Here is a 54,002-nt window from a genome sequence, read left to right on the forward strand (position 1 = left end):
CATCTCTAATACATACAGTACAGTTTATTCCAGATCTACAGCCTGTGGGCTAAAGAAAGAATTCGTTTTTCTTTATCTATAATATAATGAATTATACTAAATTCATTTAACTTTATAACTTCCAGTTACTTTATATACAGCAGGGAATAAAACCTCTCGCAAGTTAGTTTGGTCAAAGTTTACGATGCTTTATGAGCAGAGAGGACGAAAATGGCACACTTATTACAAACTCAGTGAAGCTTAAACTAAAATATATGATTTATTCTGCAGTTTTCAGTGCACATTGCACACCAGAATGAAGACTTTTATTTACACTTTTAAAGTAGTCAATGCTAATGCGTTCTGTGTGAATTGAATCATGTGGTATGACATTGAAAATATTGTAAGAAGAGAGTAAGACTATTGGTCCAGAGTTAAATGAAGTATCACTTAAAACTGAACAATTGTGCGTATCTCATGTATCACCCAACCTCATTCTGTCATTGACTGTCACTCACTTCACCTCTGCATGCTGTCATTCACTGGCCTTCTCTTTAATAACTAATGATTATTTTCACAATGACTCTATAATCTCCAGGCTGCAGCAGACGGACTCTGTTAATGTGACACGCCTGTCCACAGGCCTGCAGCACTTCATCAAAGACGCCCCCTCACCCTACAGGGTGCACGGAGGAGAACATGCAAATGATGTAGAGAATTCAAATGACCAGACTGTGGGGACACAGCCGCCGGGAGCAGAGAGAGAGACAGACATCACTGGTGAGGTGTTACGACTCGGATATGACATATGGTCCTCATCACTTCAGTGAATGACAATGGGCTGATCCTCATGCACTTGTTCTTATACTCATCCAGAAAGCTCAATTTAATTCGAATGAAAACTGAATTTACCCTTAGCTCTGAATGTTTAGACAGGGGTCATTTGACAGACCATTAGCATGGGATGATGAGTATAACAAGAAGAGCGTCTCTTTTAGTTGCTGTTTATTGTGTGACAGGATCAAACACATTTAAATCAGCTGGGTGTTTCCTTTGCATTCATATGCACATAAATTATATAAATTTCGCTTCAGTCAAGTATATCCTCTGTCTGGATCAATGAAAGTTAAGGATGTGAACAATATTGCATTGTAGTCACATGACCTCATTTGGCTGAATGTTTAATTCATTTATCATTTTGGCATATTGTACACCACATACAACTGAAATATTCATGGTAGTATGCTAATATCCTATTTCAAACAGAGTCTGACTTTATTCTCTATAAAAACTAAATAACATTATAGATTATAGATTGAACATTGTGATAAAGAACAGCCTTACAAATACACAGAGAGCTGTAAAACAACACATGAAAGATATGAAATAAATTTGGACTCATTTATACTGGTCACAGGACAGCATTTAAGAAAAAGCAACAGACAGATTTAATTCATCGCAAAGCCCCTGACTAACAAAAGTTTACTTTTTTCATTAAAATGCAGTTCACTCTTAAGTATTTTCCTGTCATATTCAGTCAGATAAGCCTTCAGTGAGAGATCAGGGTTATTAGCAGAGCTCCCGAGATCTCCTCACATCGGTTATCATGAGGAAATGCACCTGTTTGTTTATCTCATTTGAGAGTTTGACAGTCATGCGATGATAAATCTTGCAGAGAGGCAGAATGCAAATGAACTTCAACCACAGAATGCAGACGGTTCACAAAACCCTTTAACAGACACAGTCATTACTTCTGTCATTAAACAACAGACGAATGGAGATGTAATAGTGCTATTTCAGACTGGAACACATGGAACCATTCACATAAAAATGACAATTCAATCATAATTCATTTCTTTCTTTTATGGATACTGAAAGGGGCTAAATAATGTTCATAGTTCTCCATTCAATATAATGAAAGGATATGGTGACCATAAAAGTAAGTGAATAATAAAAAATCTCTACTTCAAGTCTTCTGAACTGTATAAGAGGCTCTGGATATTCAGAGAATAACATAATACAGTAGATTAATAAATGATTTATGAATGAACTTTGCAGTAATCTGGTAACGCCCAAGTGTTTCTGTTACCCTGGAATAAAAAACGTCTGGATGAAAGGTCAAAGCTGAGGGATATAAACTCACTATGGAAGGACACAAACTTCTCCTGAAAGATCTCCATGCTTTATCTTGATGTAAATTTTTTTGGGAGAAATGTATTTTGTTTTGATTTTATTAAAACAATTTATGCTCAAAGGTTTATTCGTTTTTTATTCGGTTCAAAAACATCCCAAGATTTTTAGTTAAATATTCAATTTAATAATCATTACAGATGTTACTGTGAAAGCTTTTCCCATGATATGAAATATTAGCTTAGTACAGTACAGTACAAACAAACAGCCTAAGGAAGCCTATTAGAAAATGATGAAGTACTTAGCCGTGTCTCCTCATCACTCCAGTAAATATACGCTGTAAGACACTGTTACAACCACACAGTGCAGACGCAGACATTAAAAGCGTCAGGGCAAATAAAAACGCCGCTCCACAGGGAACAATCGATACTGTGATCTGAACCTCTTTTGTATGTGAAAGACTGTAAATGATGTTAGTGCGGACCCCTGGACCCTTACACAAACACAGAACATAATTCATTCTCAGGACTGCGATGGGCTAATATTCCCTTCCACACTGAAATTCATTTATCATCATTTCTGTAATGTTGAGCTGGGATAAAAGTGCAGATATGTGAGAGTGACGACTGCGGCGTCATATTGGGATTTACCATACAGATACTCTCATAACTCTGAGTCTGGACCCATGTTTGGTTAGAAACGCCTCTACTATAATTTCAGACGGACACATAAACCCTTCTGCACTCAAAACATTTCATTACAGAGAATAACTGTGCGAATAAATCTGTGTTTGCAGAGAGAAGTTTAAAGAAACAATTCAGATTAAAACTTCTGTTACTGTTTTATGCCTTAGATAAAAGTGCAGTGGCCTGAACTGTATGACTCTGTGAGGCTTTAAAACTTTGCTGTGGTGGTTTAAAGGGGACATATCATGAAAATCTGACTTTTTCCAAGTTTAAGGTCTATAATTGGGTCCCCAGTGCTTCTATCAACCTAGAAAATGTGAAAAAGATCAACCCAGTAACTTAGTTTTGGTAAACCATTCTCTGCAAGCATGTGAAAAAATAGGTCATTGAAATCTGGCTCCCCATGATGTCAGAAGGGGAAAATACCGCCCCTTAAAAGCACTCCAAGCGAATCTGTGTGACGTCACTTCTTGTTGACGTTCGAAGTGTTGTCAAACAAAACGGTGCGTAGCTAACTCCTCCCCCTTTTCGTGCTTTCTGAAAGAGTCAGGAACGTGCCCAACCCCCACTCCCAAATCCTTCTTGTCGTTTATTGGCTGGAACACGTTTGTTATGTTTCGTGGTGGTAGGTTTGACCACTTTGTTTTTGTTGCAGTTTGTGGAGCCTGGGCTGTCTACAGTTTTTTTTCAGTGTGTTCTGTGTTCAGAGGACAGGCAGCTAGCAGATAGTGAGAAGATATTTATTGTATGAAACAAAAAAATGTTTAATGGCCTAAAACCTGTGAATTAAATCTGCAGAGATCAGCTAATTTGCATTTTAAAGTATACACCCCAAAACGGCACATTTTTGCTCTCACCAACAAAGTGGCAATTTTTACATGTTATAATAAATTATCTATATGGTATTTTGAGCTAAAACTTCACATACATACTCTGGGGATACCAAAGACTTATCTGACATCTTAAAAAAATCTTGTGAAATGTCCCCTTTAACTGAACTATTTAGTGATGTCAGTGATACACCCAGGTTTTAAATACAACTTAAAGGGATAGTTCCCCCCAAAATGGAAATTCTCTCATCATTTACTCACCCTCATGTTGTTAAAAACCTGTATAAATGTCTTTGTTTTGATGAACACAGATATTTTGAGGAATGTTTGTAACAAACCCAATCAAAGGCCCCATTTACTTCCATAGTATTCTTTTTCCTTCTATGAAAGTCATTGGGGCCTCTGAATGGTTTGGTTATAAACATTCCTCAAAATATCTTCTGGAATCTATTGTGTGATACATCTATCTATAATCTATCATGTAAGTACAATAAAATGTGCAATAATACTACAATTTTTACTTTATATAATATAAACAAATACTTTTTCATGTAAAGCTGCTTTAAAACAATGCAACATTGTAAAAAGCAATGTTGACAATGTGGTTATAAACGAGCTCCATGTTTCTCTCAGTTTCTCTATAGAAAAATAATAGTCTCAAACACAATATCTGCCCTCCTGTAGCCCACACAGAATGTTCACTGCACGGCCAGTTGACAGATTGAATGTGCAGATACAGCAGAAAGGTCACAATGTGAACGGCCGTGTTTTTCAGGCCCTGAGTACAGACGAGAGTTAAAGCAGGAGGTTTTAGTGACCCGTTTCCTGCACTGAACGCATTTACCGCCAAACCATTTAACGACTCTGTCAATTCCAGAAAAGATCCAAGATGTCTACTCCAGGCCAAATCCGGCATCTTCATACAACTCCAAAAGTCTTGGTTGCAAAAAAATTCAGGCACATTCACAGACGACTCTTGGATAAAAAAGTCAATTTTAATATTTAAGTTAAAGGGATAGTTCACCCAAAAATAAAAATTCTGTTATCATTTACTCACTATGTCGTTACAAATCTCTATTTATTTATTTGGCCTGCTAAACACAAAGGAAGATATTTTGAGGACCACTGACTTCCATATTAGTATTTATTCCTACTATGAAAGTCAATGGTGCTTCGGTTTCCTGCTTCATTATAAATATCTTCTTTTGTGTTGACAGAACAATAAAATTTATACAGGTTTGTAATAACATGAGCGTGAGTAAAAGATGACCAAATTTTCATTTTTGAGTGCACTATCCCTTTAAATATTTTATCAAAACATTCTGCTACAGTTCTGCAGCCGTCTAGTTTAAGAGGCATATCTGTACGAAGTGTAGAGTTCATTACCCAGAATGCACTCATCTTCTTTATCTCATTTGTGTCTTACATTGTTTCTCATCTGAATACGAGCAGCAGTGATAAATCCTCTTTTATTCGCAATTAAATTTGCTCTAACAGCGGTCTAGCGGGCATTGATTTCCCAACGAATGGTCCTCTAGCTCAAGGCGTTTGGTCTGCAGAGGCTGTTGTATTTGGCTGTGATCCGGCACTTAACAATTGATGAGAAAACAAAGGAATTTCACTGGACACGCTCGTAGGATCCACTTCCAATAGAAACACACAAGCAGCTGCTCACGGTGTAAACTATAACACACACGCACACACACACACACGGCTCTAGACCAGAGCTTAATTAAAGTCGGCTTTGTAAGTTCTCTGTGCTTAAATCCTAATTCAACTACAAATAGCTCATATTTGCTTAGCCTGTGTTCTTGCCTTTTCATGGATTGTGGATATAGGGGAGCTGTCACCTAACCACACACACACACACATACATAAACACAAATGAGCTTTATTTTCTCTCTAAGCCTTTAAACACAAGAATCTTTAGAACAGAGAGAAGCTGAGACTGAGAAAAGGTCAAGATTTTTATCAAAATGCTCAGGAGGCAAGTGGGACAAACACGGAGTGAATCTGGCTTCGTGAAATAGCACACAGGTCACATTTGACCATCAAACCTAAAGAATAATAATACACAAATGTATTTAAAATACAATAAAATTGTATTAGTAAACATTAGTAAATGCATGAACTAACAATGAACAATATCGTTTTTCAGTTGGAATGCCTGATTCTGATTGGCCAGTCGTGACATTTGAAGGTTAGTTATTCCCAAATAACTACCACTCAAAACTAATAACACACGGTAACCCGGATGCTGCAGATAATTTTGATGGGTATTAAATATAAATTAAATATATTTTCAATAACATATATGACATTATATTTACAAATGAATAAACCAAATAGTGTGTTTGTGACATTTGAACGTCTTGTCGTTTGCGTCAGGTCCTGATCACACTGGTGGGACTTATTTCTGTGATAACAACCAGCTGCCTATACATTATCGCTTACTTAATCTTAGTTAATGTTAATACAGTTATTCATGTTAGTTCATCATGCATTAACAACATAAACATATTAGAAAATGCATGAACCAAGTTTAATAAATGCTATAGAACAATTATTCATTGTTAGCTAATGCATTAACTAATTGTTAACAAATTCAACATTATTGTAAAGTGTTACCAAAATAGTTCCCACATACTAGTCCTAATATGCAAATTACAGATTCTTCCTTCCTTATTCTTGCCTAGTCTTTTGACTTTGGGGTAAACTGAAATGAACGAAGCTGATTGGCTCATTCATGGTCAATGTGAGCCAATTCAACAATTACCACAGTGTGCCATGGTATTATGATGCCATTAGAGTAGCCACAATACTTTATTTGTAAGGAACAAAGCCGATGATAACCCATTTATGTTTATAATGCTACTACTGCATGTGTTTCTGTGTGTACAAGGAGAAAGATAACGTTTAGAAATAAAGATTGAAGGTCTCTCAGACACAACCACCAACACAAAGACAAATAATATTTATTAAAGTCGTTCAAATTTGATACTTCATTAAGCACAATTTCAGGGTGGTTGATCACAAGGCCTTCACTCTGGATGCAGTCGCCGTAGCAACAGCACAGGCGTCTATCTGTGTTCTAATGAGCACAGCTGCTCAGTCTATCAGTTTTATGGACTCATGCCAGTTTGTGTTTGCCTGTGAGCACAGATAAACACCAGCGTTATAATCATAACATTTACTGTAATCATAAACATTCTCATATCAAATGCTGGGTTGCTGTTATACTGTTGTTTATCACATTAAACCGCCATCCCATTGTGAACGTGTGCAAATGAAGTTTGTCATTCTGAACACAACCTTGGTGTGCGTATGTGTGTTAGCTTAAAGCTCTCATATCAGCCAACAGAAAGTGCTGGAGCTCTAAACACACCGTTAACAAATTACACTCAATCATATCACACAATATAAAGAGCTGTAGTCCTCGATTCGTAAATTCAAAAGAGAAACACATGAAAAACATAGATGTGCTCTTTCAAACACTTTAAATATAACCTGTTATGTAGGAGAAGTTTCTATAGCAAAAAGAGGAAGAGACTGGCTTGTCATACACAATACAAACACTGTGTGCATGCAAAACCCACAAGTGCTAGTGTACTTTATTCATCACTCTTTTAGATTCCTATAGATTGTGTTCTTCTATTCAACTGAGAGAAAAGCAGAAAATACAGGGATTGTTTTAAAGGGGATATTTCACAAGACTTTTTTAAGATGTCAAATAAATCTTTGATGTCCCCAGAGTAGGGGAGAGTAACTTTTTCAAAACTTAATTTTAAAAGATAATGTTTTAGACAGAGAGATATTTTTGCTGTGGTCAATAACTCACAAGTGTGGTCTTTCAATACCAGGGGACATTTTGAACAAATGTTAAAAGACTTCAGTATAATTTCGTACATAGTGCATTGTTACTTTTGACCCTGTCAGCTGTGACGAACGTAACACACAGCTGGGTCAGAAGTAACACAACAAAACAAGATAGATTATTATGTTACACTTTAAATATACATGACTGTGACCAAGTTTATATGTAACACATGTTGTCATGTTATCTTGTTTTCATTTTAAATTTCAGTTTTATCAAATGTTTCAAAAACAACTAACTTGAATTGTTAAAAATAAAAAAATTTTAACAGTTTGAATACTATAAAATTGAATTAAATCAATTTAGAATAATTTAAATGTTCAACTTAATACAACAGTATTAGCAGCGGGACACAAGTAACAAGTGTTACTTTCGTCTGGACAGGAACTCCTGACATTTAAACCCAATTTACATTTATTTTGAAAAACTCCCAAACTTCAGGATGTGTTACAGCACTAAATAACCTGTAGATTGATCAGTATTGTAACACATGAAACCAGAAACACAACGCGTTATAAGAAAAAAATGACCGCTTTAGGAATTTACTCATAGTTGAAATATCTTGGATCTAAACGCAGAAAACGGTGAGTAAATAACACGACATTTGTCAACTTTGTCAAGGGTTGCATGCTAAATATACTGTCATAGTTTGAAATGCAAATTTTATCAGGGCTCAGAGAAGATTGCTTTGTTAATTTCATCCCCGCGTTCCTTTTGCCCCAGTTCTCGCCTACACATGTGAAGTTTTAGCTCAAAATACCCCACAGACCATTTATTAAAATTGCCACTTTGTAGGTGTGAGCAAAATGTGTAGTTTTTTGGTGTGTCCTTTTAAATGCAAATAAGCTGATTTCTGTACTAGATGGCAGTGCCGTTGTTGGATATTGCAGATTAAGGGGTGCTTTTATCCCCTTCTGACATCACAAGGGGAGCCAGATTTTAATTACCTATTTTTCACATGCTTGCAGAGAATGGTTTACCAAAACTAAGCTACTGGGTTGATCTTTTACATATTTTCTAGGTTGATAGAAGCACTGGGGACCCAATTATAGCACTTAAACATGGAAAAAGTCAGATTTTCATGATATGTCCCCTTTAAATCAAACTTACAAGAAAATATAATTCATGTTTCTCTATTACAGATGTAATGAGACATTGGGGTGTCATAATGGGACCAAAACACTAGGTGTGACTTCACTTTAGTCACTGGGATTTGATTGGATGTTGGGTGTTAAATAGAAGTGTTCAATTCTGACCACTGTGCTCATTGGCTTGGTCAATGGTCTTAATGATGTCACTCAAAACAAAGTCATTTAAGAGCAAATTATTACATTTGAACAAATAATTACATCATAACTTGATGTGTGATTTGTTAAAATATAACAGTATAAACACTGAAAGGACAACAAGGGCAAGGAGCATGTGTTAAGATACTAAACCGGGTCAGATTTGATTCATGTTAACTACACCTGAACAGATGACTGTTTCATTAGAAGGCAAAACTAATTACAGCACATTTGCTGTCTTGAACAATAAAAAGCTGTTTAATATTCTAGCGATGTCTCTTAAACAGCTTAAAGAGAGAGAGAGCGGGCGAGCGAGCAGGTACGGCTGGCATTAAACTTTATCAGTAAGTTGTGCCGCACCTCAATAATTGATTTCTTTGTGTTGTGGCAAAAGTCAGGGACCCACCGAGTGAATCAGTGATTAACAAAAGCACTTCATTAAACACACACTGGGTTACCACAAAGGGTCTTTAAGATAAAATCCCGGCTTGCACTTAATTGTAAATTAGATTTAAAAACGTGACAAAACCCAAATCATCATTTCAAATCTTTTTATTTGTTTCTCTGTTTTTAAATGGACTTTACAACAATGCCAGATATTGAGGTTTAAAACATTCACTTGAGGAGATGGTTGAGACCAAGAATGTACTGAGAAGCTGAAATACCATCATGCAAAGAGAAAGAGACAAAAAGAGAGAGATTAAGAGTGATAGAAGTCATATTCCAGAAAGGACGACAGATGCTCTAAAGAGTAAGACATCTCTTCTAAACAGAAGAAAACATCTCCCCCCATAGAGTAAGACATGTCTACCCCATGAAAGAGAAAGAGAGACAGGTCTATCATCATCATCTGGCTAAATGCCTTTTCTGAAAGCGGTTTAACACTCTAAAATCAGCTTTTTATTTCTTTCTACAATGACAAATTCAAGAGGACACAAAGCAAATGTGCAGCCAGTAAAACGTTTGAAGCATCTGAAAGTTTTATTTTGTTCTTTGAAAAGCTAATATGAAGACTGCAGGAATGTCGTCGGTTTGACGCGGGCCGGAGTGTAATGTTTTTACTATCTACCTCTAACTATCGCAATCACTCCACATCTTGACTTACAGTCTGAAAAATAAATGCACACATCAATTTCATTCTTTAATCTACATTCTGCTTTTAGTGGCGTTACACAGGCAGAGTCCAACCGCTTTCCCACTGTTCCTTACGGGAGGCGCGAGTGAAAGATCCATCAGCCAATGGCTGCTATTGATAAACTAGAGGAGACACCAACTGCTTGTCTCCCAAAATAAAATAAGATCATGAAAAACTAAAACAACAGGAAAGCAAGAGGAGCTGATGCAGCCGGTGGGCAGAGACAGAGAGGTCTGTGTGTGTTTGCTGGATTCAGTGGCTGCGGTTTGGATCCTCTCTGTTGTTCAGCAGCGAGTGACTCACTTCAGTAGAGCTTTGATGGCCTCACTCTCGGCCGCCTCGAATGCACTGAGTCCGTCCGGACCTTTTTGGTTTTTATCAGCACCCTAGGGTAACACAAACATGCAATCATTACACGCACAACCCTTACAAAACACTCATTCATCCTTAGTACCCAACATCACTCAGTCTGACATACGCACATCGAAACCTGCAGGACCAAATGCAGTTTTACTGCTCAATAAACATTCATTCTAAGCTCTTTTAGGATTATTTTGATTCACACACAGAGTAAAGGGCGATTTATAGTCGTGCGTAGGTCCTACGAAGTAGTCTATCCATAGCCTGTGCGTAGCCTGACGCGCACCTCACAAAATTTCTAACAGCGTGTCGGCTCTACGCGGACCGCAAGCGCTGTGATTGGTCCACCAGAACCCCTCCCGTCAGGTAAAAAAAAAAACTGCGTCATAGGTATTTCCGTTTGAGACGGTGAAAACAAAGATGAGCCAAGTTGAGGAGTGATTTAACTCAAACTGCAACATAAGTTGCTGTTTATTTACTTCCATCATTGCTGGTCTTCTCAAATTATACACAACAAGTTGCTATTTCTTCTTCGTTTGTGGGTTAACGTGCTTAGCTTCTTCTTCTGTGACGACTTCTGCTGCTACTGTGGTTACACGCGTGATTAGTGCCAAACAGCGGTTTCGCGTGTGTTTGCACGTCGACGCGGACGGCGACGCAAAAGTATAAATGAAAACCGACGCGGAACCTACGCCGTCGCGGCTACGGCGTAGGACCTACGCACGACTATAAATCGCCCTTAAGTCCACATTTCATGACCCAACGCTCCTAAACACTGTTGCAGATGACTCAACACTGTTTTCATAATTTTTAAATGCAAGCAATAGTTTTGTCACAGTTTATAGTGCAAAAATATAGATAAGAACACAGGTTGCGCCGATTTGGAAATAACTAGAGCCCGTCCGATTTACAGTTTTTTTTGCAGATTTTATCCTCTGATATGAGCCTGTCGCAGATATATCTGTATTGGCCTATAAGCCACAGATTTGCAACTGATATAAATGTATTGTACAGAACAAAGAAATGCTTTTGAATGATTTAAGTACTTGTTTGTCCAGCAGAGGGCGCTCTATTGGTTGCTACTGGCAACCCAGGCCAGAGTTTTTGATTGTTGCAGGCAAAATCCTTGATTTTGCGGTACGTTTTCTTAGAGAATGCGATGGAATATGCAGGATATTTATGCAATTTTATGCGATGAAATTGCGGGAACTTGCAAAACTGTTTGCAGCTTCTCAATGATGGCAACAGGGGACATGGCTGCGCTTGTGTGAAGTAAAAGCAACATTTTCAACTTTCTGCTAAGATATATGTGATTTTTGCTACAAAAATGCGGGGATTATGAAATCATGCAAGCCCCGCATATTTTGCACACGGAAATCTGCAATTTATGCTGCGAAAGTTTTTTAAATGCTGGCCCCACATAAATATGCGGACTTTGGCTGATTATGCGTTGAATCATGTGATCGCATAATCGCGTTTTTATGGAGGGACTAGACATCAGCCAACCCCCATTAACTTGAGTCAGTCGGTCTCTTGTTCAAGAGGCAACAGTCGAGCGGTGCCTTCACGACATTTTCACACATGGTATTAAGACGTGCTTTGGTCGATTGGTTTATAAATGGACGAAAGGGACACATTCCTGTTTACACTTGATGTTTTTAATCCGTCTCTCTTGTCCACTTGCGAATTGTTAAAACGCAAGCGGGAGAAATGACGCGAGACAGGTCTATTATAATGTGATTGTTTTTAGCTGGCTTTCATTTAAGTTTTAAGTTAGGACACCTGTGGGGTTCCTCAAAGTTTTTAGGATGTTTTGTCAAGTTAGGATGCTTCTGTAATACCACTTCCCTATCTGCAGTTAAGATAAGATAATGCATTTAGGAACGTTATTCTGTAATAGCTTTCGTCTTAAATGAGGTCCTAACTGAAATTACCATGGTTACCAAACAGTTAAGTGAAGATTTTAAAGTGAAGATTTTTTTCTGTAAAACGCCCCCAGGCAGGGCTGGGCGATATGGCCAAAAAAATTAGCACAATAAATGTTTTCCATATCAGCCGATAATATCGATGATTATCATGATAAATGACAAAGCTTTATTCTTGTCAAGGCAGATTTTTGCTCCTGAATGAAAGTTGTGAAAACCAGACAGTTAATAATGGTTTAAACTACTTTTTATCCAGAACATGACAAATACAAATACTACAACCTTTTTTTCCTTTTAGGCATCTGTATTAAATCATATATTTGTTATGATACGGCAATATTTTCAATATATAAAGTTTCAATAAAACAAGAAAGAAAACTTAGTTCAGTGATCACGCATGTGTTATACATATAAGAGCTATACACGCTAATAAATAGATATAAAAATTGTCCCATTGCTGTGGGAATGCACAAACGCACACTCGTATAGTATATTCACTGAAGTGGTGGATCCAGTGTTTTTCCTCAGTTTCCTGAATTTGTTAATGTCCTGTACATATACTTTTAAAGCTGTGTAGACGTGTGCATGCGAACGCAAGGCGGACACTAAAGTACAGTATACAGTACATATTTTGTCTGCTGTGTTCCGGGCTTTGACGAACCCTGTTTGTGCATCCAACATTACACAAAAAGAAAATGTTTCCACACATTTGGATTCCGTGATTCCGTCCGCGTTTTCCGCATCGTGGAAATCACAGACCCCTACTAATAAATGAATAACTTGCCTCATCTAACTTCACTCCTTCAAGTTTAACTGACATTGTGATTGTAAACCAAGACCACGTGTGCCATCCGGAAGTGCTTGCGCAGAGTTATGCACAGTGTGTAAATGTTACAGATCACTTATTGAATGTTCCTTACGGTTTAATCGGGGAAATTTATACAGAGAAAATTATTGTTATCGAATTATCGCCCAGCACAACCCCCAGGTCAGATACAGTGCTCCTAGTAACAAAAAAGTTTTTCAGGAGCCCTGAATGACAAGACTTTTAAAATAGTTGGGGGCACTTCAAATGTGGTCACCCTAGGGCACTACATTGTGTTAATCCAGGCCAACATTGTTACCACTTAACACTATTCAACACTGTTACACACTACTCAACTATTACACAAAACACAACAATATTCAACACCGTTACACTTGACTCAACACTGTTACACTTGACTCAACACTATTTAGCACTGTTACACTTGACTCAACACTGTTACCACTTAACACTATTCAACACTGTTACACACCACTTGACACTATTTAACACTGTTACACACAACACAACAATATTCAACACTGTTACACTTGAAAACACTATTTAACACTGTTACCACTCAACACTATTTAACACTGTTACACACAACCCCACACTATTCAACACTGTTACACTTGTCTCAACACTGTTACCAATTAACACTATTTAACACTGTTACACACCACTAAACACTTTTTTTAACATTGTTGCATAATGCACACTACGCAACACTTTAACACACCACCCAACACTTCTCAATACGGTTTCACTTGACTCAACACTATTCAACACTGTTACACACCACTTGACACTATTTAACACTGTTTCACACAACACAACAATATTCAACACTGTTACACTTGAAAATAGGCATGGGCCGGTTACCGGTTTCAAGGTATACCGAGGTTTAAAACAGTCAAGGTTTCAAAACCACTAAAATGTTCTGTGATACCGTGTCCAAGGTATGAGCTGTGCTTATACAAAATTCATTAAATCATTAAGTCATGTGACTGATTTGATGTTTACATTTAATATACATTACGAAAATATTATATATGTTTTGAAAGCATATTATAATTTAAAGGCTTAATTGTACCTGGCATTTGAAAATAACACATTTTAGTGTTGCAATGGCAATACCGCAACACCGTAAAACCGTGGTATTTTTGCTAAAGGTTATCATACCGCCAGAATCTTATACCGGCCCATGCTTACTTGAAAACACTATTTAACACTGTTACCACTCAACACTTTTTAACACTGTTACACACAACCCCACACTATTCAACACTGTTACACTTGTCTCAACACTGTTACCACTTAACACTATTTAACACTGTTACACACCACTAAACATTTTTTTTAACATTGTTGCATAATGCACACCACGCAACACTTTAACACACCACCCAACACTTCTCAATACGGTTTCACTTGACTCAACACTATTCAACACTGTTACACTTGACTCGACACTATTCAATACGGTTACACTTGACTCAACATTATTTAACACTGTTACACTTGACTCAACATTATTTAACACTGTTACACTTGACTCAACACTGTTACACACAACCCAACACTACTCAACACTGTTACACTTAAATCAACACTGTTACACTTAAATCAACACTGTTACCACTTAACACTGTTACGCACCACTAGGGCTGGGCGATATGACGAAAAAAATTATCGATAAAATGTTTTCCATATCAGCCGATATCGATAATTATCATGATAAATAACAAATCTTTATTCCTGTCAAATTTAAAGGCAGATTTTTGCTCCTGAATGAAAATTGTAAAAACCAGACAGTTAATAATGGTTTTAAACTACTTTTTATTCAGAACATGACAAATACAAATACTAAAATCTTGTTTTAATGTTCAGGCATCTGTATTAAATGTAAATATATTTGTTATGAAATCAACACATTTCTGACACAGAAAGCAGCAGGCTACTGTCACTTTAAGACCCAAGATAGACTGCTTTAAGTTTTAATATACTACTGAGTAACATCCAGCTGTTTATGTTCACTTAAACAAGAAAGAAAACTTAGTTCAGTGATCACGCGTGTGTTATACATACGAGCTGTACACTGATAAATGGATGTCAAGAGCGTCACGTTGCTGTGGGAGCGCACATACGCATACAGTATATTCACTGCAGTGGTGGATCTGCTGTTTTTCCTCAGTTTCCTGAATTTGTGAATGTCCTGTAAAAATACTTTTAAAGCTGTGCGGTTGTGTGCGTGCGCTGAAAGAAAGTACAGAACTGCACCTATTGTGTCTGCTGTGTTAGACGAACCCTGTTTGCGCGTCCAACATTACACACAAGAAAATGTTTCCGCGCATTTGGATTCCGTGATTCCGTCCGCGTTATCCGCATCGCGAAAATCATAGGGCTCTACTAATAAATGAATAACTTGCCTCATCCTCCACTCCTTCAAGTCGAACTGACAGTCTGATTGTAAACCAAGAGCGCGTGCCGCATCCGGAAGTGCTCACGCAAGTTACGCAACATTACGCACAGTGCGTAAACATTATCGATCCCTTATCGAACTGCCCTTACCGTTTTATCGAAAAAGTTTATATCGGTAAAATTATCGTTATCGAATTATCGCCCAGCACTACGCACCACTCAACAAAACCCAACAATTCTAAACACTGTTACACTTGACTTAACACTACTCAACACTGTTACACTTGATTCAACATTATTACCACTTAACACTATTCAACCCTGTTACACACAACCCAACCCTGTTACACACAACCCAACCCTGTTACACACAACCCAACCCTGTTACACACAACCCAACCCTGTTACACACAACCCAACACTGTTACACACAACCCAACACTGTTACCACTTAAAACTATTTAACACTGTTACACACCACTCAACACTGTTATACACAACTCAACACTTCTCAATACACTTGACTCAACACTATTCAACACTGTTATGGACTATTCAATACTATTCTACCGATATGGATTTTTTGTGCCGAAGCCTGATACAGATTTTTTTTCCATCAGCCTTAGCCGATTACCGATACAGGCTGCCGATTTTCTTTAGCCGATATTTGGAGCCGATACTGCTTTTGCTCATTCAGTTTACATCATAACAATGACACAATGATAAAACCAAATGTTACAACTCTTAATTTAAAAAAAGGAACATTTATTGAACTATATTCAACAAATAGTAAAAACAGGTGAGGTAGAACAAGTAAGAAAAATCAGTGCTGCTGAATAAACTAAAAATAAATATATTTTAGCATAAATCAAATAATTACACTATTGGACACAGTAGCAACAACCAAGCAGCATAACAAGAGGAAAACTGTACTTTTTCCTTGAAAGTAACCAACAATTTATTTAAGTAACCAACAAAAGTATTTAATGCTTAGGTCTAAGTTTGAGTGTACTTAACTTAATCTCTTGTGGAGCAAATGTCTTTCATAAGAAGACAAGGAAAATGTAAACAGCAATACTGATCAAAAAACAACTTCAAGAATTCTGAATAACTTGCGCATTGCCCCGCTTCTGTACCTCACACACCCTAGAGCCTGAACAAAATACATGAGGGTTTGTGTTCGGACTTCGGTCAGATTCTAGAGCGTGTGCACGTGAGAAAGGTGCAGTGAGAGAGAAATGGATGAGAGAGTGAATGTATCTTTGCGCTCCCAGTGAACGGAAATGTTGACAAAACTTACAAAATAACAGTTCTCCGGTCACATAAAAGTCATATGGGAACTGCTCGGAACTAAGTGCTTAGCGTCGAATTTCTTAATTCCGTGAACTCGGAAATTATAGGGCCCTAACATCCTTTGCAGAAAATTCTTAATACTCCCAGAAGTACTTGCTCTCTGTGGTGTCTGTTATTTCTATGCAACCATGAACTGCGCTCCCCACAATGACGAGAAACTATCAGCAATGGATATTGATTTCTAGCCTTTTACTACTACATATATTTATGGAGATGAGAATTAAAAACCCACCCTGTCCAGCTATGATCAGCTGTTCGGCTATGATCACATGACCTGCGTTCGCTTGCGGCATTATGCGCACGCGTCACATCCAAACGTCAGACTGGTGGTCGCTGAATAAAACTCCTACAAATACTACGGAATCCCAGAACAACTTCGGCATTATTTAATCCTATGACCAGTGTTCGTAACAGTTGCCGTATGCATACAGTTAGCCTAAAAGCTATTTGAAGCTCCCTAAATACAATGCCTATAAAACTGTTTGCCATTCGCATTTTCCATTTGGACCACCAAACTTTCTTAGCTATGGTTGCTCTATATGTGCATGCAACGTGTTTATACTTTCAAAGTATATGGCAATATTTCAGTCAAACAGTTAAAAGATGCTTTGAAGTTTAAAACTTACCAGAGCAGAATTGCAGCGTTCCGCTCTGCTAGTGGGGGGAGGGACAATGCAGCAACACAGAGCTGCCTGTGGACGCCTGTCTGTAATTAATGCCGGGGAAAAACTATCGGCGAACACAAGCCGCGTATCGGCAGATGCCGATACACCTAAAACCTGCTAAAATCGGCCCGATGTATTGGCCGGCCGATATATCGGTCAATCACTACAATCAACACTATTACACCCACCCCAACACTACTCAACAGTGTTGCACACTACTCAGCAAGTTTACACTACTTAAAACTGTCACACTTGACAGAGCACAAGAGAGACAGTGCTATTACATAAAACCCAACCACACTTTCACACTTTTACTTACCTCAAGTGTTCAACAAAGCAATAGAAGCCGGTTACACCATTATTGAGTAACACTGAAAATCTTATGCACAATCTACATGGGACCGAGGCTCCCAGGCGCCTTTCTAATACAAAACAAACCTCATAATCGATCGGGCACCTGCCCTGTACAAAAATAGTTTGCACTGCATTCTCTGGATCAATGTGGTGTATTGATCTCTGCAGTGCACAGGCACTGAATTATTCCTCTTTAGGCACTGTTCATGGTTTGAAGTAATATCAACTAATGTCTCTGAGCAAAATTCTGGAAGTGCCTGTCTGACTGTGATGTAAGTGGTCATAATAATACAGTTATAATACTAAAAGACACACAGCATCTAAACATAATGTTGGTAGATGTTTAAATGAAAGCGTTTAAAATCTATAAAATAGTTTTCTTTCTTTTTTTCATGAAAGACAAGAAGATATAGGGCCCTATCTTGCACCCAGTGCAATTGACTTTGTCAGTGACGCATGTATCATTCGTATTTTGCACCGGCGTACAGCAGGTTTTTCCCTTCACAGACGCACGTCGGCAAAATAGGGAATGAACTTGCGCTCCCTGGGCGGTTCAGCGCAAAAAAAGAGGCGTGTTCCGGCGCAAACCATCCCTGATGATATTTTGCAGTTACAAAAAACAATTGCGCCACTGACCAGAAATTTTTTTTTTAAAGTCAGTGGCGCGTTGTTCATTATGCTATTTTAAGGGCGCATGCTTGACCATAATGTATAGCGTGCACAACGCGCATACACTTTGCATCTAATCTACACAGATGCAACAGTTATTTTTGCAAATCATAAATTGTTACACTAAAAAATATTAATACACGAGATAAGGGAAATCATAGTGGTGAGCATTGTGGTGATAGTTTTTATTTATTGTGTGGGTGCGTTAAAAAATTCTCATGCAAATAACGATTCAAATATTTTCATAAGTTTGTTGTGTGGCTGTATTACGTTTATTTGATTTAAATAATAATTAAAATGTTTTCATAAGAAACCTTAATGTATATGAACTTGATTTGTAAGAGTACTTTGGGGTTGGACCTTGCTTGCGTTTCTTGGGTCCGATTTCAAAGCCCCCAAACCCTTTCAGCGGTGAGGGTGGACGCAGCGATGTCCTCTGCTGGTGTCTGTGTAGAGGCAGATCCCCCTCCCGTTACACGGCGTGCCCGAATTATGCTGGCAAGCTTGGGATTCCCCCGTCTCCTGACATCATTGTAGCGCTTGGTGCAACGATGGGGATGCCAGCTGATGAGACTGTGGCTATTTCCTCTCACGCCTGTTTAACCTACGCTGATTTGGGCGGGTTTCTCCTATCCCCATACAAAACAACTTCTCTGTCTTTGACTGCTCTTACAAGAACGTCGGTCTCCTCGGCTGTGAACCGCTCCTGGCGTGCGCCTGGTAAATCCATCATAATAATAGCAACCCGCCATGGAACTTGCGCCCTTGCGTTTAAAGGGAATGTTGGATGACGTTCTGATTGGTTTATTTGACGTTACGCCCAAACCACACCTATGAAAAATGAACCTACTTCAGACCAACCCCTTATTGATTTGCGCCCGGCGCAAGAGTTATTTCTCCCGCCGGGAAAATAGCAACAGCGCCCAAGATCCGCCCACAAACTCACTTGTGCGTTGCGCTTCGCACTTGCGTTTCAGATCGTTAAAATAGGGCCCATATACTTGTGGTTGCTGTTTTCATGCAGATGTCCTTCTTTGAAGCTCAATTTTTTAAATTGCAGGTATACTTAAAAACAGACCTATATATATATTTTGTCTTCAAACTTGGAACAACTTAATATTACTTTTAAAGGAGTAACGATTATGTGCTAGACATTACTGCCAATACTGACACCAGTAGTACAATCTGCTTTTATCCTAAGTGACTTGCAGTGCATTCAAGCATTACATTTTCAGTATGTGTGTTTCCTAGAAATCAAATCCATGACCTTTTGTCCTGCCAACACAATGCTTTACCAGTTGAGCGACAGTAACTGAGATCTACACCTGTGTGTGTGGCCTGCAGAGAGATCAAACCTCACCAGCGTTCAGCTCTGTTACACACACTTGTGTATGTGGGAGACTAATGTTATAAATTAACTTCAGGGTCCAATGTTAAGGAGTTAGAATCTGTATAAAAATGTACTCATTTGGACAAACCAGTTACTAACTAATGAAGAGATAAAATTATACACATTCTGTTTCATTTCTGTAAATTCAGTTTTGAATAATAAATCAAGCCAGTTACATCTTAGTTACATTTTATAATAAGGGTCCACAAATCATAACAAACTAAGAGACATTAATGTTTTTTTACTTAAACTTGAATTTATGCTGAGTAAAGGCATGTACTAATCATAGGGCTGTGCTCGTCGATTATGGTAAAAATCATAATCTTGATAATTTAACACGATTACTTAATGACTGTAAAAACATGCGCATACACACAATTCAATGCATTTGTTTAGAGTTGTTGCAGAAGGCTTCACGTGTCAAGCAATGGCATCTTCAGAAGTGCCTTATTAAACACATTGGTCCAGCAGAACGCGATTCATATTTTAAACATGAGGGATAGTTTTGCTTCAACGCGCTTGAATTGCATATAACTTTACAAACATAAATAGGATTACCACTTAGTGATCTGGCTTCAGACAGTTGCGAGAGCACAGCTCTCTGCACAAGCGAGCGAGCGAGAGACAGAGAGAGGCACCAGGATGCAGCTAATTATATTTTAAAGAGCAACTATGATCCTATTAACGATTTTACTTTCCTTTTCCTTTGGTGTGTAAGTTTGTATTAGTACATGTAAATGAGGACGAGAGTAATCGTTTCCAACTTAAATCTCTTTTCTTGGACTAAAACAAACACACGGATTGCAGGCAAAAGTTTACGTCCTGGGATTGGTGATGTAGACAAGACTGACATTATCATAATTCCTCATGCTTGGAGTCTCAGCCTGTAAGTTAACTCCTGTTAGCATTGCATTGTGAGCACATAGTAAGGAGCATTATATTTCTGGCTGAGGTATTCAGGCCAATCAACGTACAGATTAACTGGCCAATCAGGGGAAACATCGCTTTTCAAATCGATGAGCTTTGTACAAAATCGGAGCGTTTGAGGAAAGCAGTATATCTGGAGCTACAAAAATGTACAGTATGTGAAAAATAATATGTTTTTAACCATTAACGATGTGAACACATTGTATTATACCAAATACACAAAATAATGTTGTTTTTAGCACTTTAAACCAAGAGGGATAGTTTGCCTCAGCTCACTTGAAACGCATAAAATTAAACAAATACATACATAAGGATTACTACTTTGTGTTAAGACATCGGACAGATGTGACAGCCCATGCAAGAGAGAGAGAGGTGCAGCTGCTTTTGCGGCACACTAATCGAATTACCTCGATTATTTTGTTTTTGCAATGTGAAAAAAATCCTATCTAAAAAGTCCTAACTAATTATAAACTAATGAGTCATCATTAACTCTTTTCCCACGACTGACGAATTATCTTGTCAATTAAGAGAAAACATTTCCCTGCCAATGACGCTTTTCTGACGAGTTTTCTGTAATCTGTAATTCCGCTATTATCCACTAGACGGTGATCTTACCCAATTTTAAAAAGAAATGAAGCAAAAACTAATTTAATTAATTTTAAACTCCATGTATGTTTTGAAAATCGTTCTGAATCCGATCTCTAAGAAAATTCCTTTACAAAAATGTTTTGTATTTTTGAAGAAACCTACCCATGTTTAAGGGTAAAATATACAAAGAATATAAAAATAAATGAAGATAGGATGAATTTTTTCCCCTGTTTTGTTTGTTTGTTTGAAAGCAGAGGGTATGTTCTTTTATTTGATATATTTGTATGTTTATATAAGAAAATTTTCCTTGAAGGCATTTTGTGAAAATCACAAAAAATGCTGGTGGGGAACTTTAAAAAAATAATAAAAAAGGCTGGCTGGGAATAAGGCAAGTACAACATGAATGTTTATTCATTGTTAGTTAATGTATTCATGTGTTGAGTCATGTTGTACTTAATGATGACTCTTCATTAGCTTATGATTAGTACATGCCTTAACTCAGCGTTCATATTTAAGTTACAATTAGGTATTAGTTCATCATGATTCATGGACCTTTATACAGTGTTGCCAATTTTTTGGGGGGCATAACAAAATGTATTATTTATATCGCTTCTTGGTTAATAAATAACGACAAACATCTTGAAGTGGTTTATAGTCTTTTGGTTACATCATTCTGTTCATCTAAACCGAAACCTAAATATAAAAAAATCTGTGAGAAACTAGAGTTACGTCATCATCAGTAAAGTGGATTTATTTTAATATCAGATGCCTCACATGCTTTAAAATATTCTCTTTCATTCCACCTGCGTAACACATCAGAAAAACGTCACGTCTGCCCAGGGCTACAGAAACACACAAAGTCTACATGATCAGACGGGATGATTACAATACAGTAGGACTGCGTGACATTGAAGAAAAATGTGTAGTGGAGGATTTTATTATGCTTTCTTTTCATATTATTATACTTTATTTTTCATCCTATTTTTCATTTTTTAATTACAAAGTTCATTGAGTGTGTTTCACATGAGAATCATGTTTTTCTGCTAACGTACAGAATTATGCTCTTTCTGTCTTTTCAGCAAGTACAAATGTCCAAGGACTTAAACATCATGTGCAGTCCTATATGATAAGATAACGAATGAATCATTTAGCTAGAAACCCAGTAAACGGTAGAGTTTACTGAGAACAAGACATATGTTTTATGATGTCATTAGATTTATGTTTAACTGTTTGTTTCTTAATCAGTGACGAATTGAAGGTTGTTTCTCTAAATGACGTGGTAACTGATGATTATACGTGTTTCAGCATCTTGCTATAAATATGTGTTCAGCCTTGTAATCGGGGCTCTTAGGTTTTTAAACTTCTTGCACCATGGGGGTGAGAGCCTATTCTGCAGAATATATAAAATTCAGACAAAGAAAATTCTGTCGACAGTGTGTCTGTGTGATCCTTGACTTTGACTCTTAGTGAGTATTATTTGATGCGGCTAAAATTCCACGACAATAATGGCGACGAGGATGCGGATTCCACAGCTGTAGACTCCAGGTTTGGGAGAGACTGACTGATCACCCCTGAGACAAGAGGTCTCGGGCTCCGTACCCCAGGCCTAAGGGAAGGGAGAGTCTCAACCATTTCTGAAGTCAAAGCTGACGGAATCTGGAAAAGAACCGTTGTGGTGGCATCTGAATAGATAATACGGTAAGCGTTATTTCGTTCGTGACCATGGGTCAGGGTAATTCGAAAGGGAGTACAAAGTCAATGGATCTGGAAAATGGCGTGTATGCTCGAGTGATCAAATCAAAGGGCACGGGGGCGTTGGAAAGCGTAAAAATCTGGGAGAAAAGGTATAATTTTCCTCCTAAAGGGACACTGAGTGTAAAAGCACTCACTTTATTAAGGGAAAAGATCATTGCGGATGGCAGAGAAATGAGAGCACAGAGTAAGATAAAGACCAAGGACGAACTGACTCAGACTAAGTCAGAGCTAAACATTAAGCATAATGTTTTCCTACATCAGATTCATTACATGATGAACCTAACTTTCTGTTTTTTTTCCTCCTCCATATGCACCTGCACGTACCCCACCTGGGGTACATTTCTCTTATACAAAGGTACCTCTTCTAGACGGTGATCTCCAACCCCCTCCAAGAAGACTCCCACAACCACCCGCACAAGAAGCATTACCAAAAATACCAACTGCACCCCCGCCACCGCCAGCACAAGAACTATCACCTGGGCTAAACCCACCAATCCTCCTCGACAGCATCTTGGAAGAGGAAGAGGAGGAAGTCCAGATAAAAACATCAACACAGGAGAGGTAACATCCTGGGAATCCTACCTAAAAGCAAATGTTCCTCGGGGAACTTCAACCTGTAATTTCAACAAAGGTGAAGCAAACCTGCATCAGATGGGAATCAGGAAAGCTGAGTGAGGTCATTACACATTCTCTACATGCTGAACGTCTGCATGAAGAAAAACGAAAGCAGCAGAGAAAGGCAAATCAACAACTATCTTCAGCTTTTGTCAAGATAAGCGAATGGGGCCAGCAACGACATAATCAGCACAGTTTCCCTTCACAAGGACAACGTTTCCAGGAGAACTGGCAACAAAGAGAAAGAGAGAAAAAGAGCGAAAGCAGTGGCAAGAAAATCAGAGAGAGAAGATTTGCTGGTATTGCGGACAGAAAGAACACTTGAAAAACCAATGTTTTCATTTCCTAAATTCTCCAGAGCAACCAGAATCCCAGGCGGACGTGGGAAACTTTGCGGGGTGTAAAGAAAAAGGGGACTGAAGCCAGGAGGGGGAAAGAGAGAATCGGACGGAAGGGGGTAAGTCCAATCTTGTTTTTTCTGCGGTTCAAATGCCATATTATCTGCTTGCTGATTCTGTTTTTTTCTGATGTGTGTGAAAGGGAAAGAAACGCTCTATGCAATGAAGAACTTGCTTTGCTTGATGTTTAATCGAGAGGCATACTTTAAACTGCCTCTCGAAGAAATAATGGTTGAGGGACAGGCTCTGTTGTTTATGGTAGGACTCTGGCGCGACTAACTCTGTCATACGCAAAGATGAATTCCCATTTGTCACCTTGAGTGGGCAGTTTAACTCATCTATGAGTGCTACGGGGCATATTGCTCCACTCTGCTCCACTCTGTTGTATGCATGACGGTAACAAGTTTATGCATATGTTCCTTTTATCTGACGCGTGTCCGGTAAACCTCATGGGGAGGGATTTGATGTGTAAAATTAATGCTAGCATCTTATGTAACAACCAAGGCCTGAATATTTCTTGTTGGGATCCCAGAATGTCATCTATATGTATGTCTCTGTTTATATGTGTATGAATGGGCCTTTCTGAATGAAGAGTTGCATGCTGAAGGGAAGATAAGATTGCCACAAGCCAGCGAGGTCATTCCAGCTGAAAACATGCATTGCACAAGCTCATGTTGTTGACATAACAGAAAGAGAGTGGCAAGAGAGGTGGTTTTCTGTAAAGACAGAGGGTTTTGACTTTAACCCATATATGCTGGAATGACTCATGGTGTGTGGCACTCGTTCAGTTGACAGGAAAGCAGGAACAAATTTTTGATTTTGACAATTCAGTACCCCACATCTCCATTGCAAAAATACTAGTCAGCCGTTAGAAATGCAGGTGAATTTGCAAAGGCCTGCAGCGAGGCTGTTGATTGGGAACCATTGGCAGATAGCATACAGTTCTCAGAGCAGTTATCAGCACACAGAAGAGATTATGCTGCTTTTTCATGGCTGAGAGAGAGAGAGAGTTGTAATACAGAAAGCTGTTTCTGCAGATTTCAACTCACAAAACAGTTTGTCAGTACACATGACGTGTGCTAGCATTGATTTACCGCAAGAGGTTCTTGACAATGTACCTGAATACCTGTGGGCTAAAGACAAGTATGATGTGGGCTTGATTAAAGGGTGTGAACCAGTAACTATCACCCCAAAGAGTGATTATAGACCATGTAAACCCCAATATCCTCTGAAAAGGGAGGCGCTTGAGGGGATAAGGCCAGTATTTTAGGCATTATTGGGATAATTATTCCCTGCCCACACTCACCTGTGAGAACACCCATTTTTCCTGTACAAAAGGTCAGGGATGCAGGTCAGCCCACAGAGTGGAGGTTTGTTCAAGATCTCCAAGCAGGAAATGCTGTGGTACAAGCAAGAGCACCTCACGTGCCAAACCCTTACACAATTTCTCACAGATACCAGCTGATGGCCAGTGGTTTTCAGTGTAGTGGATATTTCAAGTGCATTCTTCAGAGTTCTCTGTCCATTCTGATAGCCAGTTTTGGTTTGATTTTACATTTAAGGGGTATAGCGAGAGCCGCACTATTTACAAACTCTGCATTGCATTTTTCATTACAGACACTTGTGTTGGATGATGATGTTGCTTTATTGCAGTACGTGGATGACCTCTTGGTGGCGGCACCGACTCAGCAGTCGTGCACAGACAACACCATACGGTTGCTCACTCATCTAGCTGAGGAGGGCCACAAGGTCAACCCCAAAAAGGAACAGTGCTCTGTCCAGAAAGTAACCTTTCTAGGACATGAAATTACACCAATGGGTAAGTCTCTCTCTCCAAAGAGAATAGAGGCAATAGCTAATATAACAAAACCCATCACAAAGAAACAAGTAATGTCATTTTTGGGCATGACATCATATTGCAGGACTTTTATTGCTAATTATTCTGAGATGCAACAACCATTGCATGACATGATTTATGAGAAACCTTTGGCACCATCAGAGAAGGTAGAATGGACAGAGAAGGCTGAAAGGGCATTTGTGGAACTAAAACAGACATTACAGCAGGCACCCATTTTAGGTTTGCCAGACCCAAAAAAGCGTTTTATTCAAACTGTGGATGAAAGAAATGGCTGTATGACCTCTGTTTTGTTACAAGAGCATGGTGACAAGTTGAGACCAGTTGCGTATTTTTCAGGACGCCTTGATGCGGTGGCCAGGGGCCTACCAGGATGTCTCAGGGCAGTGGCAGCTGCAGAGAAAGCTGTGCAAGCGAGCAGTGAGTTTGTGGGGTATGCACAGCTACGACTGTTGGTCTCACATACTGCTCCAACAGCGCACATCTCACTTGTCTGCAGCAAGGTGGCTGCGTTATTCCTGTGCATTGTTACAAATGTCTAATGTCACAGTTGAAAGATGTACAGTTCTTAACCCGGCGACATTGTTACCTACACCTGATGAAGGTACACCACATTGCTGTTTGTCTGCCCTACGGGAAGTATGTACACCAAGACCAGACCTTACTGACACACCCATACCTAATTGCACCCTGACATATTATGTGGATGGGTCCTCCTCCAGAGATGACAGAGGCATAAATAGGATGGGGTGGGCAGTTGTGTCTGACTTTGAAGTAGTGAAATCCGGATGCTTACCACCTCACAAATCTGCACAGGTGGCTTAATTGCATGCACTAACACAAGCTTGTAAAATTGCTACTAATCAATCTATAACCATTTACATTGACTGCTGATTTTACTGACAGTTTCTCTCCTATAACAAATTTTACTCCTTTCTTAAATAGCTGTGTGCAAATGCAAAGCACACACCAAGGAACAGGACGTGATCTCCAGAGGAAATGCACGCACGGATGCGGAAGCGTCTCTCATGACTACTAACGTAGAGTTTTCTCTTACACAGATTTCCCAGGAAAAGGAAGCTGAGACAGCCCAGGAGTAATTAATAAGAATGCAAACATTTTCTCTCCTAACAGAAATAGCTCTATGGAAATCGTGTGGAGCTACCAAGACTCCTGAAGGGATTTGGATGGGTCCAAATCAAAAACTTTGTTTACCTTAACACTTTTATTCCCATTTTGCTAGGTTAACACATGGCTTAGACCACGTGTCCAAAGGAGGAATGCTGACAGCCATGACACAAAATTGTTTCACAAAGGGTTTTTCCCCTTTAGCACAGAGACATTGTGAAAATTGTCATATATGTCTGGGTAATAATGTTGCAAGAGGGGTAAAAACTGCACCTGTGGGGCATCCCAATCCTGACCATTCACACATGTAATGATGGATTACATTGAATTGACACCAGCAGAAGGTAAACGTTATTGTTTGGTGATGACAGACATATTTTCGAAGTGGACTGAAGCCACGCCCACCAAACATGCAGACAGTGCTGGGGTGACAAAAAATGCTGTTGAAAGACATTATTCCTAGATGGGGAATCCCAAACAAAATTTTCAGAGATAATGGAGCACACTTCACTGCTCAGGTGGTGAAAGATGTGGGTAAATTTTTGCAAATCAATTTGACCAATCACTGCGTCTACCACCCACAAAGTAGAGGTGCAGTGGAAAAAGAGAATGGCACCATCAAGGCAAAACTAAGCAAAATGTGTGAAGAAACAAAATTGAATTGGGTTCAGTGCTTACCACTGGTACTCATGTACATGAGAATGAGGGTCAGAGAGTATTTTTTTTTTTAATACTTTTTGGAAGACCTCCACATATGGGGTGGGAACCACACAGGGTGACAGGTGATACCCTTCGAAATGAAAATGACATGTTGTAGTATTGTATTTCTATGCCTTCTATCCTTCAAAATATCTCAAAACAGGTTAAAGCAGCACTACCACGTCCAGTAGAAGAACCATTACACAACATCAAACCAGGGGATTACGTGGTGGTAAAGAACCTCAGGAGGAAATCCTGGAAAGCCAGACGGTGGGAGGGGCCATTTCAGGTTCTGCTGACGACTCACACCGCTGTGAAGGTCGCGGAGCGTGCCACCTGGGTGCGCGTTGCCCATTGCCGGAGGGTTGGTCCTGGACTGCAAGGTGTAAACCAAAGGGAGGACGGCTAGTCGACTGCTACGGACCACTTTTTCGTATTGGTGGGAACCACAGATACCTGTATACCTCAAGTTTATACGAAGAACGACACGAGAGAACTGCAACAGCTCACAAGGTATTGGAGGACGACTCCAGTATTCTGGGTTTGGTTTGGACACACGCACACGACATCTTTAATGTGGGTAATCGACACGACGCTTGCAGCTTAATAACTGTTATTACAACACCAGCTTTGAGACCCCACATTCATTTAGACACTAAGATAATTTCATTCGAACAAGAAAGCAGGATAGCTTGGCACGACTACACCGTGTGGTCCTACCAAACCCGAACCTACAAAGGAAATTAATCAACAAGGGCTCACGACCCCAACTCTAACTGTGCTCAGGGCTCACGACCCCAACTCTAACTGTGCTCAGGGCTCACGACCCCAACTCTAACTGTGCTCAATCCGGAATCATCAAGGGCTCACGACCCCAACTCTAACTGTGCTCAATTTCTTCAAGAAAACAAACTATTTTTCTTCTTTCAAAAATGAGATTCATGATCATACTATGTGTGTGTGCATTTTTACTTTTGCAACTGCACAGAACTATATGTACACTATGGTTAAGGGTAATAACCAGAGCTACGTAACGATGACAGTAAATGGAGTTATGAATAAATCATAAAAAGGGAGGAGTGTAGTGGAGGATTTTATTATGCTTTCTTTTCATATTATTATACTTTATTTTTCATCCTATTTTTCATTTTTTAATTACAAAGTTCATTGAGTGTGTTTCACATGAGAATCATGTTTTTCTGCTAACGTACAGAATTATGCTCTTTCTGTCTTTTCAGCAAGTACAAATGTCCAAGGACTTAAACATCATGTGCAGTCCTATATGATAAGATAACGAATGAATCATTTAGCTAGAAACCCAGTAAACGGTAGAGTTTACTGAGAACAAGACATATGTTTTATGATGTCATTAGATTTATGTTTAACTGTTTGTTTCTTAATCAGTGACGAATTGAAGGTTGTTTCTCTAAATGACGTGGTAACTGATGATTATACGTGTTTCAGCATCTTGCTATAAATATGTGTTCAGCCTTGTAATCGGGGCTCTTAGGTTTTTAAACTTCTTGCACCATGGGGGTGAGAGCCTATTCTGCAGAATATATAAAATTCAGACAAAGAAAATTCTGTCGACAGTGTGTCTGTGTGATCCTTGACTTTGACTCTTAGTGAGTATTATTTGATGCGGCTAAAATTCCACGACAAATGCCATATGCAATAACTTGCGATAAATTATTAAAATGCTTTAAGTCTGTAAAATCTATTTGAATAATAGTAAAACACATAACCAACATACATGTTTACATTTTTTTGGGAGGGGGGAAGAAAGCACCATTCTTTGTCTCACAGCCTCTCTGCATCAACTTAAAACTAGAACCATGCATAACTTATTGTATTAAACCATTAAGTTGTTGCAAACCATTGTGTTATTTGTATTGCAATATGCACTATTACGATGCTTTCAAAACTTCAGCCCTACTACATAGTATTGTTCAGAGGGTCAATAATGTGCCCGTCCCCTCTTCTCTAACACAAGAACATTATAATAGTGAACCCGATGTTATCAGCGCTTACTGCCACGCTTTAAAACACACAAACAAAAAGACTTTTCACCACTCGCCTGACCGCTCTACACACACACACAGCTCACTGACCTGATGATGAAAAGCTATGTGTGTGTGAATATCTGTGTACCTTTTCTAGAAGAATCTTGACGCAGGCCACGTGACCCTCGTAAGTGGCAGACAGCAGTGGAGTGATACCGTGTTTATCTGGAGCCTGCAAGAGTAAAAACAGAGTAAAAATAATAAATCTTGTGTGCCACAGACAGAAAGAAACCCTTTAAACTCTGCCTTCAGCACAAAGACATATCGGTGTAATTACGGTAGAAAAGGCAAGACCACAGCCTCCTCATAGCGCCCTATGAATTACAGAGATGTAGAGATGTATGCCGAGTTTATCAGCAGGCTTCAGAGGTCTCTTATCTCTCATGAACTGTCTCTGTGTGCAGGGGAATCACACTGATAGACTAAACCAATGCCAATGAGGACAGACAGGAAATCATGGAGGAAGAGATGGAGCGCCTCTATTTGTTCATGAAGATCGTGTGTGTGTGTGGTGTCCATTCAAAACTTACAGACAGGTATTTATTTGTCAACATCTCTATAATATTCTGCATAACTGTCTGCCAGGCAACATTCATGAGTTTAGTTTCTTAAAAAATAAAAGCAACTGGAGTTAAAGTATCCAGCACACTTTCAGCCTCACGGCATTAATAAACTAAATCTGTAATAATGCTGACAGATGGATGTGAGAAATGTGACTGAAGGCTGTTTAATAGCTACAACCAAACGAAAAATAAAAAATAAAGGTATAACAACCTGCTGGCGTGTGATGTAAGTAACAGCAACACAAAGCACACGCTTGATTTGTTGACATATTCACGTTAAAATGAGATCATGTTGCTATGTCAATATGGTTTATTGACTCATGAACACAGATCAGTGCTGATCATCTCAAAGCTCAACATGGTTTTTAGGTATTCCTGTTTGTGTTGTAGAGCTTTAAAATCCTGCACACATACAGCAAAGGTTCATGGCCTATAAAGCATGAATACACGCAAACGAGCTTTCTCAGAAACATTCAGTCCTGTCTCTCTCAAACAGAAGCAACATGTCTAAATATAGCAAAGTTTGTTTAAAAATTATAATTTTATGTACAGCATTGGTTTGCCTCTGGGAAGTAAATATCAGTAAAACAAGAGGATTACATTATGTGTTCACAACACAAGTGGGAAACCCCAAGACCTTTGCGTTCGAGGAGAAAGTGATCTGATCTGTGTCGGATGGCACCTTCCACCGGCAACTAGCTGATTTTAGCACTGAAAAAGGTGTTTTAGGGAAGTTTGGATGGTAACAGGAAGCAGGTGGACTATCAGTTCAAGTCATGCAAGACTAATATCTGCTTCTGTAACTTGACAAGTTAAACATTAACATACTAATGCAGATATAAATCACACTATAGACCATTTTGCAAGATGTAAACCACACTGGTCCAAAAGCACTTCCTGTTATTTTTTAGTGCACATTTATTTATTTTGATTCAATTCTAAGTTTTCTGTTTGTTTGTATTTTGTTCTAATATTAATTCATATTAAAGGGGACATATCATGAAAATCTGACTTTTTCCAAGTTTAAGTGCTATAATTGGTTCCCTGGTGCTTCTATCAACCTTGAAAATGTGAAAAAGATCAACTCAGTAACTTAGTTTTGGTAAACCATTCTCTGCAAGCATGTGAAAAAATGTGTCATTGAAATTGGATGCCCCTGTAATGTCAGAAGGGAATAATACATCCCCTTAATCTGCACTCTCCAACCACGACACTGCCATTTAGTGCAGAGATCAGCTCATTTGCATTTTAAAGGACATACCCCAAAATAGCACATTTTTGCTCACACCTACAAAATGGCAATTTTAAAGGGGCCATGGCATGAAAATCTGACTTTTTCCATGTTTAAGTGCTATTATTGGGTCCCTAGTGCTGCTATCAACCTAGAAAATATGAAAAAGATCAACCCAGTAACTTAGTTTTGGTAAACCATTCTCTACAAGCACATGAAAAAATAGGTCGTTGAAATTTGGCTCTCCTTATGATGTCATAAGGAGCTCTTATTATAACAAAACCACCCCTTAATCCAACCACAGCACTGCCATTTAGTGCAGAGAGCAAATAATTCACAGAACAATTGAGTTTCAATTTCAACAAACCACCATCATTGCGATCAGTGTTTGCACTTCATCCGCTCATGTGCATTTTAAAGGACGCACCCAAAACGGCACATTTTTGCACACACCTACAAAGTGGCAATTTTAACATGCTATAATAAATTATTTATATGGTATTTTGCGCTAAAACTTCACATATGTGCTCTGGGGACACCAAAGATGTATTTGACATCTTAAAAAAGTCCTGTGACATGGCCCCTTTAAGATTCTATAATAAATTATCTATATGGTATTTTGAGCTAAAACTTCACATACGTACTCTGGAGACACCAAAGTTGTAAAATTTATTTTACACCTAAAAATGTCTAGTGAAACGTCCCCTTTAATATTTTGTTCAGTGTTAAAAAAACGAAACAGGAAGTGCTTCTGGACCAGTGTTGTTGACATCTTGCAAAATGGTCTATACAATGCTATAAAAGGTAGATTACATTGACATCTGCTCCTTTAGACAGAAGATACTCCAGAATCTCGGCCTGACCACAGTCTGCAGCGTAGTGAAGAGGTTTCCGTCCGCCCTCCAGAGTCCGGTTCACGTCCTCCGCCTGTACAACACACACAGATGCACACATGCAGTGTTAATACTAAGGACTGGTGGGTTAAAGACACAAGAGTTAACCAATAAACCCAATTTGACAAATGGTCAACTACCAACATCCATTTATAGCAAATAACTGAGGCCAAATGTCACAAAAATACATGAATATTCATAACCCAAACCACAACAGTGCTAAGCGGCTGACAGAAAATAAAAGCACTTATGAGAGAAAACATCCACAACAAAGAGACAGACGTTTGACAGAAAAAGTGCGTTTTTATATTCACAGTTGTCAAAACAATGTTCGTTAGGTCTGATTATTAAACATTCATGACAAAATGCCAGAGATGTAATTTCTATGACTGGTGCTTTTGAAAAGTTTAGTTGAAGCTTTCATGTGGAAAATGAGTCGTATATCCATTGAGGCATGTCATATATGATGATGGGAATTAAAACGGCTCTTTCTTAATATCTACTCAGTTGATGTATAGATATTTATATACAAAATATGGGACATTATCACCCATTCATGAATCATGATGTTGAGATAACTGCACACAACAAAAACTGATGCCTGTGAACCCTGAGCTAGTGTGAACCGCTGGGGTAACAGAGTCACATCATTGACAATACCACACACACACACACACACACACACACACACACACACACACACACACACACACACACACACACACACACGGATCAAATATAACTGATCACAGACAAACCCCATTAAAAATAAGCCAGTTTCATCTGCAAGATTCAAATTAATTATTTTGTAAGGTAATGATGTTATAACTGACAGCAATAACTGATGAGTGTTAAACCCTGCGGTTCATCATACAGGTGATGGAACACAAAACGCCTGCGGTTTCCTGCCCACATCCACAAATAACCACAGGCACACACACACGCATGCACACACGCACACAAAAAGATGCATGAGATAATTTCTGATGTGTGTGTGAAGTGTATACAATTACACAAGGAGGTGACGTGACATTGCGAGACACATGATACACACTTAATAGATGAACTACAGGCCGGTGTGTCTGTGTGTGTTCTAGCATTAGACTAAAACACTTCCATCCATAAACACAAACTCATTATATGAATGAAATTCATTCTGTTCTTTACATGAAAATGATCCAGTGATGTAAAGTCATTTTTTGTGATTTGCTGTTTTCTACTAAAATCATCATGTAAAGAAGATTCTGTGAATATAGTATTATTTTTAAGAATAGTATTATTCTTGTTCTCTTTAAAGGGATTGTTCACCCAAAAATTAACATTCTGTCATCATTTACTCATTTACCTTTTCTGCTTAACACAAAGGAAGATATTTAGTGCAATGTTTGTTACCAAACCATTTTTGAGCACCATTGACTGCCATAGTATTTTTCTGTCCTACTATGAACAAAATGTCAATGTTGCTCCTGTTTCCTGCTTGTTTATAAATATCTTCCTTTGTGTTCAACAAAACAAAGAAATGTATACAGGTTTGTAACAACTTGAGAGTATACAATGACAGAATACATTTTTTTAGCTGAACTATCCCTTTAATATTGACTGAGTAAGCTCATGTCAAAGATTGAAATTAATGTGAAATCAATGACTGAAATCAAACTTTGATGCTTCTAATCTCATCATCAGACTTTGTATTTGACAGACAGAGTCACGTATTTGATATATTACCACAAAATGTTGAATAAGCATAATAATCATAAAACATCAGATAAAATCAAGAAAACATGCTGCTATTTAAAAGCATAAGAAACTATTTAGACAATTGTTTGACTAGTACCACCTGTTGCTTATACCACAAACTAAAGGAAATTCCATGTGTTTGGGATATGTAAATATCATGGTAGGCTATATGAATGGGTTTTCATACAGTTCCCTAATTTATACTATAGGCAGATACAAGGTGCCACACCAGTGTGATGGTATACATGTACAGGAAACTTTTTACTTGTTCATGAATGTGTGTGTGTGTGATAAAGTCATGTTGTAAAACATGTAACCTGGTAATACATGGTATGGTAATGTTAACTCTGTCAGCACCTATTACCACCTAACATAGCCACGGTACTCTACTGTACTGTAAACCTAAAGCAGCCTGTCAGACTTGTTAGCACTCGTCCGTTAATGTGTGTGTGAGAGAGAGAGAGAGAAAGAAAGAGAGAGTGATTTAGGAGTGCGTGTGTGCTGTGTACGTAATGTATGTATATATATGTGTTTATATGTCTCACCTTCACCATTAGAGTCTTCACCTCATCCATATCTCCATTTTTCAGGGCCCACATCAACTCCTTATCCCCCATATCACCTGAAACACACACAGACACACACAACACAGCACAAAGAGAGGGCCGCGCTATTAAACCGTTCGGCTGCGTGTGTGATTTTGTATCTCTGGGTGTTTATCGGGTGTATGAAGTAACTATGTGTGTCACCTACCGGCTTGCAGATGTTTTTTGGTTTGACACAAAGTTTGAGATCAGACACTGACGGGATCCGCCTGAACTGGAGCCACTAGCGGTACGAACTTCCGCTATCAGACTGCCGCCTGCAGACACTTCAGAATAAAAGTCCCCATCCACACCCACCACCTCACATCACGACTACACAGAGGCATGAATAATTTACATTTGAATTACAATTAATCTCCAATGAACAATGAAGTACAGTGGGTCAGTCTCTCACATTTATTTCTATAGCAAATTTTAAAACAAAGTATTTTACTTGTTCATGAATGTGTGTGTGTGATAAAGTCATGGGACATCTGTGTTGTGGGATAAAATATTATAAAATATTATTATTACGTTTAATTAGCAAATTAATATTATTAACAAATAAAGTATGAGTGCAGTCTAACTTGAGTACAAAATTGATTACAATTAATACAATAAATATAACAAATGCTAAAAAATTAAAAGCAATGAATTACATAATATACCCAAGTTAAACAGTAACAATTAAGTAAAACTTAAGAAAACTTAATTGTAAAATATGAACAAAAGGTTAGTGCATAATAAACCATATCCTATATTTACTGAGTCACTTTAAAATAAGAATCTCATAAGAGAAAAAGAGAACATTAACAACAACATATGTTAATTTGACAAAAATAAAAGTTTGATTTTGAGTTTGTTTGCCCCCCATTTTTTTTGCACCAGCCCCCAAAGTGACTTTACAGAATAATAACATATATAAAACAGAAATTAAAATCTATCTGTGGATTGTGAATTTAAATCTTGTGTATCATGATTAAAGGTAAATGAGAATATTAATTTTCAGGTTCAGGGGTTGCTTTTCATAACTCAGAGATTAACATAAATATGAATATGATTTAGCATTTAGTCAAATATAACAGATCCAAATTGACCCTGCCGGGTTTCTCTCATTTTGTTCCATTAACCAGCCAAGTGTATCCCTCACATATTAGTCTATATATGACCTATACCTCAATGTTCATTTCATTTTAGTTAATCTAAGTAATAAACAGAAAGAACGGGGCCTTTAATATTTTTTAGCGTATGCCATTTTTGGCTTTTGTCCGTACGTAGACTTATAGTAAGGATTCTACGCAGAGTTTTATAAATGAGACCCCTGAACCTTAACCCCTAAATTTCAACCTTTGAAAATAATACTGAAATGTTTGTTTTTTTTTGTACTTTTTTTGTATTGTTAAATAAATATTCCTGTGGCCCTTTTTGTGTCATGTCGCCTACAGTACAGTAGATGGGTAGATAGGTACCATCATTTTGAGAAAAATCTGTAAAAAAAAAATCTAAAAAATCTGTGTGTAACCTTAAGGAACGTCACTAAACACCCTTTTTCTGTGATTAGGCACATTTTTGGGATATTGTTACATAAAATTTAACTTTTAACAACTGTCCAGAACTGTGCTTGCTAACAATGTGCTCAAAAGTATCGAAAATTGTCACTATCGAAACATGTGGTGAAGTTTTGGTTGTGACATCAGTTTTGGTAGTGACAAAAGGAACACTTTGTCCGAAACCGCTCTCTATTCAATATAGTGCACTATATCGGGTGTCGGCCATTTTGTAGTGGTGTCGGAAACTGGAGTGAACAACTTCATTCCCTACATTTGTTTACTACTTTTTACCCATAATGCACTCTGATTTTGAGGGTACATTCGATGTACACTCGCTCACTCATATTTCCCATGATACAACGGGATATCAACGCATAAGTGAAATCAGCTATAGGATACTGACAGTAAACTTAACAAATTTACATTTATACACAATTTTTTAAAACTTGTTGTCAGTTATTTTCTACTTTTTTAAAATTTAACAAATAAAAAATAACTGTGATATATTTTATTTAAAATATAATACACATTTTTATTAAACAATAAATAAACAACAGTAAATAAATATGACAAGCAGTTGTTTTTTTCTCTTTATTATTAACTATTACAATAAACATGACAAATGTGACAAACAGTAAGAAAGTAAACTTTATTGTTTCACAGAACAATCAATAAAGCCACACAGATGTTAGAGTTTATGACGAATCTCCGTGACAGCTCTCTTACGCATGGTATTTACGTGTCCGAAATCGCTCACTCATTTTCGTTTCCTTCTTCCCCATAGTGGACTCAATTGTCATTTGCTATATAGGGGATAGTGAATGAGTGAACGAGGGAGCGGTTTCGGACTCAGCTTTAGTCCTTTATTTAGGGGAAATAAACCAAATTTTAGTACAGTATTAGTACAGACACACGCACGCACCCAAACACAAATGCCCAGGATTTGTCTGGGATCATTTGATTTGGGTTCATTCAGTGGGCCGGGAGCAGCTTATCAGTATGATCTTTGGCTTTTTCAATTTATGCTTTTCAGTAAATAGTCAGTACCGGTGACGTTTGTCATATGAATTCGCAGGTCAGAGTTCCCCAGACTTGAACATTGCAACTCATATCTATGAATTGAACGAAAGTCTAGTGTGACCGGCCCTTTAGTCAGTACTCGAATTGAATCAGGTCTTATGGGGGGTCCCCACCATGCAACATGACATAGCAAAAATATATATAAAAATAATGCTCCGACATAACGTTTTGTAAACTCTTGTTTTTTTTTATTAAAGAACTATACAGCTGCAGATGTCCTCGGTTAATGTACACTATACTTTGATCCATGGCTGCAGGATTGAAAAAAAAAGAAAAATTTGCTGAATGACGGAGCGTGGCCGAAGACTGCTGACGTTTTCATTTAAATAGGACTTAAAAGCAACCACGAATTTGTGTACCAATTGTGGAATAAATCAGATTTTTTTAGGTGGAGTGGGCAGACATTTTAAAAGGACCTAGTAATAATTATGAAATTATTAAAGAAAAAGTAAACCTAAATGCATCCAATTTATGTTGGTAATGTGGTTTTTATGTGGTATTTTACTCTCTTTTTTTTAAGTTAAAATGAAAGGCAGGATAAACATTCATTAAATGATTCATCATAACATTTTAAAGCCACAATGTTCAGAAATCACACAAAGAATTAACAAAAAAGCATTTTTTATAACTAAACCTAAAAAAAAAAAAATGTGAGCCATGGAATTCTCTGCTAAGTTCAGCAATCTTATTTAATTTTGAGATTAAGCGTGTGAAAGTATTTATGATAAACCGACAAATGAAAAATAATTTGTGATTTTTGCTGTAAATGATAAAAACTAAACTTTATATACAATTCCCTAAACGTTCATTTATAACAAGAAAAATACTGAAATTAATGATTTTATAGACACCACGCGTTATTATTTTGCACAGAAATACCTGCTTGATTACTTTGACTTTGATCAACTATTTGAGTTTGTCAGCATTATCTGTACTAAAATAAAAATATCTGAGGGACCCCCCAAAGTATAATTTTGACATCTTATAGGGGGTCCCTAATGCCTTATGGGGGGTCCCGGATCCCCCCAGCCCCCCCCCCCCCTCAATTTGAGCACTGCCTTTAGTTTGTTGTTGCATCTCCCATGTTTCAGTTAATGATCTTTAGTTCATCATGTTATTAATTATCTCCTCCTCTGTTCCATCGTCCTCACATATGTCTTGTTTAGTTACATCATTAGTCCTGTGTAGTTATAACCCTGCCTTTGTTCAATTCCTTCTCAGTCCTCATTTACTTTATATCTTGTTTAGTCTTGTGGTGTGTTGGTAATTTATTTGCCTGTTTATGCACCCGAGTTTAAGTTTTTAGTAAAAGTGAGAGTTATATTTAACCTCTGTTGTTCTTGCCTGTCCCTACACCAGCACAACTAAGACAATTGACCTGTGAAAACTTTTTACAAAAGAGCAAAATTCTCAAATTCTTAATAGGTCAGTATTACCATTAAATTCTTTAAAAAAAAATGCATTTGTTTTGGTAGTGACAATATTGGGAAGAGGAATAATAGTCCAAAACTTTCCGAAAATACAATATGAGAATTAACTGCACACGTAGGCCTATAAATTTGTAGCTTGGATTGTTTAGGGCGGTGAGTTACTGCAAAAAACATGCTTTTTTCAAGAGGTTTCCAATTTTGACTTTGGACCAATTCTGTAGAACGTCCATAACCACACAGCTCGCCCTCCTTCACTGCTCTTGTATTTGTAATTATAATGAGGAATAGCTTCATTCTGTATGAACAGTCAAGCATTAGAGTCCATGCAGAAAAAGTAATAAGTGCAGATTACACAGTTCAACAGCTTCTAATGGAAACTCTCATAGCCTTTAAAACGTTCACTCACAAATTAAAAATCCTCATTACTCACATCATCACCTACTCTCAGCTCTATGACTTTCCAACACAAAACAGGAATCACTTCACTTTTACAACAACAATAGTGACCACGTACAGCAGATGGCTGCGGTTAAACTGTCATTGCATGGAAAAGAGGCGCATTAAGATTCTTGAAAAATTCATTGAACCCGTTCCTTGAAACATCATGGACCCAAACACACACATCACAGTTATCCTTCACCTTCTATTTCTCTCTCGCTCTTCCTCCCGGGTCTGAAATATGGAGGACGACAGACCCGCACAACACTATTACTGCACGAAATAAGCTCTCAGAAGACAACCAATTCAGTTAGAGGACAAAAGGAATTATACAAGAGAAAGAGATATATAGTGTGCGTGTGTGTGTGCTGGAGGGGTTATAAAACCAGCTCGAAGTATATACAGTATGAATGTGCATCCAGAATTTAAATGAGGGTGTTGTGATATCAGGGAAAAAGCCCAGGAGAGCACATGCTTTCTGTCCATTAACAGCATTATGGTAACACGCGGCTGTAATGATATGCGGCATTCTGAACAAACACACGTCTCGTGTGGCCACCGTGAGCTCCTCATGTTAATGCACTCGCAATTACTGCAAACCCTCAGGGGTTGATGACAGCAGCGTGTGCTCCACACGTGTGTGAGATATGTTCACGCGTGCCCTGTGAAGTCTCTGCACAGTACATGTTACAGGTGAACTGAGACAATGACTATTGCTGTGCGATCCATCTGGGGTGTTTATCTGTTCGCATGCATCCACTGTGAGGGCTTTGTCCAACACCTCATATACTGTAAACATACACATATAAGCATGAATAGAGACTTTACATATTGCATTTAACATCATCTTAGTGCAGCTGTGGCACATAAAATGTGTATGTTTGAGGTTTGTTGACTATATAATAAGATATCCATGATGTAGCATCAAGTCCACAGCTCTCCTGCTGGGCCTCTTCTGACAGACGACTTCTTGAATCTTTCTGCTAACACAAAATGATCAAAGTTGTGCTTTAAATAAAATCATGAAAATCATCAATATACACAGTATGTGTGCAGTTACACCCCCTCATAAATCTAAGCACAGGAGAAATAAATCATTGTCTCTACTCCTTTGTGCAACGTTATCACACCGGGACAATTAAAATAACAAATCAGAGATTAAAGTAAGTTAGAGGAGCTCATAAAAGATTTTCATTCAGACTAAAATACTGCTGCTAAAATTCCAGGCGGAGATCAGATCGCTGGGGATATTTCGGAGATAATTCAGGCGTGTCTTCCTGTAATTATATACATTCCTCTTTATCAGTGATGGGGCTACAAGACACGCCCAACATTACCGAGCCCCTCCCACTCTCTTTAGCAGTGAATGACTTTAACTGTGATTCATTAAAACAGAAGTGTCAAATAAGACTCCTGTAATTCATTTCTAATGTGTCTGATTCTATCAAACCGCTCTTTAAACCTGATCAGACAGATCCACCGACCTTCTGTGTGCACAGCAGTCCTCTGAGCTCCCATAATGCCCTGCTTTCTCCCATCATCCATCACTCCTGTCATGTCCAGCAGCAGCGTGGCCATATGGGATCTGTAGATGTGCTCTGTGATTGCATGTGACAACTTCATCACAAGCAAATCAAATCCTTCGAGATGAACGCATGAGCGATACATGTCACTCTCACGCTTAAATCTCATTCTCTTTATTTCATTATCGGATCTGATGTGTCTGATCTCAGTTGTGTTCCTGGCTCTGATCAGATTCACTGTAAATAAATTGACTACTGTTACGGTTCAGATGAAGGTACAACGCTTAGTTTGGCTGCAGGGTTACTTTCTTTCATTTATAATCATTGTAGCAGAGGGATAAATCAGAGAAAGATTTAAATTTACTATCTCATCCTCAACAGTACTGTTCGCGGTGTTAACTTTGGGAATTTTCCGACAGGGTAATATAACACAAGAACAAATGCAGTAAATGTATATTACATGTTTAAAAATTAAAAATGTAATAAACGTAACAATATTATTGAGCGCATGCATCATCACAGTCTGGGAAAAGTCTGTTGGTGTATTAATGAGATCTCCGAGGAGATTCTTGATATGTGGATGAGCAACTTTCTTCTGGGTAATGCAAACACACACATGATACAATTGTGACCACAGCTTTCAGACACTTTCAGAAAGTTCATTTATTTGTTATTAAGCACTTGATTAATACATTTTTTCTTTGTATTACAACCTCGGTATTACAAGTATTATTGTATTACACGTCTCTTCTCAATGTACAAAACATAGAGAAAAATAACTTTAACAGACATTGTAAACATGCACAGAGATTTTTATCATCAGAATCAGAAAGAGATTTATTGCCAAGGGTGCTTGCACACACAAGCGAGCACACACACACACACATTCTCTTTGGTAGTTGAAGCCTCCAGTGTAGTCATCTAAATACAACAGCAAAACACATTATGATAATATTTTAGAGTTTATAAGGAGGCGTATGCAGACGGCTTATCTCTCACCCACATTAATCTGAGGATCACTCAGGGTTAATGAGACAAACACAAGAAAACTCCTACACACGGTGAAGAGCTCGAGTGTGTGTGTGTCAGTAAATGAAATCTGTGTTGAGTGTTTGTGGCCAGCAGGAGGCAGTGTTCTGGTTCAGACGCAAACATTCAGCACACCTGCTGATTTCCCATCATCCTTTGCTCCTTCTGCTGTTATGGAGTTGATGAGAGGTGTGTGCGTGTCACACACTTTACACACACCATTTACCCTCCACAGCCCAACACACAATAAAGATCCGAGTCTCTTCCCAGCATGCACATTCTTGCATTCTGCAGAGAGAGAGAGAGAGAGAGAGAGAGAGAGAGAGAGAGAGAGAAAGGGAGAGAGAGAGGAAGAGAGAGAGAGAGAGAGAGAGAGAGAGAGAGAGAGAGAGAGAGAGAGAGAGCACAGCAGGATATCGCTCACTGCAGACAGACTGACCTCTGCATAGAATAGAGTATGTTACTGCTTACTGAACAGTACACATTGGATACTGTTTTATTGAACACTAGGTGAAACAGCATGCAGTATGCATTCATAAACATTTCAAACAGTTCTTCACACAGCATGCGTACGCGGTATCATTTCAAAACTAAAAATGGTTATTTGACAGTTTAACCCATTTTTAGGGTAGCATCTTAAAAAATGAAAAGATGCTTCAATTGTAGTTCTCACAAGTCGAGCCAAATTGGATTGTTGGATACAATGTGACAAACACTGCAAAATAGGTGTTTGGTTAGTGCCTAGCGCCCTAACGTTTGCCTTAGTAAATAGGGTAATGTTAACTAGCTATGCAGTGTGGTTTCCATGGTTACAGTGACATCTCTGATTGGTGTATATGGCCTTAAATTGAATCAGACTGACTTGTAGAGAAACTTATTAGCAGTCAGCATCATCAGAGTTGGTGCAATGGTTTATAAATCAAGTTCCTGAAGGCAACTTTAAAGGGAGTTTTACTTATTGAATTGTATTTCGGAGCTTTATAGTTCCTATTACTGTGTGGGTAATTGTGGGAAATGTTGTGGCGGATCTAAAATATAATTTTAATCTTACTAACCTATAGAATTCCAGCTAATATCCATTACAGAATATTCATTACTTCACTGCAGAAGAGGCATTATCATTAGATATGTTTAATTCATTAAATTCAACCTAATGAACTATCAGACTCATGAGATTTAAAATGTCTTTACTACTTACATAATTACTGTTAATCTGCAATGTGTGTGTGTGTGTGCGGTGACGTTGAAGGGATATTTTACTTTCGTATGTGAACGCTACCCAACACATAGACTTAGTCTGCCCACACACACTCTAAATATAAACGCTGGACTAATATCTGCACTGCTGTGCCAGACACACACACACATGCCCACAAACACTCTTAATCATTTTACAGTTTTCAAATGTACTTCTAAGGAGTGAATGAGGTTTAGACACAACACGTTAAGTGGAAAGTTAAAAGTTTGCCCAGTATTTACAATGAAACAGACACAAATGTGAATTACAATAATTTGCCTGCCCATTCAGTCTTAATGATTAATGGTAAACAAACTTGAAGGGAGCTTTGAACCTTCAGAGGGAGCGAACCTGAGGCCAGGGCTCGAGCCCCAAGTTCGACACTCCCCCACACCACCAGCAAAAGAAAATGCATAGAGGAAGAAAGAGTGCAGTAGCCTAAAGGAGGATCTTAATGATGATTGATGGGCCTGAATGTTTAGGCTCCTCCCGAACATTTATAACTTATAATTTACACAGCAAACTTCACAGAACAACAGACAAGACAAAAGAACAGCACACAACACCATGTTTTCAGAGTCATAAAAGTAAAAGTAGACAATAAATGTGAATAGAAACACGAATTCAGTGAAATAAAAACCGAGAATATATACCCAGATATATTTCTTTGTTCAGTCGAGAAGAAATTATGTTTTTTGAGGAAAACATTGCAGGATTTTTCTCATTTTAATGAACTTTAATAGAGCCCAACACTTAATACTTAACTCAACACTTAACAGTTTTTTTCAACGGAGTTTCAAAGGACTCTAAACGATCCCAAACAAGGCATAAGGGTCTTATCTAGCGAAACGATTGTCATTTTTGACAAGAAAACCAAAAAATGTGCACTTTTAAACCACAACTTCTCGTCTAGATCCGGTCGTGATGCGCCAGTGTGACCCCACGCAATACGGCATGACGTCAAGAGGTCACAGAGGACGAACGCGAAACTCCGCCCCAGTGTTTACAAGTGTTGAGAAAGAGGACCGTTCCGACGTTGTTGTATGTCGAATGATACTAATTAATGTGTTTGTGTCAGTTTATTGTTTACAATGGTCCGCACATGTGCGTTTTATATATGTAACACGTGACCTCTCTACGTCACTACGCATTTACGTTAGGTCACGCTGGACCGGACCTAGACAAGAAGTTGTGGTTTAAAAGTGAATATTTTTTATTTTTCTTGTCAAAAATGACAATCGTTTTGCTAGATAAGACCCTTATGCCTTGTTTGGGATCGGTTTAGAGTCCTTTGAAACTCCGTTGAAAAAAACTGTTAAGTGTCGAGTTAAGTTTTAAATGTTGGGCTCCATTAAAGTCCATTAATATGAGAAAAATCCTGCAATGTTTTCCTCAAAAAACATCATTTCTTCTCGACTGAACAAAGAAAGACATCAACATTTTGGATGACATGGTGGTAAGTAAATTATCTGGATTTCTTTTTAAGAAAAAACTGGGACACATTTTGACTATTCCTTTAACATACTATTCCAATGCTTCTTTGGCACCTTAACAACTCTGCACACATAAATACAAGTGAACATCCGCAAACCTCCTCGAATACAGCAAGAGGTAACTGAACGCCTGCACACCTGACTGAGTGAAGGTAAAGGGTGATGGTATAACAGACACTGTCACAATACTAAGACATTTAGATCCCCATCAAGTTAGTTCAGTAAGTCCGACAGGAAACTAAGGAAGAGTCGGCAGTAAAGATCAGATTAATGATGACTCAAAGCTCTCATACAGATGTTGCGATGGAGATCACAGTAAGACCGAGTCACTGTTTGTGTCTTACTAAGATCTCCATCACAACCTCTGAATGATGTAAATTAAAGTCTTTCTTCCTTAACTCCTGCAGTTATGAAAACTGTTTATTAATAATGAACACACATTAAGTTTAATTCCTGTCACTGTTAACAAGATTTCCTAACCAGTTTATTCATTATGTTTCACATTTAAGTTAATATGTGATGCATCAACAATATTGAAGACAACACAAATGACACACATGCGGTGTGAGTAGATGTATGGGTCAGTGTGAGATCACATGATTCTGAAGTGAGCTGAAAGTCTTACAGCAACTAAATGAATTCTGAAATGAAACATAACATTTCAGTTATGTCATAATAAAAAGTAATAAATCATTTTGAGATAGCATACCTGTACTGTTTCATTTCGTTCCCACAGTTATGACCTATTTCAGATTTTCTTGCCCTCAAATGTCACATAAAAGAAAAAATATTATGTTTCAGAATCAGCAACAATGTGGACCAGAAAACTAAACCGTGTGGTGGTTATCTCAGGTGTATGAATATATTAATATTCAACAAGAATATTGTTGTGAAATGTGTAGTGAAAGAGAAACTGCCGAAGTATTCGAGATGAGTTAAACTTCCATCAGCTCTCAAACCTCTGAGCAGCTGTGAGGCGTTTTAGATTTGAGGTGACAGCAGTCGAGAGACTCATGAGGTAAATATTAAAACAGCCCAGAGAAAGAAGTGTGAATGAAAACATGAGTCGGTATCTCATGTGAGGAGAGCAGCACATAGCGCACAATCCCTCGAGTTTGTCTCTTTTAAGCATGTTGGCATCGCTGAGAGTGTTTTATCTGACAGAATGAAGTGTGTGTGTTCTGTGGTCCTAACTTCAGGACTTAAGGGGCCGATGGAGTAACATGTCTGTGTGTTAACTAACTTTGACAAAGTTTCTCAGCAGGATTATGATTAAACTGTAGTCTACTGTGATGGACTGCAGAAGACAACACGGGTTTAATGTCTGGAGACACTTGGGTTGCGTTATCATTATCTTGTGGCATTGTGTTTTAGTCCCTGTGTAATTGAATTGATGGACTGAGCTCTTCATTAAAACCCAAATACTATTGGAATAAACTGTGAGGAGAGCATTAGACGACAGCCCACCAGAGCTAATGTGAGTATGAGGAGATGATTGTTTGTTTCTATTTGCAATGATTGTGTGTTTTACCAGGGCCTGTTTGAATGACACACACAGTATAAATAATTACACCTTCTCTAATGAGTAAATAATCTCCCTCATAGATTAAAGATACAGTTGTGTACACACATGGACGCACGGCCTCATCAGGGTGTTGCCATGCAGTCATTATGGTGGTGTTGGGGCTTAAGGTGTAAATAAAGTTTGATATAATAGAATAGGCCTATTTCAGAGCATGACATGTACAAGCAAGAAGTTTATGGCAGAGCTGAAAAGCTGTCAGGCATGAACAGTGCTATTTATGTTTTAGTTCAAAAAAGAAATAAGCCATCAATTCATAGCGTTAACAACGACGAACATTTTAAACTAGCATTGGATTTAGCCCATTCAAAGAAAAGAGTGAACGGCATTTACGGTGACTGCTAAGCATTTAACGGAGGATGAAGTCTGCATACATCAATAGGCGAATGTCTTATTTTATACTGTGCTTACCTAATTTTATGTGGAGCAACTTAAATCACATATATGGACGTAACAAGACGTGTTTGTTGTGTACAGAACACAGCAAATATAAATTTTTTTATTAATTCATTTAATTGTATTTCTGTCTAGTTTAGTTTTTTCGCTGTTTGCTTGTGGGCAGCCGGGACATTTGTAATCCATATTGTATTCATATGCAGTGCAAGAGCGTATTTACTGTCAGTTATGCCGATTTTCCATTGCATAGTACCCCATGGGTCATGTGGTGTCAGCTAACCTTCCTTTGGTTGGTTAGCTTTTCCATTGAGTTTAGTATCACTTAAGAGTGGGTGGGGTTTTAGCCGTGTCCTTATATTTGTGCTGCCTACTGTTGCTGTGACATCATACAAAAGTAAAAGCAAGCGTCGTTGGAATGCAGTGTTTCCCATACATTGATTTATTTGACAAAAGAAAAATTGACCACCACAAATACAGTAGATGTTTGCACATTGCATTTATCACTGTCTCATATGACAGTCTCTGTACAAACAACAGTATGCTGTGCATACATGTGTGTCGCGGATGTGCAGCCACAAACTGCAATAAAAACACTGGTATGATGTTCCTGATTCTCAGTCTGTGGATGTTTTTCACCGCTAATAGGGAGTTTGGGAACTTACAACAAAGCACAGATGGTTTGCTGGAGACAGTGCAAGCACGATGGTAAAGCTAATCTTGCGTTTAGCAATGACACTCGTGACAATTCTCTTAGATCAATCAGTGATCTGTGTTTTCACCTCACGTTTAGGTATCAGCTCAGCTCGCTTGGAACCCCAACCGAGGTGGTTTCTCAACCACCAGCAGACACATTACCTTACAAAAAGGGAACGTTTTTATGGTCCCGCTCCCCACTTGAATGACAGGGTAGTATGCAGTATAGTCGGTTTATTACATGTAACTGAGGGTCCGCGTACAGTGTGCGTGGTGCAATTTTTGTCATCAGAGTGTGTACATACTGTACACGAATGATGGATTTTTGAAACTCCGCATACATTGTACGCTTAAGTCGGCGTACAGGAGAATACGCCTACAGGAGAATAAAGTATATAGCCCAGGAGATGTATTGCATTTTGTGGCAATGTGCAAGCGTTGAACGTTTGTGTACACGTAAAACACTGACTGTTCCCCGGTCTTTAGAAGCAGTCCCATTTTTACGTATTTCAAATGTAGATGCGTGGCAAGCACGCTCAAATAGATCCAGTTGTGTCTGCGACGTAGCCAGTTGAACTTTTCAAAATGTTGCATCGGAAAGCATGTTGGAAAAAAGGAAAACAGCATCACGGTTGTATTATCCGCACGCTTGTAGATGTGAAATGTGAACCACCCCTTAGTGCTGCTAATGTCATCAAAATGGTTCCAGGGCCCACCAGCATTTAAGCTTTTCATTATCCCATAAATTGAAAAAGACATAGTTGAAATAACAAACTTAGAGGGGAGGAGGGTGTATGGGGACGCTTGGAAAGACTGATGTGACTGACTTGCAAGCCTTCATTTGGTTGCTCATTTTGGCAAGAGTATACATGTTTGTTTTTCTTGGGGTAAAACTTGTGTTACTATCCTTACATCTTTACATACATACAATTTTAGGTCAATCAATGAGATTTTATGGTGATTTGCAAATTTGTCTATAGTCTTGTAATAGTTATTCTGGATATAAGGGGTGGGGATTGTAGATTTTATCTAAAGACTTTTTAAGTAGTCAACAAAGATATAAATTACCTGACACAAACCTTTTAATAAAAAAATCATGTTTTGTAGGTTTATAATGCTGGTAAATTTTTTTAAATCAAATTTTAGGGTAATAAGAGGGTAAATAGCAGCAGAGAGTGCTGTTATTACTGTTACTATGAAAGCTGAGACTGCTTATACATTGGAAACCACGTGTGCTATTATGTTTTATTCATATTATCTCAGAATTGTTCAAATATGCTGGAAATATTCAAAAATACTGATTATATATTATATTATATATTATTTCGCCAAGTTTATATTAAAATCAACAAATTGAATACACTGTTAATTTCAATGTCTATGAAAACATTTGATTTAAATTAGCAGGACAATGCACTTTTTGTTTGCATAAACATTGAATTTGACAGTGTATTTAGTGCAGGTTGGACACAAATAAATCAAATGTGGGTTTAAACGCAACAAGCAAGTGAAACAATGCATACAAGCAACCGATTAATAAAACAAGGCCACGCAACGCATTAAAATCAGCAGATCGCATAATTTAGAAAATAAATAATTATTCAGTTTTAAATAATTATTCAGAAAATTTGTAAATATTTCTCCAAATGTGCACACTTTGGACAATAAACGACAGCAGATGACTATTAATAGGAAAAAAAGAATTTGTAACATTATTCCATCATTTCTAACAAACATCTAAGGGAGAAAACAAGCAGCTGTCAGTCTATTATTATATTGAGTGGCGAGCCTAGAAGTGCGGCAGTAAGTATCACTACTTCTGGTCTGCCAAGCTGCCATATTGCGAAATAGGCCAATAAAGGGCTTGTTTACTAAAATGTAAGCAATTTTAACTCCTAATTTTATAGAAATAAATCAATATTTAATTAGGTGGGTAAGACTGAAATGTCAAATAGGTTAATGCAATTGGAAAAAGAAAAATGATCTAATATCCGAAATGATGCAAATGTGCATGGTTACGTGGAGATCTGGCTCTTGAAGAAATAAAAACAGACCCAATAGAGAGCAGACAGAGGTGTGGAGTGTACAGACAGAGAGGAACACATTGTTCCTTTACTAAATATATAACCTTAGAAAGACCTGAAGAACTTACAGCACATTCACACTTAATACTGATAGTAACTAAGGATTATGTTTATTCTTCTCAACATCTGGTTCAGTGAAGATCCCCCATCTGATCAGGAACCATTGAGCTTTAAGATCTGTAGTCATTTCTATGATTCTCTGGAGTTTTTCATGTTTACATGATTTTACTTACATGAAACACTGTACATGATGATACCATGGTATACACTACTTTAAATGTGAGTAAAAAAAAATCAATTGGGAGGAGAGACAGAGAAAGGAAGAGAGTGGGCTGAAAATTCTAAATGTAAAATAATGAAACTTCAATTATTATTTTTTTTATTTAAAAACATTATTCTATCCAATAAAAATATTAGACATAACTGAGTCATAAAATCAAAATGTGAGAGAAAAATAGTAAATAAATAAAAAACATCTGATGTGTTGATCAAAGTGCAGGAGGTGCTATAGTTTCACCTTCATTACATTATAATGATGTGAGTATATAACCACAAAAACACCTCAGAGTCTCTCACATTGACAGGTGTGTGTGTGTGTGTGAAACAGAGAAGACTTTCCTTTAAATGGAGACATAGAGGGAAAGACAAGTGGCTCAACTATCACACACATAGATAAGGCCAATGGTGACACATCACTCAACATGTGGGAAAGCAGAGGAAAGTGTTTGTGCTCATGAGCTTGTGTGTGTTATTATTATATACATAAACAGTTTTAAAATGGAGCAATGTGTGTCTTTGGAACTGAACCTGATTTGAAAACAATTTTTTTGTAAGGGGTTGAATCATGTGTGTGTGTGTGTGTGTGTGTGTGTGTGTGGTGTGTGTGATGACATTATGCATGGACACTTTGACACTCTGACAACAATAAAGCTGCTGGGCTCATACTGTCACCTTCAAGAGAATGAATAAAACACACATACACACAGTTTCAAAGCACAGCATGCGTGTGCGTCTGTGTACAGTAGCTTCACCTGCATCATATAATAAAATGCAACGTTAATATTAGTTACAAAGTTTTTTGAGCTTCTACAACTGTACATGCAGAAGCTTCAGTAAACCCGCACACACGCACGCACGCACACACAAGCTTTGACATAATTTCCACTGAAACAGAATGTTAGGTCGGGACATATTATGTGACCCCTCCAATATCATAGCCTGGAATTTGATGAGAAACGCAAGACCTTTTCACACAGAGATTACGGAAAATACACAGAAAATGCATCCAGAATTTGTCCAGGATCATTTGATTTTTGGTTCATTCACACTGCCAATGATTTGCTGTCATCTATGCGTGCATTCACACACATACCGTAAAGATCCCGTAAAGACACATGATGTATTTAAAGTCCTGCACTTGGTAGGTTTTTCCACAGTGTCTGAAGTTTGGCAATTATCTGTGATTTTTCTCTTGAGAAAACACACGCGTTCATTTTGGTTTAGTTTATGACAAGATCATAAGAAGTGCGTGAAGCGCTGTTCTGTCATGCTGGTGAATGATCTCAGTGTGGATAGTGGCGAGCTCCTTGATTTCTGCTTCAGTCCGGTTTGCAGAGACTTCTCGTGGTGAATGTTGATTTGTATCTAAATCTCTGTGTCAAAGAGCTGAACCAAACTTTTTGTTGTGAATACACATTGTGACTATGGCACACTCCCCTTATTGCATTGTTTCTGCCTCTTGTTCACACAGAATGCTTTCCGTGAATGTTATGGCAATGTTACTAGGTCCTCTTTACTGGGACCAAAGTGCTGTGTGAATGGGGTTATAAGTGCAGAACGATGTCGTAGAAATAAGTGATCTATATTGGCTAAAGTAAGACTGTACGTTTAAAATGCTTTTGGAGCACACTAGTTTATAGATATCTTAAAGGGACACTTCACCCATTTGCATTAAGCTTTGTATAGTAAGAAGTTCCCCAGTCATGCTTTTGAATGGTCGTGCATCATTTCCTGTGTTGCCGCTGAGACAGAAGAAATACAGACTTCAGTGTTGCACTTCCTTCTTTCAATGATGTAAAAATCATCATTTTGCATCATTGAAAGAAGGAAGTCCAATATCTTTGTTGAGGGAGAGAGACTACAAACACCCCTTTTCTCGGTCAAAAAGGCACCAAATTCTAAATGTGTGTTACATTTTGACTACAAATGTGACACACTTTCAATAAAGATTAATGTTTCTACGGGTGAAATGCTCCTTTAAAGACAAATTCTTATTCATAGTACAGGCCAATAAATGTTTTTATTTCATGAGGAAGAATTTGAGGGAACTGCAGAAATAACAATCTGACAGGGCTGCACAGAACCAAACTAAACTCATAGTTTAATGCAAACAAAAAACAGCAACTCTCATGCATCATCTGTAAATATAATTAGTCAAACATTATTACCATCAAACACGCTGTTGGCCTGCATGTTTAATGTTTTTTTGCCACTAGAAGGCATAACATTGCTACTGTTGAATCCTGTTTGCTGTACATGCACAGAATGATAATGTTAGTGATTTATTATTGCACGTGGTTGTCAACCTAACCTCCGGCCTATGTGACCATTTATGTAAGTCTCTCAGGTTTCCATGTATTATGAGGACAGTCCATAGACAAAATCGTTTTTTATACTGCACAAACTGTATATTTTATCCCTTTCCCCTAACCCAGTGGTTCTGAAACTGTTTAGCGTATGCATCCCATCATGACCCCCCAAAGAAAATCTCAAACTTAGAATAGGAATGAATCAAAAGGTTTAAATTTTCTGAGGTATAATTACACAGACATTTCATAAAACTGGCACCATGTTGTTCCCCCCAGTAAAACTCAGGCCTGCTTTTGCTTTTACTGTACATGCTGCTTCTGTGTACGGTGTGAAGGAGGCCGGAATTTAAATGGGAATTTTTTGATGATGTGAAAAATCAACACTTAAGATGAGTCGTTCTTCAGCCAGTTTGTTGCTGAAGATGCTGCTGAGGTTTAATAGGGATCATTTCTTACTTTCTAATATTGTTTTTCACAGGACTGGTGTGATTTCAGACTGCTCTGTTCATCTCTCAGCACAATATTCTAGCCACGTCTGTAAGTCTTTCTGAAACCGATAACAGAGCATTCATATGTGGATGAGAGAAAGAAACAAACTCACTGTCTCATTCTGATTGGATGCTGTGAATCCCAGCATTGCTGCTTCACTTGTGATAAATGACTCAAACGTTTCCCCGTTGGGTTTTTATCTAAGAAAAGAAAATCATTCCATTCCTTTTTCTCTTCCTTTCTTTTTTTAAAGAAGGAATATTACTCTGAAGTTGTTTTAAAGTTGAAAGTTTTTCTTGTGATCTCACATTACACAGGTTTAATCTAGCTATCTAAAAAGCAAATATCCTAGACTTCTGTTGTTGGTATATTAACAAAACTCCAAGCACTACAGATAAACCCTAAAGGAAAGAATTATAAACCATAAAGTTTATATAAAGTACTGTGCAAAAGTCATAGGGTTCTCATATTCCTGTAGTGAATAATGCCCTGCGGTATCATACTGTAATTGTCTGTTTGATGTACAGCAGCTGTGTTACACTACTTTAATGTCTTTCTCATCACTTCACAATCTCACATATGGAACCCTGAACCACAAAGCCATTCCTAAGACACACGGGTATATTTGTAGCAGAAGCCAAAAACTAAAATAACTAAAAAAAATCATACGGCACACCACTATCACAATAAGCATTAACAGAATTGCACAAACCTCTATTGCAATGGTTAAATGACTTGTTAAACTGGAATATTTTACCATATTAAATGTAGTACTCACATTCAATGATGAACACAAAGTTGATATCCTGGCTGGAATTGATGACTTAGTGTGACACAGCACAGTGGGAAACACTGCATTAGGATACTAAGTAAAGATCATATTGCAAATTTCCAACCGTAAATATAGAAAAACTTTATTTTATCATTAGTAATATGTTTTGCTAATGATTGGGGGGGGGATCTGGGGTACACTGTAATTATGCAGAAGTTAAATTACTTAATGTAATTTAAACGGATGAGTTAGGAAAAAATTCAACCCCCTCACAGTTGTCATGAAGGGCAAAATTAGCTATATAGACCAAAAACACTTTTTGTACCAGGCTGTAAACATTATTTCCTACTGTAAATTTTGGCATTTTTAACATGGGAGTCTTTTGGTGGTATTTTTAACATAATACCACTCCCATAGGCGCTTTCTTAGGATTGTGCTCTAACGCTTTTCCCTGTTTAGTAAATTTGGCCCTTGGTTGTAGGCAATCCAGCCATTTGCTGAAGTTTTTCGGTTAAAGCAAATATCTCAACGGAAAGCTTATTTATTCAGCTTATTTATTTTATTATTCCAAAAATGTACCCTTATGACTGGTTTTGTGGTCCAGGGTCACATATAATCATTTACACTTAAATCAATAGGAAACTGATTAAAAGACAAGCAGTGTTATAGTTCAATAAGCTCAAGCAACGAATCTCACATTAAACCGACACGTTATTG

At 38.0% G+C, this 54,002-nt stretch overlaps 1 protein-coding gene across 1 annotated transcript; it reads right to left on the reverse strand.

The window, feature by feature from the left end:
• Window positions 1-9,321: 9,321 nt before the first annotated feature.
• On the reverse strand, window positions 9,322-35,203 carry mtpn (myotrophin). Its single transcript, XM_065273471.2, has 5 exons — window positions 35,071-35,203; window positions 34,863-34,939; window positions 32,501-32,614; window positions 29,982-30,065; window positions 9,322-10,306 (listed from the first exon to the last, which is right to left on the reverse strand). The coding sequence occupies exons 2-5, from the start codon at window positions 34,932-34,934 to the stop codon at window positions 10,220-10,222; spliced, it is 357 nt and encodes a 118-aa protein (XP_065129543.1). The 5' UTR covers window positions 34,935-34,939; window positions 35,071-35,203; the 3' UTR covers window positions 9,322-10,219.
• Window positions 35,204-54,002: the final 18,799 nt, after the last annotated feature.

This window comes from Paramisgurnus dabryanus, chromosome 1 (assembly GCF_030506205.2).
Source record: "Paramisgurnus dabryanus chromosome 1, PD_genome_1.1, whole genome shotgun sequence".
NCBI classification, from domain to species: Eukaryota; Metazoa; Chordata; class Actinopteri; order Cypriniformes; family Cobitidae; genus Paramisgurnus; species Paramisgurnus dabryanus.

Coding starts and splice junctions, on each gene's coding strand:
- mtpn (XM_065273471.2), bottom strand. CDS start 34,934: ATGGGGGATAAGGAGTTGATGTGGGCCCTGAAAAATGGAGATATGGAT. Junction 30,066..32,500: donor CTAAAGGAGCAGATGTCAAT/GTAATCTACCTT, acceptor TTACTCTTGCAG/GCTCCAGATAAACACGGTAT. Junction 10,307..29,981: donor TCAAGATTCTTCTAGAAAAG/GTACACAGATAT, acceptor GTGTTACCCTAG/GGTGCTGATAAAAACCAAAA.